We start from the raw sequence: 54,375 nt of genomic DNA, 5'->3' as shown, positions 1-54,375 counted from the left end.
ATTCAATTTGATAAATATTTGGACACAGGAACCAATTTTATATGTATGAATAAAAAAACGAGGGCCTAAATTTTTTTTTTTTTATTTTGAAAACATAGAGACAATAGTCCACATTATAATTTATTTTAACTTCCCAACTTTAATTTTTACCTAAATTATTATTTTATTGCTAACTTTAAATAGATATGCTAGTTTTTTTTTTTAAATAGCGTTTAAAATTTGTTTTCAAATTAACCTTAAACTGTTATATCTCATTTATACGGCATGATTTGCGGTTGACATGCTATCGTCATCTTATTCATCCTCTTATTAGCTAATCCAACATTAGACGAAGGAAATTTGAGCTAACAAATTTTGCAAGTTATGCAATGCATTTTACATTCACATTCACTTAAAGGTTTTGAACATGGAAACTGAAAGCAGTTGTTAACTCCAAGCATAGACCTTTTTGTATTTTTTTTTTTTTCAAAAGAAAAACTCGCATTCATAGCTTGTTTGTTTGAAAAAAAAAATATCAATATATAAAATACAAATTCAGTCGTACAATGTCCAGATACAGACTTGTATAAAATACTTGTGGTTCAAAAAACTGGCGACAATAAGCGGAGAAGATGAAAACAATCTAAAAACCCAGCTTTATTAGCTCTGGATTATATCTACTCGTAAAATAAGCCATCAACCAAATGTGAAAGAGAAAAACTCAAACTGCATCTACAAAATAGCTTACAATCGCCACACTGGAGGAAAATCTCAGGTCGCTATTTTCCTGTAATACAACTATCTTGGTATTCGTACGAAAAATGCCAACATCAGGAAACTCAGTGCTTTGAGAACATGCCTTGTGTTAATGATGAGAAATCATAATCCTTTCCAGACTGTGATGCATTCTCTGATGAAATTGGAGCTCCCGATTGAGGTTTGCTAGCTCCAGTCATTGTCACACCATTAGCAGGCGTAACCTGACCCATGGTATAAAAGCTGCAAGCAAAGAATGGCAAAGATTGTGAAAAATAAAGTAGCAAATAACACGTTCAAAATTTGGTAATTGCCAACATTTATTATCAATAACAAACATCAAATCGCCACAACTAATATTGGTCTAATGGAACCAGAGTTGGCTTGGGATTCAGAGACCATATGGAGTTTATTTAATCCACTTAAGCAGTGGTGACAGCACCACCACAGTTGCAGCATTACAGCCGAAGGCAGCCAACGGATATGTGCAAGGTTAAGATGCTGAAGTGATATCAAGCACATATTTACTGAAGTGCAGAGCAACACATTCTATAATGCTTTCCAATTTGTTAATAATAATTGAATGCACAGGCAATTCACACCATAAACAAACATCAGTACAACTAAGAAAAGAACCACTAAGATCAATTAGAACGATTCATACTGACAAGAGAGCGAAGTAAATAGCATCCACCACTAGGCCTAATTGAGCAAAAATACAAGATTACTAACAGCTAGCATCAAACCGTGATCTCCAGTTTACTCTTAGAAACAACCAGTAGTAACCCTCATCATGGTCATATACAAGATGACCCTCCAACTGAATACTGATAGTGATGTTTAAAGAGTAAACTCCGAGCAATGTTACACATAAGCACAAACTGTCAAAACAAAACAGAAATGCACTTGATAGGTTTGCCCATTAAGGATGGAGCCTCTGTGAGACCACATAATTTTACCTTTGTACAGGACCAAAACCAAGAACACAGAAGGAGCAAGGAGAGGGGCAGAGTAAAAATTTCAAAAGTAGGAAAAAGAAAAAGAAGAGCAAAAGAGAAATGTAGAATCTGGAATTATTGTATTTTCTCAAAACCCTCAAAAGGTTTGCACATTGGGGTATATTGTAGTCTTTCACAGATACAAAAACCTGCCAATTGCTTGAATATTATCAAGCTATAAGAACAGAACACTGGCAGTGCTTATGTAAGAAATTTGGTGTGCAAGTTAAGAACAACAATTATTTTCTAGTGGCAACTTGAAATCATCCTGCAAGTAGTCAACAGAGGACAGAGGAAATTGATGATAGGTTGAATTATAACCCGATGACTAAACAAATTCTCTACAGAATATTGGTCAGGAAAATTTGAGAAAAAGAGAATTTTTTTTACTCCTTGCACAGAGGAAAAGTGGATGCTGGAAGTTTAGATGCAATGCAAGACCCAAGGATCATCTCAGACAAAAGACAGCACATATACACGTGCACATAAAAGAGGGGAGAAAATACAGCAAGCAGGGAGGAGAAGAAAATTCCAATGCTTGATTCTTCAGTTTCACCTAGTCAAAGACAAGAATCCATAAAATACCAAAATTTGAACTATTTTCATTGAACTTTTGCCAAAAAAAGGGTAGCTGTTAGCCTGTTACACGCAAATAACAAGATATGTACTTCAGACTTCATTATTAGAATCATACAATTACTGATACAAATTGTACCACACGTAATGAATCACTAGTCTAATGATATGAATCTAATGGGTGAATCATAAGTAGTTGATAGTAATTGATAGATTCATCAATTCACAAAGAGGACAGCAAATGGCCAAATTCAAAAAAAAAGGAGAAAAGAAAAAAAATCTAAGCTAAGGACAATAAACTAATAAAAAATGAAGGGGCAAACAGCCCAAGATTTTTTTTTTTTAAAATTAATATTAACTTGCTATTTTCATACTTTGAGCTCGGCCATAACAAAGCCATTAGATTCACTTTGATTGCGAATTGGTACTTTGGAAGTAAACTATATATATATATATATATATATGCTATTTACAATTGAATGTTTAATATCTTTTGATAAATCAATAGAAATATATCTAGAAACATATATATATTATTTTCTATTGATTTTTGAAAGTCGTACTAAATCTTATGATTCATTTGATTCTTGATTTTAGATTTGACAACTATAACCTCAGACATTATAGACATCAGTTGTTCGAAATTTGACTCGACTCAAACAAGTGCAATGAAAAATAACACTTAACAAAAATATTTCAGCTGGCAACCAGAGAAAGTTTGCTTCCAAGGAAATTGGATGGTTTCCTTAATGATCAAGTTTCACAAAAAAAAAATCACGTAATTGCTAATTCATCAATATCATATTTTACTACAGCAGTTAAATTAAATGGACAAAATATATATATACCTAGATGTTGAATATGGTACAGCGCTTCCCGCTAGATTTGTGACTCCTGTATTACCAGTCTTAACACAAGGGTGACACAATTGAAATGTCAGATCTCTAGATGCAACAAAAATGCCACAAAAAATATGCAATCAATATTAGACTACCTGCATAAGTTTACGTGGGTCAACCTGCCCAGCTTCTGGCATCACTAATCCAGGAATTTGGTATCCAACATTTGGCCAATTTTGAGCATGCAAGTTAATACCATTGGATCCGGGCAGTTGAATATTGCCAGGAAATTTTGGGTCAACACCACCTGATTTTGCTGCAGGAGTCGTGAGAAGGGACTGTTGTTGATGCTGTTGTTGATGTGCCAGCATAGCAAGTTGCTGTTGATGCATTGCAAATGGGGACACCATATTGGACTGTAATACAGTCAAGACATAGGTATCAAATATCTTAATGATCAATGAATGCTAACTGAAGTAGGTTGGATAAGATTTTAAGGTGCAAATTCTGTTTAACAACAACCGTATACCTTCTCAAAAAGGCTCATAATATCATTTTTTACATCTTTCTGGGGGTTCTCTGACACTGAAGGAGTTGTCAAAGGAGGTGAATCTTTAAACAAATCTTCAATTCCAGAAGTGGAGTTGGTATTATTCTCAGCCACTTTAGTTGGAGCAATTTTGTCTATTGGTGGTGCTTCTTCAGCAGCTGCAGCTGTTAATTGGCAGAGTCAAACTAAACAGCAACAATAGAACTTGCCAATATAAAGCCATGGTATTTGTAACAGAAACTAGACCATGCTACTAAAATTTCAAAAGGGGAAAAGGAACAAATAGAAAAAATCAAAAGAAGAGCAAAAACTGCTCATACGATCATGTCAAGTGGAAAATGTGAAAAGTGACAACTTACATTGAAAACCTGCCCATCCATTATCATCGTTGGAAGCTGACTCAGAGCCATTTTCACTTGGACTATCCACAGATAACATGTTGAAAAGGTCAGTAGCAAAATCAACTTTAGGTGCAGAAGCAGGTGGAATGGCTGTTGCAGCATTCTTTGTCAGTTCAGCTGGCGCTACTGCAGGTTCAATTTTCTGAATAATCTGCTGGGGCTTGGGAGGGGTGATCTGTTTATGCACAAAAACATCATGCTCATACAAACAGGTATTGAACATGTTCATAACTTCCTGAGGCTTATTTAAGTAAAGGAACAGCAACAAATATGCAGGTATGATATATCCACTCTAACCAAAAGACATCATGCAATAAGCCCAAGAGAATAGAATAGCAGGAATTTGATAAAAATAATTGGAAATGGCTCCACCCTATTGTTCTCCTTATTTTATTGATCTCATACAACTCACGTTAAATGAATTTATATTCCCACTAGGATGATCTAAACCTTGTGTTTTTGAGGCAGATCTCGAATAAATTAGTTAAGGAGTGAAGTTTATCTATGTTGTGACAAACTCAAGTAACTAACATGCTAATAATTCATGGTTCAATGGTTGTCAATTTAGAAATGGAACACACAGAGAAAGAAGTTAAAAAACTTTCACCTACTAAGGTCTTTGCTGTTTCCCTTCCTTTTTTCTTAATTCACTTGTCTTATAAATGAAAGGAGGAGAAGTGAAAAAGGAAAATTATGAAACAAAAACATTGGGTAAGCCATGTTCTTGTTGCAATCATTAACACTTCCACTAAACTGTAAATATAACAATTTCTAACAAGGATTAAAAGATATACCTGCTCAGGTCCCTTGGGAGGAGCAGGAACACTAATTCTTTGAACAGGAACACTATCTTTTGAATGTTGTGGTTGAGCATTCTTTCTTTCGCCAGACATATTTTCTGAACTCTCGGCACGTTGATGCCCACTTCTTTCACTGGGTCTCTGCCAATGCACAGAAGACCTTTCATCATGCCCTCTAGGAGGGGACATTGGTTTTCCAATTCTATCTCTAGGGACCCATCTCTTCTCGTCATACCTGTAAGACAAAAGCAATAATCAAGAAGATTTATTGGCATAAAAGACAATGATGATTTAAATGGGGGAAAAAAGTAAAGACAGCATTCTAATTCTTGATGCATACTTTGCACGAATGAAATTCTCTATCCCAACTCTATCGTAGTTGGGGGGTAGCTCCGCTTCCCAGTAACTATTTGCCTTCTCATTTCCCATTGCTTTACAAAACCGGTAAGACGCAGAGGATTAATCAAATTTAAGGGTCAGCACAATAACAATAACCATAAGCTCATGACAGGGAAAAAAAAGGCTTACATTGAATAAATGCAACCTGCTCTGGAAGCCATGTGTCAAGGGTTGCAGATCGAACCTGCAGCGAAAACAAGTAAAGATTCAAACATGCCCTCCAGAAAGATAATTGCTATTGTAGTTTTAATTAAGGACACATTTAATTAACAAACAAGATTCCCAGCTATATCAGAATTATTAATCCCTGTAGGATTAATCATCAATCCCTCCACCTCACAACTGCTCTTAAGGCATTTTGTCGTAAATTCATACTATTAAAGAAAAGCTGAAATTAGTCAATTCTGCACAAAATTGAGATACTCATATTAATTACTGTCTCCTTGTAATTCCTGTCCGCATCTATTGCTCCACAATAAAGCGTTACAACTAACATGGAGAACAAGGGAGGCTGTGATTTTTTGTAGAAGTAATAGTAGTTAGTCTGGTCTGTGGGAGCTGAGTAGTTGAAAGATGCTATCAGTAGTAGCTGATTTTGTTACAGCTGTAGATGATTCTGTAAGGGGAGTTCCTAGAAGCTATAAATCTCAGCAGAAGCTATTTTGTAATGCATTCCAAGAATCAATACAAAGAATTACTTTTCTAACTCCTCTAATTCTCTCTGGATCTTCTCCCCTTTCTGTTCTTTTTTCAACCAAGCCTCTTTCTATTTCTCTATTTAGAAGGGCCATACAGGTCTGATACATAACATAAAGCTCGCAGATCCATTTAATGACTCATACAAGTGGCAAAAGACAATTCACTTAATTAACATAGCATCATAAATTCAGAATTATGATTCCATGTAGGATTAATCATCGATTCCTCCACTCACCACTGCTTTTTAAGCATTTTCTCATAAAATCATAATATTAAAGAGAAGCTGAAGTTAGTTGATTCTGGTTAATTACGTCTGCTGTATTTCCTGTAAGCATGCTATTGTTCTAAAGTAAAGATTACTGCATTTCCATCAAAAGTATAATAATTCAGTGCAAGTTAAAGGGGCAGGCTGTGCAGCTCATCCTCTCCACTGAATTCTCCAAGAATTAAGTCAATCACGAAATACTGGACAATTAAACATCACCTTTGATATGTGCACCCCAAGACTTCTGTGGATCCCTGAACATTGCATGCATATAAAGATACCTAAATTCACACTTGCCCATCTTGGACCTCTGCATCACAGGCAAGTTAATACTAATTTATATAATAAAGATGAAATAACATACTAACAAGAGCCTGATAATATATGGTGCAGTTTACAAGCATCCATTCCAAGACCACTAAGTGTGTTTGTTGACATTGAAGTTGAAACCACTTTGTTGGAAAAAAAAATATTACATGAAGCATCAAAGCAAATTTCTTAGAATGTTAATCAACAAAATATGAAAAATCTATATTAATTTTTTTTAAATTGCTTGTAATCAACATATTCAAAATTGTGTCTTCTTCTCAACAACAATTACAACAGTACTGCTAAGAAAACCCTAAATTATCCCCAAGCTTATAGTTATATATGTATTCAACTATTTACTATCTCTATGGTTATTATATCCTAAATATTCTATACATACATACTTGGCTTTGCAGTCAGCACATTCTCTATTTTCGGGCAATTTAAGGAGACCTTCCAATATCTGCACATGTACAACAAAGATAAGAATCCAAAAGTCATAAGATAATATGCTCATCAGAATTCTCCTTGTTATTGATTGAAAAAATATCAAGATGTCTCCTAAGAGGCAACGAGAGGAGGGTCGCCAAGCATTCCACAAATGGAAGAAGAAATACTAATAGCTACATTTCTTTTAGAAGAGAAAAAGTTCTACATTTTGGCTCAAATTAAAATCTAGTCACTGAATGGTAAAGTTGATGTGTTAGAAAAAGAAAAGAACCATAAGATTAACATAAATGCAGAATTAGAAGCAGTAAAATTTCTTGAGAACTTTGTAGTTCCACTGTAGTTAATATGTTCTTGACTCTCTGATATGATAACTAATGCTCATTTCTAAAACCACTCATTGACATAGTGTTTCAGCTGATGCATATTGTAAACATACAAGACTTGACAATGTACAACTATTTCACTTATTCACTTATTATATGATAAATAATCTGGTAATAAGCAAACATATAAATATCATATTAAGCCCACAAACAGATGGAAAACACCTTATTGTGCTCAGCGTATATGTTAGAATAGACTAAATCAAATGATCAAGTTATTTAAATTATTTTGTTAAGATTTTAAATTCAAATTTAGATTTTTTATGATCCTGTTTGATTTTTTAGTTACATGTCATATGTATAAATAACAGGTACGTCAATAAAATCAATATGTCAATTCTATGCAATTCAGTCTCTTATTCTCCTCTCCTCCCAAAAAACCAACAGTATAGATGCCATAACAGCATTAAGCAAGATGACACACGATAGGGAAATACTGGGGTGTATATACCAGATATTCCATTGGAATTCAAACTTTTCAGTGGAAGAAACATATCACAAGCAACCACACTGAAAATTAAATTACTTAATATGTGAAAAGTGAAATGAGTAGTATACCTGTAGGCATCTCTAAGACTGTATATCCGCATTAGTTTTAAAGATTATGACGCTAAAATATTTTTTTTAAATAGATGCTCATAAAATGCAATTTTCTTGATCGCACCATTCTCCATAGAATTAGAACAAATGTTGATAAATTATATATATGCAATATTAGCTTGACATATGCATAGATTAGAAGTTACAATTTTTCAGCAAATTACACAACCACTATTTGTCAAGGAAAGATCATATAATTGTTGACGTATGAATTAATCATATTATGGGCATATTTGTATCATCTATCCAAAATTTAAACCAAATCTTCAGAAAATGTTCAATAATAAAATAAAAAAAATAAATGGGAATTTAAATCAGATTAGAATATAAAACAGATTGATATCGCAGATTTCCATCCAAAACACACAGATCAAATCTGGCAAAAAATTCAAATCCATCAACGTACTATTCAATCATTTTCCCCGAATTTCTCAGCAACAAAACAGAAAATGAGCTTTTTATAGATCAATTTGAAATCGAAATCAAAACAACGCAAACACCAAAAAAAAAAAAAAAGAACACAAGGTAGAATCGAAATTTATAAGAAAAATAGCAGATAACGGCAAAAAGAGAATTAGAAGAGAACCTTTCTGTGCTTAGCATTAAGCTCTTTAGAGACGTTGGCCTTCTCGTTCATGGTGTCCGTACAAACCAAACTTTAAATCGGCTAATTGAGAGAGAAAAGAATCAAGGAAGAAGCAGAAACAGCAAGAACAGAGAAACTGAGGTCAATTTCGTCTTTTTGATCCGTCTCTTCTGTCTTTCTCACTCTATATCCTTTATTTCTCTCTCTTTTCCCTCTCTCTGATTATCATGCCAAAAATGAAAGAGGGAAGAAAAGAGAGATCGCAAAACAGTGTGTCTTCGCCTCTTGACTTTATTTCATTTTCTTTTGCCTTATTCGCCTTTTATAATGTTTTGTTTGCACGTGTCAATGGGAAGCGAGGCTGTGGTGGTGGGATTGGTACGTGTGAGGGGAGTTATGTTAGCTGGGGAAAAACGACTGCGTTTTCACCTCACAGATACTAAACGATGTGGAGAGACAAGTGGCGATACCTGCAGAATTAGGCTTCTGTTCTCCCGAATTTTCAGACGAGGCGACGAGTGGTGACTGTGAGCGTCTCCTCTCTACCCTTAATGCTTTTAAATTTTATTTTTATTTATTTATATTTATATCCTGTTGATGAGCGATTTTTGGAGTTGAATTTTGTGTTTTTTTTGGTTCCTGAGAAATTGTAGGAAAAGGAAGGAAATTTTTGTCCGCCTGTCTTTCTTTCTCGGGAGTCGAACGCTCCCTTGGTTTTGTTTATTGTTTTCTAGGAAAAGGAAGGGTTTGTATTGTATATTGTCAATTTGGGGCTTCTATTTGTGTTCCTTTTTGTTTTCATAAGCTTGCTAGCTCTAGAGAACATATGATTTGGAGCTATTTATGTTTCTATATTATTTGGGAATAAACTTTTCTTTGATTCACACAAGCATTTTGAGGTGGACTCCATCTTCTGAATTGGTGATTTTGTTCGCTTGGATTCAAGGATGATCTTTGAGCTGGTTTGCCTATATTTTTAACGTTAAATGACCCACAATATCCCAATCTTTGCTTACATTTCAATTTTTAGTGCTTGTCAATTTTATGGCCATTATTAATAACTTTAGCAAGCTCTCAGCGATTATTGAGAAAATACTAACTTATATTGGTCATTTCGCCTTATTTATATGATTTTGTCATGAGATTGAAGGAATCATATACAAGATAGGAAAGGGTTTCTGGTGGCATTAAACCATTTTTCTGGAAACTATTTTTGAAATTTAAAAATAAACGATTTCTGCAATATCGGTATTATATTAGTGTTTTCCTTTTCTTCACAATCTAACCTGTTTCTTAAATTCTCTGATTGCTTTGGCACAGAACGGAAAAAAGTGTAATACTTGATCAAGGCCAGTGGTCTCCTTGGCCAAACAATGGAAAATGTAGCTGGCACACAGTATAAACCTCAGTGGCAGCAAAGGGGAAATGAAGAGAAGAAGGCAGTTTTCCAAGAAGAAATGAAGAGAATGAACCAACTTCCTGCAAACAGCATTTATGCTATCCATCGCCTGCGAGTTCTCAACAAAATTCAGCAACTTTTATCCATTCAGGTATGAAATATGAATAGCTGCTTTTTTTTAACAGGACATAAAAAAAAAGCCAGTGGCATTTTTCTGTTCCTTATTTTCACATCATCTAATAGAAACTCCTTTTTTTTTTTTGGGGGGGGGGGGAGGAAACAAAGAAACTTTTGGGAGCAATTTCAGCCAGACAAATTGGACTTGTTTTATCAATATTTGATGCCCAAGGACCTCAAATCTACATAAGATGTTTGAATGGGAATTTTGATGGCTATTAACTTGTTCCTTCCAATTATTTCAGAGGACTGTCTCGCAAGATGAGGAATTGGAGTTGCTTTTTGCTGGGCTACATCTCTGAAATCGTCTGTGCAATTGCAGATGTCCCTTGGAACTGTTTCTTGTAATCAGGTTAAACTTGTAACGACTAGTTTATATATGAGTCTTTAAACTTCAAGGATTTGATCATTTTAGTTGCTATGTCTTCAGGTTAGCTCCTAGTTATATTAGAGGACGGTGTAAGTTATAAAGAATTCCACGTTCTATAGTTGTGACAAATTGTTTTTATTTACAATTTGCATCATGTATATATATATATATATTCTTTTCTGTTGTTGGAACTATCAAAATTAATTCGAGAGTTTTTATACTTAGCTCCTGGTGCCTTGGAGGTCTCCTGGCTCTTGGGTGAGAATCCGTCACAACTTAAAGCTGTCTACATTGTTGAACTTATCTCCTTTTCCTAAATGATGCATTCTAACACTTTTGGGTCTCTTTCTCTGTCTATTAGGTTCAAAGTTCAACAATATCATGTTCTTATCATCTAAATTGTGCCTCAATTAGCCCCATTTAGTTTTCACATGGATTGCATTGTTTGTTTCAAGTTGCCATTAACATTTCTTTTCTGTTACATTAAAACAGAGGCAAACAATGCCATTGTACAACATCCTTTTAGGCATTGTTATAGATATACTCACTCCATTATCTTGTCTTATGTTAACATTTTCTACTCAAACACATGGATACATTTTTAATTTCTTTGTTTAAGGTTGTATTGTTACCCTAATTGACAATACACTATGGAAGCATCTCTCAACTCTGCTTTCCTCCCAACTTCAAGGACTTCAGATTCGTTAATATTGATCTTCAATTAAGTTTTCTATTTTGCATTAGGGCTTGTTGTGAAGATGACAAAAGCATTCAATCAGAAGGCATTTCAAACTTTATATTTTTGTTTTCTCATTATCTCAGCAGCATCTCAATTTCCCCTATTCCGGGTTAAAACATGGCATATCGGTTAAAGCAAGCAGTTGTAATCATTCTTTTTTGTTTTTTACAACAACACTGTATTGCTCCATTTGAAATTAAGAATTTTGTAAGAATTCAATTCGATTGAATTCTTTTTTAGTATATTTTTTGTTTAGAATAAAAAAATTCAAAATTTTTTAATTTAGAAATTTTTCATTATGTATGAAAATGAAATCATAAAATCATGTTTTTTAAAATTATTCATGCAATTCCACAGAATTATTATATATGTATTACGGAGGATGCAATTTCACATAGATATTTAAAAACAAAAAAACAAAAAAAAGCATATTATGCAGAAAATTCACATTTTATGCAGCATGCAATTTCACATAGAATTAATGCAGATATTTCACATGGATATTTAAAAACTATGTGCATAGATTAAAAACTATTAGCATTCACTAAAAAACTATAAATAGTTCAAATTTCAGTATTTAAAAATTTCAATTCCATAAATTTTGGTATATGCTGGGAGAGGTAAGACAATTGTTCAAGTCTCATGTAATGAGTCACAAACCTTTTCCTATCAATGCAAGTTCTTATCTTCTATTAACCCTCTTTTTGGTTCATAATTATGGAGTGGAAATGAAAATAAATTAAAGAGCGGAATGAAGAGAAAAGAGTAAAAACTAAAGAAAGAAAATAATTTTTTTTCTATTGTTTGAATGTTTTACTAAAATGAAGGAGAATAATTTTCTCATGTGTTCAGAGATGTTGTTATTTAAGGGTTTTTTTTTAAAAAAAAAAAAAAACATAAATTTGGTCGGTTAATTTCTAAAACAGAAAATAAGAAATTTAGGAACATGAAAACGTGTATTCTCTTTTTGTTTTTTCAATTATTTACTAAGGATGAACCCTTCCTTTGCCTTTTACGCTCCATATTTTAGGAGTCAACCTTTCATTATCACAACCTAACCTAACCGAAATTTTATAAACTTTTAAAATATTAATTAAATCAAATTAAATTTAAAAAAATTAAAATTAATCAAAATTGTGTTTTTCGTGGATTATTAGTTATAATAAAATTAAATGCGATAAATAAAAAAATTATATTTTATATTATTAATCAATTAATTATATAAATAAAAATATAATAATAAATTTATTGTAAAAAAAAAAATCTCTCTATTGATGTAGGGAGAAGACATCATCTCCCTTTTTTCTTGATTCCTTGGATTCAAGTCCCTTTTTTCTGTCACCTCTAGTGCGGCCTTTGCCAACCGGACAGGGAAGGAGGCGGCCTTTTCTTCTAACTCGGTCGTAGATTTTTTCCTTCTTATTTACTATTGGAATTATGAATAATTTTTTTTATGTTTTTCTTGTACTTTATATTAGAAGACGAAATTTTACTAATGAGAAATCTTTGAAAACTGCCTTCGTATTTTTCTCCTTATTATATTTACAAATTTCAAAATTTCAATGATTACAGGTAGGGTGCAAATATTTTGTACAGCGGAGTTGTTTGGAGCAACATTTGTTTTTGATTTATCCTAAATTTAATCTAATAGATATATAAAAAAGAAATTTTTGAGGGTTAAAGAAAGTGTGGTACGTCACTAGAAAGATACCGAATTGTGCCACACATAAAATATGAGTTATTGATGAGTTCTGCCTCCCCCTTCTTCCTCAACTGCTAGCTGTTAAATCTACTCTTCATTCTCAGGCCAAAGTATTTTGTTTTTATGAAATTGTTTTGTGTGTTGCGTTTTTAGGCTTGTGGAGTCTTGCAAGCTATAATCGTCTCTTCCCTTGTGCTTCGATGATGTATTTTTTTTTTTTTCAACAAACGACGATTTATCATTGGTGATCGTTGCTCTCAACTCAGAATCAGTACTGTTAGAATTCTAGTTGTTGGGCTCAGGCTTCTTTTTAAGTAAATATTCAATGGACACTGGTCGACTCTCCGCACATCCTCTTCCCATCATATTCTTCTTACTTTTTGGGGGTCAGTTTTTTTTTTTTTTTTTTTTTTCACATTAATTTTTATGTAATCAATAATATGTTTAATTCCTTAAGGTTAATTATTTAATTCCCACAATTTAATACATTCGCTTTTCATAATTATACTTTTCATTTTTACATATATAAGTATTTAAGAAGGGTTTTTATAAGAAGAACAAGAAAACTAAAAAAATATTTTGATTTTTAAAAAATGAAAAAACTAAAAACTGAAAATAATATTGAATACCCCTTAATTGATTTTTTATGTGGTATTAAGGGTATTTAAGTAATTTAAATATAAATAGCATATAATTGTCTCAATTTCACTCTATTTCTCTTCAATTTATTGAGAAATATTTTAGGTCGATAAAGTGAATTTGAAAAATTAAAATTTTCCCCTTCACTCTCTTTTTTTTATTATTATTTTCTTTAATTATTATCCAAATAAAGAAAATATTAAAAATTTAATTTCTTTTATTTTCTGGCATCCCCTGCGCTGAGATTTCAGAATTGCAGACGCACATCCATTACCGAAATGACTGGCGCCATTAAATTGAGCGAAGCTCCCAAGCTGAAAGACCAATACCGCCAAGACAACAAGATTGGACGGATCCTAACGAACATCATTAAATTCGCTGTCGATTCCACTGCCGACAACACTCTCAAAGGCGTAACTGGTTAGTTATCTGTCAATTATGATAAAAATTGAAAATTTCTAACTTTGAATTGTTTGATTAACCAGTAAACAATGATAATTACGCTTCCAAATTGTTAAATACTGCTTGTTCTCCGGATCAATTTGTGCTTTTTGGATATTATTTATGCTTAGATTTGAACTGTTCCTGTAATTCATCGCCAAAATTGATGCGACCAATTGGGTACTTTGCTAGTTTGCTGCTTCTCCGTTTGACTTGCAAATTTTCTTGTCCTTGATGTGTATTAATGGCCTCTAATCAATTAACTGTTTAGATAGGTATAGCTCCTTCACATGTGGTTTAACGTCTGTGTTTGTGAAACACAGGCGTGCACTCTGGCACTTCTAAGATCACACATTAGACGATCAAAATTGCATCATGCTTGACACTGGAAGATGCCTCCATTTGCATTAGTAAGCTGAGGAATATCATTTTTACTTGATGAATACGTGAAGAGCATAGTTGAAGTGCTAATTCTTTCCAAGACCAGGTGGACGACCTGTAACTTAGAGCTCAGGCACTAACAAAACAAAACCTCACTGTGGAAGTATGTCTGCAATTATAAACTAAATGGGGAAGGCTCATACTTTCACTGATCAATAACATGGCATAATCGTTCCTTGCTTTTATACTTTTTGTAATAATTCAATTATTTTTCTCATCAAGGTTTTAATTTAGCCAACAGCCTCATCTATCATTTTCTTTTGTTTTTTTGTCCCAGTTTTTGGTAATCCATGTTCTTCAAATGGTTAGCCTGAGGAGAAGATGTGATGTAAATTCATAGAAATGGTCAGTCTCTGAATAGACTAGAGGGAGAGAAATTTTCATATGCACTAAGCATTCAGTGTTTAAATTAAGGATCGGCAATGTTAGATGGATTTCCTTTCTAGCATATTCTTTATGTTGGCATTTAATTCTGTGGCGTGGGATTACATTTGCTGTCTAGGATCTCTGCTCATCTTGATATGTTTCTTTGTTTTTTTTTCTTTTGTTTTCTTAGAGTTAAATACATGCACACTGGGTTCAGAGACAAGACTGAACCATTGTCAAAATCATTGTCAATTTTAACAAATTCCTTAATCCTATATAAGTCCTACACACGGCACGCATGCTCCACAACCAATGTGGGATCCGAAAGACCTAATATGCTTCATGAACTAAACTGGTTTAACTTAATGATTTGAAGCATGAAATTGTCCCAATTTTGAAGTAGATCTACAATATATAGAATGTTGTTAGTTTCATTTGACATGTAGATCACTAACTGTTTGTATTTTTATGCAATCTGCTTGCTCATCTTTTTTTGAACTTGATTATTCTATTTTGAACATTCTTAACTAGGTCCAACTGTGCACCCCTCATTGTTGCATTTTATCATTTCACCTTTAAGTTTATCACATTTTAAATATTGTAGGTCCAAAGAAATTTTACAAGTTTGTGCAAGAGAGACTGCGGAGTCAACCATCTTCACTTCCCTTAAATAACTGTAAGAAACCTGGAGATGTTAAGTTAGTGGAGGAGATAGAAATAAAAGTACAAGAAATGCTGGAAGACAGGGCAAAGTTTAAACAACAAAATGAGACATCAGCCAAATGTCTAGAGGGAACAGAACATGCGAAGAAGGGACCAAATGAAAGCAGCAGAAAGCTAGATGTTGTGGAACCTGAGAAGAAGAGAATTTTTATTCGTTCTCGGCTTTAGAATAGGCCAAAATTAACAACCTCAATGTCTGAATCTTAAAATGGCCCAAACAAACAACTGCATTATACCTTTGAATGTCATTCTTAATAGTGTCGTCGTGTACCATCGTTAAGAAGTTAATAGCTTTTTGTTGTATATGGGTATTGGTTTATCCATTAATGGATCCTTTCTTCCTCTGGTCTGCTTTATAATTGTTTGCTTGCTATTTTTCTGATACTAGGACTCAATCTGGAGGTTGTTTTATGGGATGATCTTACAATTCAATAGATGAAATATAACACTTTCTTTTAGATCGTCACACGCACTCATCTCTTTATTTTGAATCTGAAGAGTGATTCTGAATTTGTATGAATGCCAATCGTTTTTTTTTTTTCTGTATTTTAGAAAAAGATTTTATTGATGTGAGATTAAAACAAATTTCTATTCGCCAGTGCATCACTTGTTTTGCCGACTTTAGCTATATTTGTTTGCAGGAAGAAAAGCATGAGCCACACAACGATGGCTATGTTCTTAGTGAAGTTTAAAATGAAACTGTCAAGTTGCTAAGGTAACTCAGTAATTTTATCAATCCAATATTAGAAGGAAGAAACTTTCAAAAATTTAATTTTGTTTCTATTAATTACTCCTTATGTTTGGAAACATGATAAATAAAATATTAAACTTCTTAATTTAAAAAATAATTCAGTTGAAAAAAAAAATAAAAATTATATAAACAAGAGTGTAATTATATGAAAATTGAATTATTTCTATACTATGTATGAGCTATTACAAACGAAGAGCTGCTAAAACAATTGAATGATTCCAATCGAATTGTCATTCCTTCTTAATCACAAATTATTCAATTGCGGACTCCAACTTGATGTAATAAATAAAGACAAATTATTCAATTGCGGACTCCAACTTGATGTAATAAATAAAGACATAAACGTTCGATAAAAAAAAAAAATATAAGACAAATTTAGCTGATGATGTCTCATTATAAAATATACAGAACTCAGATTAGAGTAAATAATAAAAATATAGATAAGTGGAACAATTTTATTTAGAGATTTTATTTGAGAATATAATTTTTTTTATATTAAACTAAAATTTTAAATTAAATTTTTAGCAGAAATATAAATAAAGGAAATCATTATAAAAGTATTATTAATATAGATACTTTTTATAAAAAAAATTAAAAATACAATTATGAAAAAACTTAAAATTTAAGAATTTTATGGATATTTCTGGTTTTGCGAATTAATAAAATTAAAAATCTTCAAAAACTTCCGGGGAACTCTCAGGTTGCCCTCCCAAAATTGGGGCGGAAGTTATCCTTCTAAAGTTGTCTACCTCGGTTATTATCCTAAATTAACAGGGGTAATTCTGTCATTTAGTAAAAATTTCTCTTCATTTCCATCTGCCATATGGTTCTAACTAGTTTCTCTCACTCTCGGTGTTTCTCTCAACTTCCACTCTCTAGGGTAAACGATCATGGCAGCGTGGACGGCGGCGGCACGGCAAGCAGGGAATATCACTAGGCTTTCCTCTCCAAGAGTTGCTTCAGCTCCTCAAGCCGCTTCCCTCATTCATCGGCGCGGTCTAGCCGGTGGCGGTGGTAATATTTTCTGTCAACTCTTTTGGATCCAAAGTTTATCTCTATGCATTCCCTAACTTCAAAATACCTAAAATTCTTGATTTTCTTTTATTTTAGTTTTTACGAATTTACCTAGCAATTAAGGATTTATATCAATGCTAAAACTGTATCCGCCAAGGACCATTTGCATTTTATTGTTTTGATACATTTGCAATGACAACTAGGAAAAGGGGGAAACAAATAAAGAGAACAAAATTAAATGAAATTTTATGTTTTGTGTTTTTTGTTGATTATTAGTTTTATATTTTTTATTTTTATTGCAGATCATCATGGACCTCCCAAGGTCAACTTCTGGCAGGACCCAATGAGCCCATCTAAATGGAAAGAAGAGCATGTGAGTTCTCTTTTCATCTATGCAATTTTTACCATTCGGTGATTTAGTAATGGGTCAAAAAATCTTGATATTGTCTTCTAAATACAGATAATTCATTTCACTAGACTCTTGCATATGCTATATTTTTCATAAAAATACAATTTGGTTATTTTGCTATTTGTAATCCATTTCCTCCAGTTTTTCACTGTTTAATTTGTTAAATTCCTAGTTAGGCTTTGTTTCACTAAAAAGCAACTTCTATGTGGAAAATGTTCTTAGAAAATAACCTTTTTTTTTTTTTAATTTTTTGGTTGCATCCTTAAAGAACAAAGGATGTTAATAAGATTCATGTATCCTTAAAAATGACTTGTTTTGTTCACTTTACCAGGAAAATATATTCCAAAATCCAGTTTTTCAGAGTGCCTCAAATGCTAAGAAATGCAAAAATTGTATACTGCAAAACAAAAGAAGCCTTAGTTTGAGTTTGTTTTGTAGAGTTGAACAAGTTGTCACAATTGCCCAAATATTATTACTTAAACCACATTTTGCTACATATATCTTGTGCACAAACTTGATATAGTGGTTAGAACATAAAAATTAAGAAACTTGTTATAATATGAAAAAATAGAAGGAATCATTCAAATCTTGAACTAGAGCAACCCTATTAACTTTCTTCGTTTTGGTTTTTTTTTTCCCCTTAACCCTATGTTTGGAATTAAGAATTTTGCAAGAATTCAGTTCTATTGATTTCCTTTCTAATAATTCTTTTGCTTAGAATGGAAGAATTCAATTTATTTTTAATTTTAAAAAAAAATTATTTTAAAAGAAGTTGAAATAATGCATGATTTTTACAAGAATTCATTTGAATATTTTTCTTGCAAAATGAACCATGCCAAATGAGGGTATATGATTATATATGTTCAATCTTATGCTTTTTCACTTTGATTTTATTTTCATCTACAGTTTGTGATTGTTTCTTTAACTGGCTGGGGATTACTCTTCTTTGGAGGTTACAAGTTCTTTACTAGAGGCAAGAAAGACAAGACAGAAGAGGTACTTCATCACTGCTTATGGGTTTTAATATTTGAACTAGTTCGAACCACCATCAGACGTGTACACCTTACTTTTGGCAACATGAAAGAATTGTATACTTACCTCAAAAGCCTGAAAGGTAAAAAATTGTGTGATTAATCCATAGCTATCTTAATCCTTGTTTTGTTATGTTTTGCAGGAGGTTGGAGAAGCGCACTAGGTTTGGAACGGTACTCAATATAAAGAACACATTTTAAGACCCTTCAGTTTTGGACAGTTTTATCTGTAGATGGCTCTCCAAGTGGATGATAAAAATTGGCTTTTTCTTGTTGCTGTTTTGATACTTTGATATAACTGATACCTTTTCGTAATAATAAGTTGGTCATTTTTCTGACCAACTGCACTTTCTTCGCTTGTCCATGAACCCACATTTTGGAGCCTTTTGTCCATTTTAACCTCTCCTTCAATGTTATTTGCTTATTTGTCTTTCATTCTCTGCTAATAACCGGATGCATTACCTGTTGGAATTAACTGGATACATTTAACCTTGTTTCATTCAGTGCTGGATGGACGTGAAAAGAGAGCAAATTAAAATTAAATCATAATATACCTCAGCAGCTTCTTTTTTATAATAAAAGTAATTTGTGCGTGGATGAAATTATTTTCTATAAAAATGCTTTTCATGCAAAATAATTTTTAAAAATATTTTATTTTTTATTATTTGATTATAATATTAAAAAATAAAAAAATATAATTTTATATATAATAAGTTTGATAAAATACTGAAGTTAGAAAATAATTCTCTTTTCTTTTCCTTGAAAACAGGTTAATGTTATTTTTTATTATAAAAATATTTGCACCAATTAATTTTCTTGAATGTCTAAAATGTGAATATTTATTCTAAAAGATATTTCCATAAAACAAATGAAACCTTAGTTTGTGCAGCTCTCAAATAATTTCTGGTTTTCATCCTAAAGGCTCAGAAAAAAACAGACAAGAAATCAAGATATGCCAGTAAAATATACAGGCTCGTCTACTGAGCTACAGTAGGAAGTACATCTCCAAAATTTACAATACAAATGCGGTTTAATTTGGCTCCCTATTAATCCTGCGCTGTGGTAGCTGTGCGCTCAGGGTTGTTCCAGTTGATCCCAAGAAGGTCCTCCGGCATCACCTGCTCTTTCACTTGGATGGAGATGAATAAAATTCAAAATGCCACCACCTGCGAGATGGAGGACAAAAAGAAAAGGAAAACAAAGGAAAAATTAACAATGTTGTTCAATTTCAAGAGTAAGAAAGTAAAGTCCACAAAAGAAACAAATGAAACCCACAATTGATCTACACTTCTACCTATCTAAAACTGGAATATACCCTATAATTGCAGTTCAAGAGTCTTTAGCACAAACCATGGTATTGTGTCTATGAGGCCCTCTACTGCTTTTTCATTTAAGGCCTTAGTCTGCATCTTTTATTTCTGCTTCAATGTCAACAACTGAAGAAGAATCCTTTCCTGCAGAAGCCACATGATGTTTCAAAATTCATGAGTAACTCAGCACTGACAGTGATATAGAATGGAGATGGTTACATATCTTAACAGCAACGTGTATATTGGAAATAAACCTCCACTTGACTAAGAAAGGGAATGCAGTTCTTTAGATGAGAAAATGTGGAGAGAAATGTAGAGAACCGTACCTTGAACTTTATAAGATGGGTGATTAACCAAACCAAATAATATGTGTATCATTTTTATAATAATCACATGAACTAACAAAAACTAATTCAATTCATGTAAATGAAGGAAAAAAAAAGAAAAAATATATATATTGTAGGATGAACCTTTCTCGGAGCGAGCAGAGAAGTCACGAAATGCTTGTCCAAATGTTGTTGAACTATTGGAGAATTTGACAGAATCCCTAACGAACTCATCTTCCACTACTGATCCAAGGTAATATCACAAGACAAAAAGAGTGGAAAATATGTCATGGACTGAAAATTTCTACCATTCAATGAAGGATATATTTAAAGATATGGAAGATTCAGTTTGCTGCCATGAAGCCAGACTGTACTTATAGGTCAACAGAAAACTAGGAATACATAGACAAAATGCCAAAAGAATGAAAAAGAGTATCAGGCGATGCAGGACATGGCTTTCACCTGAGAATGGTTGACTGCAAAAGGGGCAGAGCTGCAATTCATCATTCAGAGTCGATCTGCAAAAGTTAACATTATGGTCCAAGGACCAAGGTGAATGGCTTGCAACAAAAAACTATCAGATAAAGGTTTCTATAAATTCAATTAGAACCTCTGTGGCCCTTACTTGAAAATCTGAAAATCATTTCCACAATTCGGGCACTGCATGTAGACCAGAAAGCATAAAACAATCAGTTATGAAAGAAGCAGCAAAAGAGGTTGGTGCACAGCATACATATATGAACACATACATGTACACAAAGCCAGCAAGATTTCACACAACAATATTTAAGAAGAAAGAAATAAATGTGACTAAAAAGGTTGAAGAAACCTCACCGTGCCTTGAAGCATATCCCGCCCTGCCCACCAGAGGAAAGCTCCCACACCGACAATAGGTATTAGTACTGCCAGGAGCTGTAAGAAAGCATTATGATCAATTAGATTTATCTTGGCATACTGAATCCATTGCCAACTCAATATTTGTCTATAACAATATAAGGCTCAAAGATAACACAACATTGTCTACTGAAAACAGTTCTCACAAACAGAAAAAGCAAAAAACTAAGCAACCATGGGAAGATTAAATAATATAAACAATTGAAAGCTCTAGCGGTAAGTGCTTAATGCTTGACATGATTATTCATACGCAATAGATAACAATCAAACAAGAAATGACTCAAACCCTTTGTTTGGCATGATTCTTGGATAATCATGCAAGAATTCAACTTCCTTTAAATGAATAATTTTTAAGTTAACAAGAATTGAATTTTTTTCATTCCAAACAAGAGAATTTTCAATTGATTTCTTGCAAAATTCTTCATACCATACGGATGGGAAAGGATTGCAAGAGCAGAAGAAAGAGGCAGAGACAGGCATACCCAAATAGAAATAGCAATGTCCAAAACCCAGCCAATTGCATCAAAAATCCAACCAAGCTGCCCAGTCATTGAAAGGTAAGTCAAGCCAATAGCCAAAGCAACATTACCCAGAAGTCTAATAGTGCCACTGTTATCTCTTCCACCGCCACCGCCACCGCCACCGCCGTTAAACCCAAACCCCTGATTAAACCTCACCAAAACCACCCTCCTCTTCCTTTTCCACCCCTCATCTCTTACCAACATCCCATCTTTTCCGCTCCCCAATTCCAGAACACTCAATTTCTCTCTGTTGGCCCTCAATCTAAATCTGCTTTGAGTGAAAGAAGTAATCTTTGAACTTGGTAGAGAGTGGGAACAAATGAATTTCTTGGATATGTCATCGTGAAGAATGTTTAAGACGGAGATTTGGAGCAGAGAAGTCATGGTAAAATTGGTAAACTTGGGTAGAATCTATAAAACTGGTATCGTTGATTTCATAGTTCAACGGAACCCATCAGAATGTTTAATTTTGCGGTGGGGGCTCGTACCGTGTGGGAGTATCTACCTTCCTGCGTTCACTCCATTCAGATATTTGCCCCTCCAAGTTAGCCTGTGGAAGTGTGCCACGTGTGTTCATAATTTCGTGGTTGGACAATTTCATCCTTGAGTCACCAGTGGGTCCCAAGTGGAAGATCTTGTTTTCTCCCGGTGACGGCTAGCTACCGGAGAAAATTTACCACGTCATTCAATAAATAAAACTAAAATATTCATTATTTTATTATTAAAATATATCAAATAAATAGAACTCGCTATCAATATACTAAATTATTTTTATTCTTATATCATAATATAATTAGTGGAAAAATTATTTCAACATAGCACATATATTTTTATTATATTATATAATTTTCATTCATATTACTTTAATTTGAGAATTGTTTCATCACTTGATTCTAAGAGCATATCAAATCTTCGTAAATGCATAAACAAGCATGCAAAATTTGTTCTTTCCGACTCTCTGAAGAGCATTACAGAATATTATGCCGTGCCTAACTATGTGAATAATGCCTTGTATTGGATTTCACTGGATTTTTCTGCTGATGTTTTAGAGAGTCAATATCAACAGCAATGATGAAGATTGTTGAGGGTGGATGGAGAAAAATCACCAGTGTTGAGTATCATAGAAGTGATAATAGAATTGAATGGTGCTCTGCTCTCAATCTTGCTTGACATGGTAGTCTACAGATCAAGGATCTTAGCACTCGAGAAGCCTTGAGTATTCTATTATTATTATCATCCGTCTGGAAACTTCCTTTTTACATGCCATTTGAGAAGGATGTGTCCGCATTGGTCACTAACATTACAATATTCAAAGTTGACTTGAATGAATTTTTGAGTCGTTTACGCGTAAACCAGTGCTTCTGTCCAAAATCTAATTGACCAGAGATTATAGAGCAAACTCTTTTAGACTCTCTCCCTTTCTTTCCTTTCTCAATCTTCGCATCTTCTTCTTCCTCATACCCATTCCCAAAATCTTGAACAGCAAATATGTCAGATTATTTGCCTCAAGAACTGCTATTAGATATCTTTCACAGGCTCCCTAACACATCCATTGGAAGATGCATGTGCGTCTGCAAGTATTGGCTTTCCCTCATAAAGAATCCTTCCTTCGTTTCCTCCCACATTCACCATACCATTCTCCCCAAAAAAGCTCCCATGTTCCTGCTTAAGCTCTGCTCAAACCAAATTCAGTATTCTCTGCACTTTGATAATAAAAAATTCAGCAACTACAAGCGGCTGGGAGTCCCTCTCAAGCATGACAATCGATCTTTTTCTGTTATCGGCTCTTCCAATGGGTTAGTTTGCCTCATGCACAATCTTTACACTTATAACTACACCTTCGTCTTGTGGAATCCCCTGATTCGAAAATCTTTAACACTTCCTAAACCTAACGTCACCTTTGAGAGTCATGGTGCATTTGAGGCTCTTGTGGGTTTTGGATTTGATGCTTGCAGTGAAGACTATAAAGTTGTGAGAGTTGTGCGCCTGCTGGAGTATGAAAACGAGAGTGAAGAGGATGAGGAACTAGCAATTGAGGTTGAGATTTTCTCACTCAACAGGAATTCTTGGAACAATATTACTGGTAAAGCACCCCAGTATGATATTGTGGAGCGAGGTTCACAAGCTTTTGTGAATGGAACAGTGCACTGGATTGCAACACAGAGAGGGAGAACTGGTGAATCTAACAATTTGATTTTGGGACTTGATCTGGGTAATGAAAATTTTCATGAGCTAATGTTGCCTGAACACTACAAAAAAACTGTGAAATTGCGACCAAAATTAGCGACCATATTTTTTGGTCGCTATATAGCTACCAATCAGCGACCATTCTGCGACTAAATGAATGAAATAATATATTTATTTAATAAAAATCTTAGCGACCAATTTTTGGTCGTTAATTGGTCGCTATTTAGCGACCAAATATAAAATGGTCGCTAAATTTAGCGGGAATTAATGGCGCGAGTTATTTGCGACCAAATTTAGCGACTAAAATAATTAGTCGCTAAATAGCGACCAATCAGCGACTAATCAGCGACCATTTTATTTTTAAAATTTTAATTTAATTTTTAATTAAATTTTATTTTATTTAAAATTTTAAATTAAGTGATTTCAAAACGACGTCGTTTTGACAATTTATTTTATTTTAGTGTTTATAAAAATCGAACCGAACCGATTTTGATTAAAAACCAAATCGAACCGAACCGGTCTGATTTAGTTCGGTTTGATCGGTTTTGATTTTTAATAATTTTTTTATTTTTTACACTTTATTTTTAGTATTTTAAAATTTAATTAAAATATTTTAATCTTCATATGATTTAATTTCTCTATATTATTGAAAAAACATATTATTATCATTAATCAGTTCGGTTCGGTTTTTTTATTTTTTTTTATCAAAATCAAACCGAACCGAAATAATTAAAATTTTTAAAATTATTAAAATTAAAAACTGAACCGAATCAAAATGTATAAAAAACCGAACTAAATTTTCAAATCGATTCGGTTCGATCGATTTTTTCGATTTGAACCGAATTCTGCTCACCCCTAATATCTAATACCTAATTAATCCCTAATCCCTAATAAAATTAATCCTAATTCCTAATAACTAATCTGTAATCTCTAACCTAATTCCTAATTAATCCCTAATTCCTAACAAAATTAACCCTAATCTCTAATCCATAATCCCTAATCCTTAATTCTTAATCCCTAACTCTAATCCCTAATTCTAATTCCTAATCCCTAATTTCTAATCTTAATCCCTAATCCCTAAGAAAACTAATGCCTAATCAATAATTAGCTATACTAACAAAACTAACCCTAATCCCTCTTCTATTTTCCCATTTTGCTCTGAGTCAAACATCCCTCTCTCCATCCGCGCCTCTCTCCCCCGATTCCCTTCCCTCTCTCCATCCGCGCCTCTCTCCCCCGATTCCCTTCCCTCTCTCCATCCACGCCTCTCTCCCCCTTCCCTCTCTCCATCCACGCCTCTCTCCCCCTTCCCTCTCTCCATCCACGCCTCTCTCCCCGATTCCCTTCCCTCTCTCCATCCGCGCCTCTCTCCCCCGATTCCCTTCCCTCTCTCCATCCACGCCTCTCTCTCCCGATTCCCTTCCCTCTCTCCATCCACGCCTCTCTCCCCCGATTCCCTTCCCAAATCAAAGAAAAAAGAAAACCCAGCAGCACGCTGGCAGCAGGTAGGGAGTAGCCGCATCCATTTCTCCAGAGTCCAGCCTCTCCTTGGCACGTCTTTAGTCCAGAGTCGCTGCAGCTCCTCATCGGTCGTTTGCTTCTCCTCGGCAAGTCAAGCCGTTTCCAGTTTGCTCGCTGTAGCTCTTCCATTGCTCCACCACAGGTTATTTGATGAGTTTGTTGAATTTTGTTTATTGAACTTTGTTCTTTATTTGAAATTTGTTGAAATTTACATAATTTATGTGAATGGGTTTGTTGATATTTGTTGAATTAATATAATTTTTTTTATTCATATATTTGTTTTTAATTATTTTAACTGGCGGCAGGTAGGGAGTAGCCGCATCCATTTCTCCAGAGTCCAGCCTCTCCTCGGCACGTCTTTAGTCCAGAGTCGCTGCAGCTCCTCATCGGTCGTTTCCAATTTGCTTCTCCTCGGCAAGCCGTTTCCAGTTTGCTCGCTGTAGCTCTTCCATTGCTCCACCACAGGTTATTTGATGAGTTTGTTGAATTTTGTTTACTGAAGTTTGTTCGTTATTTGAAATTTGTTGAAATTTACATAATTTATGTGAATGGGTTTGTTGATATTTGTTGAATTAATATAATTTTACTTTTTTTATTCATATATTTGTTTTTAATTATAAGAAGAGATATTGCTGGTGCTGAATTTTACGTTTTAAATATCATAGCCTTTAGGAATGATATAAATAACAACTGGCATACGCACACCAATACTGTGAAAAGAAACTTGATATAATGCAGAATGGGATACACAGTGATAAACCACCAGCATGAAACTTTTTGTTTTTTATAGGTTGAATCTTTAGAAGACCTTTAGTGATTTTGCTGTTGTTAAACTTTTCACATACATGATTTAGTGTTGTGAATTTTGATTTGCTATAGAATTAGACAATTATGATTTCGTGTGTACTGTATACTTTGTTTGAGCTGCCAAAGCTGTCCGTAAGCTAACTAAATCTGTTGCTTGCAAGTATGGGCTTATTAATTATATAATGACTATGGCCAAGTACGCATTTCCTTGTTTTCAAATCTGTTATGAATGTGCTAGAGTACGTGTGAGGCTTCTAATGTCTACTTAGTGTATGATTTATTGTGCATCTACTTGAAGTCTCATTTATTTTAGAACTTACTTCTGCATACCTAACAGAACGATGATATATCCCATAGATGAGAAATAAGGAAATTCTGTAAATTTCTGTAATTGACTTTTGTAAATGAGATTTCCTTTTAGAATGGTGATAAAGCTATTGAACAAAATTTCTTACACTCTTTTTTGCAAAATTGCAGGAAAACCATCTTTGCACAGTTAAAACAGCAAATTCCATAACCTTTAATATACACTAATAATGATTTGCAACATGTATACACAATACCATTAGTAACTAATAGGTTTTTGAATATGTTGCCTGAACCATAAGAAGTATAAAATAATAGATAACTAAAATCCTCCCTCCATTTGCTGCCCAATTGTACTTGCAATTTATGAATACCTAAAGCATGTATGGTATACTGTATTTCAGCATAATGGTAATGAAATGGAATATTGTTCTGTAAAATGTTTATTTCACTACTGTTCATTATGTTATATCAATCCTCTAACTAATTCATTGTAGCGTTCTTAAGGTTAAGCTAACAGATTTATGTCTTCAACAAACTTCGATCCCAATTTGGGTAACTGGGTTAGGGTGTGTACCAGTAGTTGAGTTCTTATTAGGTTGTCCCGTCCCTCACAAAACTTAGCTTCTCTTTGTGGTTTTGTAGAAAATATAACACATTTCTAATGTATGCACCACTTTGTGGTAAGGAATTTAGGAATTTGTAACTCTGACAACATTTACATATATCTTTATTATCCTTAGCTGTTTATTTTAGCTTAATGCTTAGTAGCATATAATTTTCCATTGAAGACTTTTCATGGTGACAACTTCACTGGAGATTAAGACTTTGCTTTTGTTTGTCTTACATGATATAACAGCAGTGACAATGGTATTAATATTATTGAACATAAAGCCAAAGGAAAAGAAAAACAATAAATTGAACATAAAGCCAATCTATTAGCAATTAAACATGGAGAAAGACTTGCCTACACCCAGGTGTTTATACACCACAAATCTAAAAATGCCATATTAGCTGCTTAATCCCTAATAAGCACAAATCTAAAAATGCCATTCTCACAAGGAAATTGTTTAAGATTCTCAGTTGTGTGATTGATTTTTAGTTGTTGATTGATTTTGAGTTGTGTGATTGAATTTCGGTTGCAAGTATGATTATGATATCTAGGTGATTCTCATAAGGAAATTGTTTATGATTCTCAGTTGTGTGATTGATTTTGAGTTGTTGATTGATTTTCAGTTGCAAGTATGATTCTGAATTCTAGGTGATTCTCACAAGGAAATTGTTTATGATTCTCAGTTGTGTGATTGATTTTTCTATTATGATATCTTGCAAGTATTGTAAATGTGATATCTTGCAGGTATTACAATTGTCATATCTTGTAGGTATTACCATTATTTCTTACTTTAGTATTCAAATTGAACTGTTATTCTGTGATTTTCTAGGAAAATTATTTGAAGTTAAAAGAACAACATTCAAGCCAGAATGTGGGATCAGATCATGTGGAAGGAGATGGAGGAACTATTAATGAGGATCAGTTGTTCATTACTGCAGCAGGAGGATGGCAAGGAAGTCGAGTTTATGGTTTAGGTAGTGCTGCATCTTCTGCCTTCTCTCAAACAGGAACTGTGGAGAAAACAACAAATGTTCCATCATCACAATCACCAGAATGGAAGAAGGAAATTGAAGCAAAGTTTGAAGAGAAGTATAATAGTTTGCAGAAACTTGTAGAAGATCAAAATCAGATAATAGCTCGAATGCGTGATGAACTACAGGCAACGAGGATGGGACAGCAGTCTTCCTCATTGATGCCATCAACATCTGATATGCCTCCAGCTCAAAGATCCCCTGGTGATTCACATATAGATTAGCATGATATCATTTCTCACTGACTTTAATAATATATTTTATGATATGAATTTGATACTATTTGGATTAATTATGTATTTTGAGATATTTTAAGTTTTATAGTCTTGAACTATAGTAATGTTTTGGATTTTTAGATTGCACAATTATGAAATGAAGTTGATGTTTATATAGTATCTTTGATGTTTTATGTATTGGAATGTGTGTACATATTGATATTTTAGCAGGTTTATGAATTTATTGAAAAAATGATATGAATCAGATTTAAAAGTATTTATTAGTGATTAATTACCCACAAAAGCAAATTAAATAATAAATATATATTTAATTTTACTATTAATTTGCCATGAAATAGCGACCAAAACAGCGACCATTTTGCGACTACAAATTAATGACCTAGTGACTAAATTCTCAAGAAATAGCGACCACTTCGCGACCAAAAATTAACGACCAATTTACTTCCACACAGCGACTAAATATTCTTCCTTCAGGCGATTAAATAACAATGAAATAGCGTCCAAATTAGCGACCAAAATAGCGACCATTTTGCGACAAAAAATTAACGACCAATTTACTTCCACACAGCGACTAAATACTCTTCCTTGAGGCGATCAAATAACAACAAAATAGCGACCAAATTAGCGACCGAAACAGCGACCATTTAGCGACCACATTATAGCGACCAAATCAGCGACCATTTAGCGACCAAATTATAGCGACCAAATCAGCGACCATTTAGCGACCAAATTTTAATGACTAATTTTCAACCATGACACCAAATTAGCGACCAAAAAATGGTCGCTGATTGGTCGCTATTTTAGCGACCAATTTCCAGATTGTCGCCAAAAATTTAGCGACTGGCTATTTAGCGACCATTTCATTTTGGTCGCTAAATGGTCGCTATTTCATAATAGCGACCAAATTCTGCCTTTTAGCGACCAAAATTTTGGTCGCTAAATCACTGTTTTTTTGTAGTGGAATGTCTAGATGATGAAAATCCCATGTTTTGTTCTGTTTTCAATTACATGGATTCAACAGTTGCTGTTGTTAAGAGAAATTATATAAACTTTTCTGACAGTGAAATATGGGTGATGAAAAAGTATGGAGTCACAGAGTCATGGACAAAGCTGTTAACTGTTGGGAGATATGAGGGTGGTGTTCCAAGGGCGTTGGGCTTCAGGAGGAATGGTGATGTGCTTTTTGAACTGTTTCGTGGAGAAATAGTTTCAGTAAACCCAGAAAGCTTACAGATTGAAGAACTCAGAATTCATTCGGATTCTGGGTATTCTTTCGCAGACACCTATGTGGAGAGCCTAGCCTTGCTTGAGCTTGACCAGCCTAGAGATGCAAATGAGGCAACAGATTTTTTTTACTTAAATCTGTATTAATTTTTATCTCAATTATTATATTCAACTAAATTTAAACACCTTTTTTTTTCAATTATCATTCATTAAAATAATATGGTAATTAATAATTTTAAAAAATTTTAAAAAATACTTATAATTTTAATATATTTAAATGATATTAAGTAATTTTTAAATAAATTATAAATTTTTATAAAATATATTTTAAAAAGATTAAGTCCGATAGTTTTAAACTAATATTTATAATAGATGTTAAGAAATTTAAAATTTTAATTTTAAAATATAAAAATAAATATATTAATTAAATTTAAAAATTAAAAAATAATTTATACAATATAAAATATTTTATGAGAATATTTTTTAAATATATATTTTCAGATATAAGAACTTTTTATTTAAATAGATGTATTATAAAAATATTTAAATATTTAAATTAAAATTATAAAAATTGATTTAAAATTAAAAAAATTAAAGTATAATTTAGAAAAGAAATCACACGGAGGCCGTGTTTGTACGGAAAATTTAAGATGTAGAAACTACATTAGTTGTAGGTCAATATATCTTAACTATTAAGTTCATTTCTTATAGTGCAAGAAATTAAATGTTTAAACTATAAGTGTTATTATAATTTTTTATATTTATTTTAAAACAGTAAATAATGTTAAATTTTTAACATCAAAGTAATAATAATAATATTATTATTATTAAAAATATATATTATAGATAATTCTCAGTGATAATAAAATATTATTTTATATATTTTTTTTCAAATTGTTTTATATAATTATTATTTATATAATTTATGTCTAAAAATACATTATATAACACAATAACATTATTTTAATCACATGTAGAGCGTTAAGCCTGCAGGTTCAGAAGAAACCTACCTCTTGCATCTCTCAATATTAATTGAATTTTATTAATAAAATTCAATTAATTTCAATTCATAATTTTTTTAGAAATAAATTTTAGATAATATAATTTAATAGAATTGATTTATTTTGATATTAGTTATTTATTATTTTAAAATAAATATAAGAATATTATAATTTTATTTAAAATAAATTAAAATTAAAAAAAGTAAGAATCAGAACCCTGTCAAAATTCTCAGTACGGATATCATACTGAAATTTGGTTCCTAAATAGAACTGAAAATCCTATCAGAACCGGATTCAACGGGATTAACGTGATCGTCTTTGTCTCTTTGTATTATAAAAGGAACAGGAAGGCCGCCATCTCCATATCTTTGTCTCCTGTTCGTCTTTGCACAAAGAGTTGGAAACATTGAAGCAAAGATATAATGGCGGACTATTTTCCAGAGGAATTGATAGTAGAAATCTTATGCAGACTGCCCGTCAAGACCCTATTGCGATGCATCGGTCTCTCCAAATCATGGTACGATCTCATCAAAACTCCCAATTTCATTGCAACCCATCTCCACAAAACCCTCTCTTCAGACGATCATCGATTATTTTTGCATCGTTTGTATGGAAATAATGACGAAACATTCCGTTTGTATTTTGATAATAACGATTTCGGGGAGTATATGACACCCCATCCCCCATGCGACACCAAGAAGCATTTGCACGTCGCAGGTTCATGCAACGGCCTGATTTGCCTCTTCCGCGATGATTTTTCACATGGATTCGGCTATGGCTACAGATTCATCCTCTGGAACCCTTCCATTAGAAAGTCAATATTACTTCCTTCACCCCATTTCATCTTTGCGAATAATTTCTTACGTTGCCGGAATTTTACTGGTTTTGGATTTGATCCTACAACTCAGGATTACAAAGTCTTAAGAATCATGAACCTCCTTGTTGATGATTGGATTCACTTTAGAGCAGACGTCTACTCTCTTAATTCCAATTCTTGGAAGGATATTACTGACATTGTTCCCAGATATAGGGTACATGAGAGTGTCACTCCAGCCTTTGTGAATGGTGCATTGCATTGGATAGCTACTGAAAATAATTATAGGAATTTTATAATGGTGTTTGATGTGAGAGATGATGTTTTTCGTGAAATGATGTTGCCAGAAAGTTTGGCAAATGCTTGGGCTTCGGAATTGACTGTTCAGGTATTCCAGGAATCAGTACTAGCAGTTATTTACCGAGAGACTTGTCGTGATTACGAGTCGCATATATGGCTGATGCTAGAATATGGTAGAGGAGCATCATGGGTGAAGTTAGCAACACTGAGAAATAGAATGATAGAAAGATCAAAGGTGTTAGGATTCAGAAAAAATGGGGAAGTGCTGATGTATACTGGGGAAGTGGGACAGGGAGTGGGAGACATAGCTTCAGTGGACATAGGGAGCCGAATGTTTAAGAATCCAATAGCTGGAAACGAAAATGAAGGAGGGCCTTTTCTCTATAATTATATGGAGAGCCTTGCATTGCTTGACAAAGGCAATATGCAGTGTCCAAGTGATGCAAAGCAAACAAAAATATCCAACGGATGGCTGGAAGCAGTTTTGAAAGCAAACATTGACCACTAGAAGACTTATGGACATTCAACTATTCCTTCCTTAGCTGTTATTTGTGGTGGTTTTGTCATTAGCAGTTCATACTTATGAACAAACATTTTTATTTATAATGTCTTACGTGTGTTTCCTTGGATTGGTATCTTAGTTGATAAGCATTTGAGCATGTCTTCATGCAACCTTTGCTAAGAATCTATTTCCCAATTATTAATTATGGAGATATTTTTTGTCACATTATAAGGTAATATTTCTAAAATAAGCTAGAAAATGCATATATGTCTATCACCTTGTGAAGGCCATAGAAATTGTTGAGGTAATAGTGAATTTTTTTTTTTCTAAAAATAGAGATGCATTACAAAGGATTAGAGAATACAGGCCTAAGAGAATACAGGCATCTCTTAGGCCTAAGATCTAATACAACCCAAACAGATATTCCAACCAAATAGGTCCAAAGCCCCTCACAATTAAGTTCAAGAGGAAATACAGGTCAGCCCATAAACAGAAAAACCCTACCAAACTAAACCAGAAGAAACTTGGAGCGCCGTCGGTGAGATGGGAGTTGGAGCAGCATGACCAAAGAAGCGGTAGAGAAGATGTTCAACACCAGCTTCAAGCAATCAAGAAAAGAAGGGGGATGAGGTATTACTCATGGCTTTCTTTTGCCTGGAGGGTTATAGACTCTAAAAAAGTGGGCTGCAAGCAAGACGGTAGCTCATAGGCTCTAGAGATATCCTCACCAAATCCAGAAGACCCTCCAGAAAAGACTCCTTAAGCCTGAAGGCAAAAGTAGATGATGGAGCTCTCACATGCAGATCTGCAACTAGAAAAGTAAAACAAAAAAAGGAAGAAAGAAAGAAAAAAAAAAAGAAAAAGGCATAATTAAATGTAGTCCTCCCTTTAAAGCTTTGATCTGCTAAGAACAAAAGAAACTATTAGGAGGACGACCCACAACCGGGTAGAGAGGAAGCCTCCCTGCCCGAAAGGGGCAGGGAAAGCCACGTCGGTGACCGGTAGATAAGCTAAGACAAGCCTAGAGAAATACTCCCGAAAGGGAGTAAAACCTGTCTCTAACATAAGCCAGAGAGAACAGTGAATATTGTTGAGAATATATTGAAGGATTGCCTATATTATTTGATTGCATATTGTTGATTGTCGAAATATTAGCATGATTTCTAGTTATAAAATATAGAAGGACAACTAATCACCCAATTGACACAATTGGCTTCGTGAATGACTACAAATTGGACCAAAACCTTAAAGCTACGACAGTAAGTAACCATGTTGAGTATACACATTTAAATAAGTGTGTACTAGTACATTGTTTCAAAAGTTGAAGCTACTGAATCATTTCTTCCATAGAACTTTATCAATGCGAAATGGAATCTCTGCCTCTAAATAAACCCAAAACTCATCATTCTCCACATTAGTCGGTGAAATTCGGATACTGCAAATAAGATTTTAAGCAACCTTAACAATGATGTCTGCATACGCTTGCTCAACCTTACGATTTCACTGATAATTCTTCATGCTTACTGGAAAATAATGATGTCCGACGAAAATTAGAATTCAACACATTTGTATATCTCTTGATGGTCAAAATCATGTTTGGATCAGATGTGTTTCAACACCTCTCCCAGAACTAAGCCCCATTGAGTCCAGTGAGAGCCACCCTGCATGGGAGAATTGAAGAAGCTGAAACATTCAGATTGTGTTGTGATACATCATCTCCCCTTTGATCAATCAACATTCATGGAAGGAAACATCATCGACCAAACACGCACCTGGCAGAAAACGGCAAACGGCTCCCTGAGAGGACCATCACATGATAGTTCACTTGTACTCCCATCAATGAAGGTTCCATCAGCAAAGATCACCTGATAAATAATATATGAAATATTAATGTTAAATTAAACTGTAAAATGAGACCTAAATATGCAAGGAAAAAGACATGAGATGCTTGTTAAAGTGAGAACTTGCACCACATGCTAATTACAGATTGAACAATGACCGCAAACTTAGATACATTCAAACAGAAAAACCCCTTTGTTAAAGCTAATAATTTATATACATCATCTTTACTACCATAAATGCTGCAAAAAACACGATATGGCCAGACCTCAGATGCATATCCAGGAGTTGAGCCAGCAACTGGTTTAGTGAATGAACCTACTGGTGAACTTCTCTGTACAGCTTCACAGAATGCAAGAAGTCGTTCACAGCTTCCAAGCTGTACTGCCTGAAAAGCACAAATCAGGTGAGATCCTCGATATTTTTATGTGTTTGTGTATATACTCTTATCAATTACTCGCGAGAGAATAACATGAAAATGACATAAGGACACAAGACAAACCTGGACTGTGTCATGACGGGTAACACGAGGTAGAGGCTGCACCTTATACCCTCTTGAAGCCATGACTTCAGCGATCAGAAAGGTGCCCTATTACATAACACAAAATAAATGAGTACCAATACGATATAAGAAAGAATGAAAATGCAGAAGCCATTACCTTGATTGCTTCGCCAACCATCTGAGGTGCAAGGAACAACCCCTGAAAATAAGTTCGCATAATATCACCAGGGGTGGAACCACAATCCATTCCAAGCCCTGGTGCAGACAGACGAGCTGCTGCTGCTTCTACCCATTTTTTTCTCCCTGCAACATACCCACCACATGGTGCAATGGTTCCACCTGGATTTTTAATCAAACTGCCTGCAATCAGATCTGCACCCTGCTCCACCATACACCAAGACAAATTTTACCCTACTTTAGAGGAAAAAGAGAATAAGAAGCATGTAACATACCACCATTGGAGGTTCAATTTTCTCAACAAATTCACCATAGCAATTATCCACCATGACCAAGCAGTTAGGATTGTACATCTGCAAGTATAATTATCGAAGGATATTAACTGTATGAAAAGTGAAATGTAAATAGAACACCCCATCCGCCCACAAAAGCAGGTTGTAAACAAGTAAAGCATTTGAATTGAATAATAATGGATCTAGTTAACACAATATCTAAGGTTTCTACATCTTAACATGGAAAACCATGTGATATCAGGATTTCATGCTGGATGAACATTGTTGGACAGGATCCCCTTCAGATAAAATGTGCTCAGTAACCACTAAAAATTTTAAGGGCATACCTTATCACTAAAAATTCAAAAGGGATTACCTTGATCATCTCTATGGCCCTCCCTATCTCATTTACACTTAAACTTCGACGCCATGAATAACCACATGACCTCTGGATGAGAGCACATTTTGTATGAGGTTTCAAAGCACTCGTAAGTGCGTCCCAGTCAAGTCCACCATCTTCAGCCAGCTGCAATAGCATAGATATGAGTGTTCACAATCATAAGTCAAAATCTTGTGTACAAGTGTAATTAGTAACATACTGGAACTTCTCGGTACTCGACTCCAAAATCTTTCAGGGAACCCGCTCCATGAGATTCCCGTTTTCCAATAACTTCCTCTAAGGTGTCATAAGGAGCACCAGCAACTGCCAAAAGCTGACAATCCAATTAATCTAAAACAATATATTTGAAGCAAAGTGGAAGAGAAGATTATAAAAGTACCCAGATAAACTTTCAACAGAGATACAAGTGTAAATGGCAATAAGCTAACCTCGTCCCCTGGCCTCAAGAAAGCAAACAGTGCACAAGTGATAGCATGGGTTCCTGAGAAGAACTAACAAAAAAAGAGAGACAGTGTTTTTTTGGTGGGTGGGGGGAGGGGTGTTAACAAATTATTTTTAGATAAAAAATAAAACTGAAAATTACAAAACCAAAATTAGTGGTATCACCTGTGAACGAACTATTGCAGATTCAGCTCCTACAATTTCAGCAAAAGCTTGGTCAAGTGCTTCACGTCCCCCAACTTCATCATGACCATAGCCAGTAGATCCACCAAAGTGCTGATTACAAGCATGAATAATCATTAGTGATACCAAATTTGAATAACTAATTCCATCAGTAAGGTAACATTCCATTGCCATCAGTAGAGGTGCATGGCCACAAAGACGCACATACAGATGCATGTGTATCAGATGGTTACAAATGGAATAAATCTTCATTTCACTTGTGTATATAATTACTCATATAATTGTTGAGGCCTATGAATTTGGGTACGAGTCCATGTAACCTATGCACTTTTCCACGAGGGAACTTTTTGAGAACCTTTAAGGTTTCTTCACAATTTATCATCTAATCACATTCTTTAAATTCTTTTCGCAATTTATAACCAAATAGCATATAATATATATACTTACATGAGATCCAACCCGAGCATTCTGGAAAGCTTTAAGGACACGGGAAGTATTGCATGCCACTAAATAATCCACAGCTCTGAATTCTGCATCTAAGGAATCTAGAGCTTTCACAACCTGCTTTACACAACACCACCGCCACCATTCATGTCTGTTACTTGTTATAGCAAATAAGATATTTTACAGAATTTTTTACAAAGGCTTGACTTCTGCTAAAATTGAGGGACAGCAATAGTTAGAATGCTAAAGTTCCCTCATCTTGACTAAAGCTTACTAGAGCTGCATTCCATGCATCTCGTAAACTGTCTCTTCTTTCTAAAGGTGGTATTTGCAACTAACACCAACACCAACACCAACCCTGCCTCACCTCTTACCAGCAGAGTTAGTGCCCCTTTATGTACTTCTCTCCAATGTGTCAAGACAGGATAGGTTCCAGATAATAATTTCCCTTAATCTTCTAAATTTCTCAGCAGAAACAGATTAACAAGTGAATTACCTTTTACATGAATGATTTCATAGCAATGACTCCTTGAATTGGCAAATGGAAACAGGGCAATATAGTTCATACCATATGCCCAAATTTTACACTTCCTGTTTCAATTTTCAATGATTTTTTCAGTAACGAAGACTGCAGCAGTGTATTAATCAAATTATAGCATCGGATTATTATCAATGTTAAAAATAGAATACAAAATAAACGTTGTTTTCTCCTCTCAAAAGAAAAATAACCAAACAATATCGGCTAGAAGTTAAAGTTATGTTCATGCTTGAAGATTTATATTCATGTTTTCATGACACTATGTAGTCAACTAACCAGATTGAGAAAATAAACAAAGAATATATAACGAATCTGAAATTATTGTCTAAGCGTATACTGAAGGTTGACATTACAAGACACAGAAATAATCATATTCAAATTATATCCATTGGTTATGACATATTCTCACTTCTCAGGAACCAAGGAGAGAAATAACCATATTACACATACTGAGATTTCTGAAACTAACACTTTTTCATCAAGAAACTGTAATGGGTCTTTAATTATTAAAAACAGCTACATTTCTTAGGTTACTGCTTGTTGTAGTGAGCCAGATTATAGTACTGGATTATTACCTCAGGAACAAATGGATTGTCATGGCGGTGGAAAGAAACTTGAGTTCTTGAACGAACTTGTGTGGCCATGGAAACCCTCAACCATTGAACAGGATAAGCAACAGAGGCGCAGGATAAGACCAACATCTTCAGTAAATCAGAATACAGTGCCAGTCTAAGCTTCGAGGGGTTCGCAATCCTGCCTTAAATTGTATTTTAAAAATCTATTAAAGTATTTCGATAAAGATTGGGCGCGGTCGGACCAGAACCGGACTCTTTATTTATTTATTTATTTTTGCAAATTCCGGCGATTTCCGGTCGTCAAGGTTAAGAATATAGATTTCAATTTCAATTTTGATTATTCTAGTTGTTATTTTATTCATTACTATATTTTTTGATTTTTGGTAAAGCACAATGGATGTAAAATTACTACTTTATTGTTATTCAGTTTAATAATAATTTAAAATTATTAAAATATTAATTTTTATGATATATATAAATATATGTAATACATAGTTTATTATATATTTAGTGATGTTATAATTTTAATATTTATTTTATTTTAAAAAAGAATTCAATTATTATTTTATATTATCGCAGTTAATACTAATTAACATAAATTCTCAAAAATCTAACTGATGGAAAAGAAGTATCCACATTATATAAAATTACTTTTATGATATGATCACACTACCGCTCTGAGGATACATTGCGCTGTATATCTTCCTTATAGTTATATTTTTAATATATATTACATCAATTTGTTGTTTCTACCTGCAGTTTTTCATAATTTAATTTGATTTATTCAATTTGATTCTATTAAATTTTACTTTAATATTTTTTAATTATTAATTTTTTAATAATGAAAATCCCATAAAAATTAATTCAATTTGATTTAAAACATTTTTAATTAAATAAAAATTAACTAATTTATTTCTCATCTAATTTTGATTTAGACCCAGAGCTTGTGTCCATATCATATTCAACTGTTATATTTCCACTTGAATTTATTAAATGCGTACATTTTTATTCATATAAAAATTAGTTTTCCTTCGAAAATATACATTTTGGATTTTTAATATGTTGAGCGAGTTTTTCTGTGTGTTTAATTTTTAATATTTTTATTGTTAATAGAATATATAAAGTTTTTTTTAAATGAGAATTAAAAATTAAGAGAGGAGAATATATTAAAGTTAAAAAGTGTTATTTTCATAATTTTTTAAAATAAATAAAAATAAAAAATTAATGTTTTTTCTCCAAATGTTCAATTTTTATATTAATACTAAAACTCAGGAGTGTGCATCTAATCGATTCGGTTTAAAAATTGAATCGAATCGAATAAATTAAAAATTAAAATTTTAATATTTATAAAAATCAAACCGAATTAATTTTAATTAAAAATCGAATCAAACTGAACCAATCTGATTCAGTTCAATTCAATTCGATCAGTTTTGATTTTTAATAAATTTTTTATTTTTTACCTTTATTTTAAAATTTAATTAAAATATTTTAATTTTAATATAATTTAACTTCTGAAAAAAATATATTATTATCACTGATCATTCAATTTGATTTTTTTTTTCTGATTAAAATCGAACTAAACTAAAATAACTAAAATTTCTAAAATTAAAAATTGAATCAAACCGAAATAAATAAAAAATTGAATTAAAATTTTAAATTAATTCGATTCGATCAATTTTTTTAATTTGAACCGAATACTGGACCTACTCTCTAATCACAAGTACTGTACTTGTGATTTACTTTACAGCATTTTCTTATGTTTCACATATATTTTAAAAAACTTAGAATTTGAAATTTCATAAGCTTTATAGTTAGTTCTTGAAAAATATTTTTATATTTATGATGTTTAATGTATTTAAAAAAGTAATTAACAAATGTGAGATTTATAATTTAATCTCTATATATTACTATTATTAACAAGTCAGAGAAGAATTTTTAGATCAACGAAATAATTCTTCCGTCCTCTTTTCCGTTAAAATTAGATAAATGAGAAAAGAAAAAAAAATTAAAATTTAATTTTACCCTCAAATAAAACCCTTTATTTAATTTTTAAATATTATTATTATTAACAAATTAGTTCTTAGATTTTTAAAAATCTATTAAAACGTTTTTATCTTTTTTATTATCTATTATAACATCCTTATCGTTTTTTTCCGTCAATGAAATAGTCCCTATCTTTTCTCATATCTATTAAAACGTTCTTATCGTTTCTTTCCGTCAACAAAATAGTTCATTCTCATCGTTTCTTTCCGTCAACAAAATAGTTCATTCTCATCGTTTCTTTTCGTCAACGAAATCGTCCCTCCCTATATTTTTAAAAATCTATTAAAACGCCCTTAACATTTCTTTTTGTCAACAAAATGATCCCTATCTTTTCTTTCCTCCTCCTCCTCCTCTTTCTCCTCCGAAGGCCATGAAAAGACCCAATAATCACCACCTATATCAAAAAGCCACCCGGTGAATGTCGAAAGAGAAAGATGCCGACATAAAGAAAAAAGGCAACGCAGAGGTGATTCACAAATCATGAAAGAAAGACGTCATAACTAAATTACAGTCACTTCTTTAACTCAAAATATTTTCATTATCATGATTAGTTATAAAATTAAGATCAGTCACTTCTTTAACTCAAAATATTTTCATTATCATGATTAGTTATAAAATTAAGATCATAAACGAAAGTTTTGTGTGTATGAAGTATACTGAAATAGTTTAAAGGCATGACTTTTAATATGGGAAACATTGAGAAAATAATTATTTATTTAAACATATTATTGAGAAAAAACTATAAAATAAATCACGCATGTGAATTATTATTTAGCGAAATCTTTGAATCGCATAAAAAAATAGTATTGGTCAAAATTAATATTTGCATTCATTTGTAATATATCTTGTGCAAACTTTTACTTTACAGAAAAATTTTAAAAAGAAATGAAGAAGATATTAATGAGGTAGGTGATCGGTCTCGGAACATGATCGCCAGAACCACAAAACCGACTGGGAAGATGAAGCCCTTAGTGAAGTAGGTGACCGATCTCGAAACACGACCGCCGATACCATAAAACCGGCTGAAGAGAAGAAGATCCCAATGAGGTAGGTGATCAGTCTCAGAACATGATTGCCGGCACCATAAAACCGGCTGGGAATGTGAAGCCCACAATGAGGTAGGTGGCCGATCTTGGAACGTGATCGCCGGCACCACAAAACCAGCTGAGGAGAAAAAGACTTCAGTGAGGTAGGTGACCAGTTTCAGAACATGACCGCCGACACCACAAAACTGGTTGAAAAGATGAAACCCTCAGTGAGATAGGTGACCGTCTTAAAACGTGACCGCCGACACCACAGAACTGACTGAGGAGAAGAAGATTCCCGTGAGATAGGTGACCGGTTTTGAAACATGACCGCCGGCATCACAAAATTGGCTGGGAAAATGAAGCCCTCAGTGAGATAGGTGACCGGTCTCGGAACATGACTACCGGCGCTACAAAACCGACTGGGGAGCAAACGCCAACACAGAAAAACAATATCAACAAAGGCCATAAGCCTCTAAGAAAATAGGTAAAGGTCTGGCTTCGGCCTCACAAAAAGAGCTCAAATAGCACAAAAACAACACATAAAAAACCCAATTCCAACCTCACATGAAGGATTGGAACGCTAGACCACAAATAAAAAATTCGAATCCAACCTCACAAAAGAGCTCGGACCACAGGATAATGAGACTCCAATCTCACAAAACAACCAGCGTATAAAGAAATCAACCTAAGGCATTCTAATGCCCGCTTCATAAAACAACGTGCCCTACTAAAAGCCAATTCAAGACTCACGGAGTCAAAGTACTACGCCGACCTCAGGAAAATAAGCTCGATGCCAGTAAGGTCAATAGGCAAACAGAACTAAAGCAAAATGAATCCTAGGTAAAATACATACCAAGATAGAGAACTAAACGATAGACTAAGGGTAATCATTAGAGGTGCCAACCTCGAGAATTGACCTCTAGCATCAAACCAGTCAAGTTTGCCTGGAGAAAGATCTAGGTAGTAGAGAACCCGAAAAACGCTTGAGGGCAGATAGCCCGAAAAACGCTTAGAGGCAAATAACCCAAACAACTGGGATACACCTAAAAGCAAAACGCTTAGATAAAGAATTAAAGAGTTTAGGATGATATCAAGAGCTAGAGAGCTCGAACGAGGAGGCAGCGCCAAAGAGTCCAAAGAGATATAAAAAGTCGAAGAGCTCGAACAAAGAATCGAAGTCAAAGAGGCGGGTAAAAAACCAAAATACTCGTAAGAACTAATATGCAAGATTGATATGTAAAAAGGAAGTACCAAAATAGCAATACAAATTCTCTTCTTCGACAGTCATAAATAACTATCGGAGATGTGAAAGGGCAACATCAACAATAAGCAAAATAAGACCCATCAAGATCGCAACATGTGTACATGTAATTAAAAAAGGTCAAATAAGCCATTTCAAATGACAAATCGGCACTAGAAAGCCCCTATTTATTAGGTACAAAAGAATCAAACTCCAATATGGTCAAGTTCAAAACAAATAGACCGACCTCTTCAACTCTTGACCGATCTCTCCAAATCCAGAGAGGTCGAACATACCTCTTCAAAGGCCTACATCAGCAAGGCCATAAACACATAAGAGAAAAGTTGAGAAATAAGCAGACGACCTAAGAAAAGGTCTCGATATGCATAAAGCTCAGTAAATAAGATAATAACCTGACTCCGACCTCACACAGAGGCTTAGATTACAAGGACGTAAGTGAAAAATTCAAATCCAACCTCACCAGAGGATATGGATTGCAAGAATACCAACAGAAGGTATAGCTCCAACCTAGTCAAAAGGCTCGAATCGCAGGAATATGGGACCCCGATTCCACAATAATTGTAAAAGTGTTATTCAATAATCAATTCATTATTTATCTCTCTGTGTATGTATATGGCCAAGTTAAATGGATCCTTTCGCATTTTTTGCAAGAAAATCCGTTAATGTAGCTACAAAGCTCCTCCACATTTTTCTGTAAGTTAGTTATGAGCTCAACTTTCACACGACCTTACAAAAGTGAGCTTGGTTCCCTCAAGACCCATACGCAAATAAAAGCAAGAGCAATAATGAGAAGCGCCAACCTCGAGAAAAAGGGCACAAACCTAAGTGGCTAGTCTCATAAAAGGGTCCGGATCGCAAATAAAGAGCCCATTTCCAACTTCTCTGAAGAGCTCCGATTATAAGAAAATGAGAGTCCAACCTCACAAATAGGCTTAGCTCATAAGAAAAACTAACTTAAGGTATGATGCCGACCTCATGAATAGAGCTCGACAAATAGAAAAATAAACCTAAGACATCATAATACAAATTTCATGAAAGAGTGTACTTCATCAAAAAGTTAATCTAAGGTTCATAAAGTTTAAAGCACAGTACCGATCATAAAGAAGAGCCCGATGCCCCTAAAACTTAAAGAAAAATAAAGTTGAGGCAAAATCAAAATAAAAATGAAACTCAGAAACTTAGAAAGTTAGAAACTCAGAAATTCAGAAACTTCGAAAAAGCAAGAGATAAGAAGACACGAAGATATCCAACAGATAAAAAATAATAAATAATATAACAAATAAATGGTTTGCAGATAAAACAAGTCGACAGGACACCAGCTCAGCACAATTCAACATGAAAATAGCCCAAGTATAGGAAGGAATACAAACAAGTCTGAATTAACGAGTTGGTAGCCTGACAACATTCACAAATTATGCATACAAAAGCTGACAAAGTGTAAAATTACAAGCAGATTCAATAAGGGAAATAAAAAGTGAATAGAGAAAAAATAAGAAAAAATTGAGCTCTATTAATTATTTAAATGGGTTATAGAGGCAGCAGGGGAAGAAGGGGCAGAACTAAGTCATTTACAGTGTTATTTACAATATTATCCCCCGAGGTCCGGAAGGCAAGCAAGGAGCATTTTTGAACAAAGGGTTGCCATCCTCTCCGTAGCATACCTCCTCGCTATCAGAATCCACTTCAGGAGCTCGCAGGTCTGCAAACGAAGTAGAGGGGTATCCCTAGCCGCTTTAAGGCTTTGATTGTACTCGGAAGCGAACATGCGGAAGGCCTCATTGTATATATTTTCCTTCATCTCCGCAGAGGCTTTATACTCTTCTAGGCGCGCTTCACAGGCTTGCTGGATTTGATCTTTCAGCTTTACCGAGTTCTTATACTCCTGCAAACGCTCCTCACATGCCTGCTGGACCCTATCTTATGCAGTCCGGACATCCCTTAGCAATGCAATACACCTCTCCTCCATGATAGAAACCTCTCGATGGAGTTATTGTTGCTGAACGCGAGACTCCTCCGCTACGGAAGCCATGTCTTTCAGATCCTCGATGTGTTTATTAAGCTCTTGTTGAAGGACATCAGCATGGGTTAAAGTCTCATCGCGCTAAGCCCTGGTCTCATTACACTGGCGGCAGGACTCTTTTAAAGCAGACAATTGCACTAAGGCTTTATCTTGCTGAGACTCCGCCGTAGAAGCCCGTTGAGAAGCCCTGTTGACCTCTTCCTTCATGTCTCCCAACCGTTTGGTGAGATCCTCAATCTGGTTTCGAAACTCGATGATATGCTCACGAGCACCACCAGAGGCCACAATGTTCTCCTCACGACGCGTTTCGACAATGTACTGGTCCATTGAGCTTTGGAGAAACTGGTCCTGAGCATCAATCTCCATGAACACACCCAACATCTGTTAAGGAAAGGCAGCAAACAAAATTACAAAGACTAAAAAATAGAAATGCGTTTAAAAGCAGACGACTTACCATAAGAAGCATTTCTCTCAAGCTATCCCTTAGATCCTCCCGAGATCGCAAATTGAAGGCCACCTGTTGTTTAGTAGAACAGGCCAGATGGCTGTTGAAAGCGAGAAAACGGGGATTAGAAACATTAGAGACTCCCCCAAACATCTTCTCACGCAACATCTCAGCCACAGAAACCGAAGTAGACTCAGCAGTCACCTTAGCGGCACTTACAACTCGTTGTCTGGGGCAGACGCTAAGTGCTCTACTGTTTTCTTCCTTTTGTTGACTAAAGGAGAGAGGATTGCCTTTGCGAGCTTAGGAGTGCGAGTGCGTTTAGCAGTCCTGCCCTTGGTTGTAGTCTTAGCAATTCGGGCTCGCTTAGTAGCATGGCCCCCAACTATGACGGCCCCCACAGCCTGGATAGGCGGGATATCCAAAGAAGCCACTCCGGTGCCTTCTTCCAATACTCCCTGTAGACTCACTGAGTGCAACAGGCTCCCTGGTGGCTTTCTTAGGAGCAGGGGAAGTCTGGATTGAAGTCTAAGCTTTAGCGAGGACAGAGGTTCTGATGCGGAGGAGCAAGAGCCCCGAGCATAGGCACTAGAGCCCAAGAAGGTGCTGAGGCAGGAGCAGCACAACGAATTGCGAGTGTAGAGTCGATAGTGTGGAAAACCTTGCGAGTCATGTCGACCATAGACTTGTTGGCCTTGAAGGCCTCCAGAGTCGCCTTTATACCCTTTCAAGATAGGGTAAAATTCTTAAGCAATCTGATCTTGTCCATGTGCACAATAGAAACTGAAAAGAGAAACACCAACACAGTTAAAATTTAGAGCCACAAGAGAAAAAACACGATAAGAAAGAAAAATGGAGAAATAACAATACCGGCTTCCCAGCAGTCCTGAAGGTTGGATATAAACATACACTTCTCGACACCGTACTTCCTCGACACAGAAATCAATCGAAGGAGGCAGATTTGGTCCACCAGGATTAATCTAAGGAAGTCGTTGCAGCCCTAGGGAATTTCCTCCCAAAGATCGACATCCCAACTGACCCGAGCCTTCTTTCAACTCAACTATAACAAAAGCGTCAACCCAGCTTTTGATCAAGTCCTTGTACTCGGCAAATATAAACAACTCAGCTCGAAGACCAAAATAATAAAACTCATGGTTAGACCGAACTAGATGAAAGAAAGTATAGAATAACTCGATGGAGGGGGCAAAACCCCTACACAAACAAATAGACTTGAAGCAGCACATGAACAAGATAGAATTTGGAGAGAACATTCGAGGAGTCACCCTAAAGTGACGGAAGACCTCGATGAAGAAAGGGGTGAAAGAAAAGGTCAGTCCTAGATTGCGTTGCTTGACAAAAAAGACTAAGCTACACCCCTATTGGGCATCTACCAAACCTGCCGGAGGGGGATTAGGAAGTACAAACCTCACATTAGGAAGAAAGGCCCTAATTCTATAGATGGTGATGTCGGCATAGTCGCTAGAGAAATAACGAGAAAGGGAAGAAGGAGAGATAAAAGACACCAGACCCACGACATTAAGAATTCTAGCGAAACTCATAGGGGAGTAAGACGTACCTTAGATTGAAAAAGCGAGTCACAAAGAAGGAGAGTAAGATAGCAAAAGAACTGCAAGAGGCAGAGTAGCAAGTGGAATCAGAAGTGAGAGTTTGAAATAAATAAAAGCAGAGAAAAGGCGTTTTGATAAAAGCATTTCTAGAGTCATGCGGTAATAATTGGGGCATCAAGATTTTTCCAAAATTAACGAGTGGACAAAGTGGCACTTGATAATAGTTGGGTCTGAGACACTCTGGTCCTTACTAAGCCCATAAGAGAGAGATATGCTAGAGTCTTATGACAACCCAATACATCAGTCCACTTTTCTAGGTGCGGTCCAGACCTCATACTAACAGTTTGAAGTCAAAATCCAACTTACTTAATTTGATGGCTCAGTAAGACAATAGACGTCTATGCATCCAAGGCTAGGTCCATACAGGCGCTAGAGGGAATTAAATAATCGCTTGACAATGACAAAAAAAGAACATCCATACGTACGGCCTGCATAATAATGACATGTCACTAGAAGACAAAAATAAGGGAATATAAAAAAGAAAGTGAGAGCACAAAAGGGCTCAGACACGTACCAAAATCCCACCCTCTTCTAAATCTCAAATTATCAATATAAATTTCCATATATTATAGTAAAAAAAGTTACCTGCAAGAATAAAATTAAAAAGAAAAGAAAACTAATGGACTTTAGTTTATTAAAACTGTGAAATCTCAAAATATAAATTGTATAAAAACAAGGGAAGAAAACTAGAATTGAAAATTCTCGGTTTCTTAGAGTTAATTCACTTCCAAAAAACTAGAAAAGTATTTTAAAAACTGGAAAATTAAAGTTTTGTATTTATATATGCCGTTGGATTAGCTAGTCTAAAAAAATTTTTCAGAAGAAAGGAGAACAAGATGGGGCATTACCTAGCTAAGAGAGCTTTGCAGTAATAATAATAAAACAATAAATAATAATAATAATAATAACTTACAAGCTGAACTGATTAGAGCACGTTGGTTGGGCCAATGAAATTTAATAATAATAATACTAATATACACAGAGAATCAAGAGGGAAACCAGCCATCAGCATGACTGAGACAGCGCCTCTGATTCAGATCTTTATGCTTCCCTTATTAAGCATAAGAAAAATCCACATTCTATACAGTAGTCAGTAAGCTTGGGAAGCTTCCTAAGATCATGAGATGTAATGACTGAGAATGAAAAATAGCATCCCAGCTCTGATAGAAATGCATAATAATATTGGGAAGATCCCTGAGCTCTTGGGACGCAATACAAAGTGAGAAGGAAAACAATATCCCGGGATTGGAAGAAATATGCGACGGAAAAAGCTAGGATACAAATACAAGAAGAATTTGCAGAGCCAGAAGGTCCTTAAAAATACAACAATATCTTTTCCCGAGCAATACTTCTCGACAATGAGAAGCATCCTTTAACCTACAGTCCTACACTATCACTTTCATGGCTACAAGGAGTCATGGTTCTGCTTAGACACTAAGCTGGTCATGGTCAGATAAAAGAATGTTCCCAGGAAGAAAACAAATGGCCATCCTAGTCAACCACCAAGAATTGTTCTCTTGGAGTTGGTAAATAACCTAAACAGCTAAATTATATACAGAATTATACTAGAGGAGCAAAAGGCATACCCAATTTATGATCCATTTCATGGAGCAAATGTTTGGATCAAAACACTCCATGCCAAATCAGAAATGCCCATCAAATGTCAAGTGTTGAAACTGATGTCATCTTACACGCAGTTGTATTGTCCAGCACTTAACCTTTTCCTGCCTCGGCCTCTACGTGCATTAGTAATGCTAGAAACCAAAGAACCACAATGATTTAACAGCGCATTAAGTCCCATTAACCTCAAGCCCAAGTTCTTAACCACATATGACAACTTGTCCTCGTTACCCCCTGTCATCAGCTGTAGCTCATATGCTTGTTGACGAGATAACACTACATAAAGCTGCAATGGCAGGTGCAAAGGATTTTGCAAGCTCCCCTCTAATTCTTTCTTCAGATCTTCTCCACAATTATCAAAAATAATTCTCATTATGCCCATTGAATTTGGGTCTTGTATCAAAGGATTAGATATAAAAGAAAATTTTCCAAATGCTAGGTCAGGTCTCTTGAATAGATCTACCAATGTATCATTGCTTACTCCACCACTCCTCGGAAAAGCCTTCCTTGAATTATTTTGCCAACTTCTATTGACTCTTAAAATGCGAGAAGCCTCTCTTAAACCACTCAAGAAGGCACCATGCATTGTGGCTGGATATTGCCTAGTTGTTGCCTCACCAGCAAAAAACAGCTGACCACCAACACTTTCTGCAAGTAAATCATAGTCACTACCAGATGACTGTACCCTAACATGAGAATATGAACCATAACTAAAGGGATCACTGCCCCATCTTGTACAAATCGTTTGTATGGGGTCAGGAACGTCAATGCCTTTGGGATTGTATATACCTGTAAAAAGAGTCATAACATCTAAGTATAACGAATGAGGATTGTGAGAGGGAAGGAAAATGAGAGAGGAGAGAAGCACAAGGTAAATCAAAAGAAAACTATGAAGCGAACTCAAATTATCAAGCTAACCTCTAAGAACACTTAAAACACGGTGAAGTATAATAGATGGATCCGTGTATTCAAACATTTGTGCTGCTTCTCCAGCAACCAATGCAATAAGTACCGGGCCTCCAGAAACAGTATGGTTACCATAGAACAAAAAGAACTCTCCACGTTTACTGCTATGCTCATTGAGACATCCAAATGTATCCAACTCCTCCCCCCAAAAGACATGGGGGAAAACCATTGCCACTTTATTAAGCAGTCCAAAACCCAATCTATCAATTGCTGCAAGCTTCCTTCCAGGGAGCTCTGGTTCAAAATTGATGGTCCTTTTCTTCAATACTCCAAGAGGCACAGTGCAAAGGACCATATCTGCTTGAAAAACTTGTTCACCAGCAACAACCATAACACCTTCACTTCCGTATCTTATAGTATTCACAGTCTTCCCATAGAGTATAGGAATCCCTTGACATAGTTCTTTTATTAATCTCCAGTTCCCTCCAGCTAGAAAGCAGTGGTCCCCACCCATTTCATATGGATCATCCTGATCCCAATATGTAGCAGATAGATTTGCGAGACATCCTGCATTTGCATATTCCAAGTTAGCAAGATGCCAATCAAGCAACTGCCTCTCTTCTGTACTTCTAGCCACAGCATACAACTTCCTAAGTCTCTCCAAAACTGAACCCAGTGAAACATCATTTGCAAATCCACCCATTATTTTTCTGAGTTCCATGACTTTATCAAGCAACTTATTGAAGATGAATTCAATCTTATAATCAACTTCCTTATCAACAGGCGCCCCATCTGGTCTGTACAATGGACAGTTATCTCGCACCTTATGGAGTGGAATAGAAAGTTGCCTAGCAAGAACTCCCAAAGGATTTGCATGTATACCAGTAATAACACTACCTCCAAGATCCACAGCAGCAAATTGGTCATTCCTACCCATTTTTTGAGTATAAACTCTCCCCCCAGGACGATTCCTACCTTCTAAAACAACCACCTTAAAACCAAAGGACATAAGTTGCCTTGCTGCTGATAAACCAGCAAGTCCTGCACCGACAATTATCACGGACCCTTCATTAATCAATTCTGGCATAGGGGGTGTAAGGGATGAAAAAACTCCAAAATTGATATATCCATTGTACAAAAGAAAATCATAAGCAGAAGATATCAAATTCTCATACTCATTGCTCACAGTTTCTTTAATCTGTCCCTTTGATAGCCATGCCTTCACATTACTTCTCCACCTTGCAAGGATATGATTCCTCACAACAATATAATCATTCTGCTCTTTTCCACCCAATTGTCTTACCACCCCAGCTTGAATCTCCTCCTCAAGTAATGCATCAATTGGAAACCCCAGAGATATTGCTATCATTGCCTCAGTTTCAGTCTCCTTTTCCAGATCCTCCCTCGTTCGATTCCTTTTCTTCAAAGAACCACCCAAATGATTCTCTATCAACTCATCCATCAAATTCTCATCATAATTCCGCAAACCCGCTTTCTTCCTCAATGACCTCTTTGTAATCAGCCCTTCCTGGCCTGGGGTTTCCATGGCCTTATGAACTATAATCAAACTTTTCAACTCAAACTCATACTCATCAACCTTAAAACATCGAATCAAGAACAGAACAATACATCTCCCTTCAATATTAACCACTGATCAACTCTAAGCAAAATAGCATAAAGTGAATATTTCTTATGCAGCAACATTCCGTAGAAAAACCATCAAGCACACAACTAGGAATGTCTCTCTTAATGCTACTATATCATCTAAAACCAAACTGCTATAAGATGGGCATGTCTCAATAATCAACACAGTAACATACCCCTACAAAAACTACAGATGTCTTCTTGAATTCATCTCCCATTTCGAAAAAGAATATGAAAATCATTCAGCCATACAAAGAGGCTCCAGATTCATTCAAAACCCATTTCTCCTTTAACTGCAATGGAATCCCCAACTAAAGAAAATTACACTCCTCATCGGTGACAATTAACTTTCAAACATAGCTGCATAAAGACACCATTACATTTAACTTCAAATTGAAGACCAACAGAACTTTAACAGTCACAATTTGATAAAAGCACTGAATCCCACAATTGAAGACTCCAAGAATAAACCAAAATTTTGGCACGAGACTATTCAAGAATTGAAAGAAGATGGTGACTCACCTTCCTTGCCCAAGTTGAACAGCTGTCCGCAATAAGCAATCCGACAAGTTTTTTTCAAAGTCAGAGGGGGAGATTTTTAGGGTTTTTCTGGTGTAACCTCGAAAGTGTGGGAGAAATTAAATCAACGAATTAGAAAACTGATTGGAGGGAACTCCAAGTTGGTAATGGGCCCCATTGCTGATTTAGGCCCAAAGGCTCACTGGATTTTCTAGGGCACTCATAAACGACTAATCAGAATTTTTTTTTTTGAGAGGGTAATCTTTTTTTTTTTGGGTAATTGGTGGCAATATGCAATTTTAAGTATTTATTTAATATATACTTTATGATAATTAAGATTTATATAACGCATAAGAAATTATAATTTTAACAATAATAAATATTTACACTCATAAATTTAGTATGGTGATAAAGGCATTCGAATAAATTTAAAAATATTAAATTTTACTTTTACAGTTCAATTTTTTTTTAAAAAAATAATAATAAATATTCAATAACTTAATTTTAATAAATATAAAGGTGTAAATATATATTCAGTCAATATATTTTATTTTTTAATATATATTAAATAATATATATTAAAAAATTAATAAATAAATTATTAATTGAGTAAAAAATTAAAAAAAAATAAATTCTATTTTTATTAGAAAGGAAGAGTATTTAACATCAAAATTATAATTCTCCACATTAATGAAATGTATTAAATAAACTTTTTAACAAAGACATATTAATTTTTATGTATTTTGTAATTTTTTAATGTATGCAATTGGGAGTTTTTATTATTATTTCATGAATTTAAGTTTAAAGGGTTTGTTATTTTCAAATTCGAATCGAGAGTTGCATGGATGAAGCACAAATGTATAATATTGGTGATTAAATAGAATTCTACTATAAACGATTTTTGCATTAAAAAAAAGAATTTAATTTTAATATAATTAATTATTTAATATTTAATTTGAAAAGAAAATTTAATTTTATTGATTCATAATTGAAATTGAAACAGTTGCTCAAATCAAATACCCTAGCCCCTTCCAGCTAATCAAATTGCAGGGGAAATAAAGCTTTTACATAAAATATGCAGTATTTAAATTTTGGATGTCAACCAAACCTACCTTAGAATAACCTCTAAAACTTTATTAGGGAATATGAGCTGATTGCCTAAATCCAAAGAATCCCAATGCATCTAAACCTGCTTTTGTATAGAGAAGCTACTTCTTCCATCAAATATGCAAATAAAATACATAAATAATTCAACATTTTGCATCTTCAAGTTGATTCTGAGTTGCTTCTCCTAACATCTTTGGGTAAGAGACCAGCAACTGATGTTTGATTGAGCATGAAGCCATAATCGTAATTACTACAAATGGAATTACAATTATTTAGCTTTATAATCAGTCCCATTTTCTCCCCATTGATTGGCAGAATATGTCCTTAATAATTTAGCTTAACAATGCTGAAATCACCTCTCGATCACTTTCCATTTAATGCAATGCCATAATCCAACTAATCCCATGTTCATGCATGCTTCAAATATAATTAAGCTGAAGTAAGATCAGATCACAAGCTTAAGAAAGTGTTTTAAAAATAAAAACTGGAATCAGTTGTCCAAGTGTGTCTGCCTGGAGATTTCTATATATAGCACCAGCAGAAGGTGAACTCAGGCATCGGTTGAGCTTGTTTCTTTTTCTTTCTCCTTTCTTCTATTATCAAAGAGAATCATGAAGATCTTAATCAGCAGTTCCATGCTTGTCATTCTTCTAGCTTTGATTTCAGGTTTCATACAAGCAAATGCAGCGGTAGAATATTTCTGGTGCAACACCCCAGGACGCCGATGCTATGGGAAGTATGTAAAGTGCCCAGACGAATGCCCCAACACTTCCTCGGAAAATCCCAAAGCTAAAGTTTGCTATGTCAATTGTAATTCTCCACATTGCAAGCCCGAGTGCAAGCGTAAGATAACTATACATCTTTCATTAATTTCTGTCTCCAGATTGAATATGACTAAAAAGTTCAGGATATTAGGGATCATTTATGCTGAACTAATCTGTTGAAACGTGTGTTTGATATTTTCAGGCCGTAAAGCCGATTGTAACACTCCAGGATCGGCATGCTATGACCCCCGTTTCATTGGTGGTGACGGTGTTGTCTTCTATTTCCATGGCAAGAGCAATGAACATTTCAGCTTAGTTTCAGATTCCAATCTTCAGATTAATGGACGCTTCATTGGCCATAGACCTGCAGGCAGAACTAGGGACTTCACGTGGATTGAAGCCCTGGGCATCCTTTTAAACTCTCACGTCTTCTCTCTAGAGGCAAAAAAGGCAGCCACTTGGGATGGTGAAATTGACCACCTGAAGTTTACCTACAATGGGGAGGAATTGGACATTCCTGAAGGCTCCCTCTCTACCTGGTACTCCCCAGAGAAAGATGTCAAAGTGGAGAGAGTGTCAAGCAAGAACAGAGTCATAGTCACCTTGAAAGACACTGCAGAGATTTTGGTGAATGTGGTGCCAGTGACTAAAGAAGATGACAGAGTCCATAAATACCAAGTGCCTGCTAATGATTGCTTTGTCCATTTGGAAGTGCAATTTAGGTTCCTCAACCTGTCCCCTAAGGTTGATGGAGTATTGGGCAGAACTTATAGGCCTGATTTTGAGAATCCAGTAAAGCCTGGTGTGGCGATGCCAGTTCTGGGAGATGAAAAGAAGTATAAAACCTCATCCCTTCTCTCTACCGATTGTCAATCTTGCATCTTCTCTCAAGATGACTCAGACCAAGAGACCTCATCGGTGATTGATTCTGGCATCCTTGACTGCACCCACGGGGCTTCTGCAGGTTACGGAATTGTTTGCAGAAAGTAAAAAATACCAAAGAAATTGTGGCTTGCCAAGTACAGAACAATAGAAGCTTCAGGTTGCTTCTAGTCTATAAGTAATGGTGGCTGCTAGTTTATGTGGTTTAAAGTGTGTGGATTCCATTTGAAAATGTATTGAAAAATAATTAAATTGAATTAATAGAATAAACTTATTGTTTTTACTGTTCCACATCATGCATATTTGAACCTCTAATTTCTCGCACTATGAGGTAAGCATTTCTCCGAATCCAATTGCATGAGAATTTATAACGTAATTCAAAGCTTTCCTCATAGTAGATATCGTCCCAAAGAGCTGAATCCAGTAATGGAAAACATCTAAGAAGCAGCATTGATCAAATAATTTTCCATGTCCTTGATGGAATCTAACATAGATAATGTTGTCTTGATGGCAAGGTATGATTCTATTTCAGACTCATATGCCACAGTGACATCAACTAAAGTCTCCATTTTTCCAGTTGCAGTTAGCTGGAAAAATGTATTTTATGAAAAACCCAGATTCAGGTGGCCTCCTTCTATTACTTCCAGGGAAGTAGGTGCAGCGACTCATCAAGCTCTGTGATCTTTTCCTTCAGGTTGGTCATTGTTTTGATATCTGTAATTTGTAAATTGTGATCAAGAAATTTTGTCATT

General features: G+C 34.6%; 10 protein-coding genes and 1 long non-coding RNA gene across 24 annotated transcripts; 7 read left to right on the top strand and 4 right to left on the bottom strand.

Moving 5' to 3' along the window:
* Nucleotides 1-494: 494 nt before the first annotated feature.
* Nucleotides 495-8,890, bottom strand: LOC110611376 (ADP-ribosylation factor GTPase-activating protein AGD5). Of its 2 annotated transcripts, XM_021751665.2 has the most exons (11): nt 8,591-8,890; nt 6,976-7,034; nt 6,482-6,572; nt 5,428-5,482; nt 5,240-5,330; nt 4,894-5,134; nt 4,058-4,274; nt 3,678-3,862; nt 3,304-3,564; nt 3,158-3,216; nt 495-978 (listed from the first exon to the last, which is right to left on the bottom strand). In XM_021751665.2, the coding sequence occupies exons 1-11, from the start codon at nt 8,639-8,641 to the stop codon at nt 819-821; spliced, it is 1,470 nt and encodes a 489-aa protein (XP_021607357.2). In that variant the 5' UTR covers nt 8,642-8,890; the 3' UTR covers nt 495-818. The 2 variants fall into 2 exon arrangements, with proteins under 2 accessions (XP_021607357.2, XP_043810797.1); XM_043954862.1 differs by lacking the exon at nt 6,482-6,572.
* Nucleotides 8,891-9,001: 111 nt separating this feature from the next.
* On the top strand, nt 9,002-10,678 carry LOC110610756. Of its 2 annotated transcripts, none has more exons than XM_021750818.2 (3): nt 9,002-9,117; nt 9,911-10,140; nt 10,412-10,678. In XM_021750818.2, the coding sequence occupies exons 2-3, from the start codon at nt 9,964-9,966 to the stop codon at nt 10,466-10,468; spliced, it is 234 nt and encodes a 77-aa protein (XP_021606510.1). In that variant the 5' UTR covers nt 9,002-9,117; nt 9,911-9,963; the 3' UTR covers nt 10,469-10,678. The 2 variants fall into 2 exon arrangements, with proteins under 2 accessions (XP_021606510.1, XP_043810798.1); XM_043954863.1 differs by lacking the exon at nt 9,002-9,117 and adding an exon at nt 9,180-9,552.
* Nucleotides 10,679-13,822: 3,144 nt separating this feature from the next.
* On the top strand, nt 13,823-15,943 carry LOC110610665. The gene is made up of 2 exons (XM_021750700.2): nt 13,823-14,036; nt 15,469-15,943. The coding sequence occupies exons 1-2, from the start codon at nt 13,895-13,897 to the stop codon at nt 15,753-15,755; spliced, it is 429 nt and encodes a 142-aa protein (XP_021606392.1). The 5' UTR covers nt 13,823-13,894; the 3' UTR covers nt 15,756-15,943.
* Nucleotides 15,944-17,160: 1,217 nt separating this feature from the next.
* Nucleotides 17,161-19,147, top strand: LOC110610908. The gene is made up of 4 exons (XM_021750981.2): nt 17,161-17,352; nt 17,655-17,725; nt 18,668-18,757; nt 18,936-19,147. The coding sequence occupies exons 1-4, from the start codon at nt 17,229-17,231 to the stop codon at nt 18,954-18,956; spliced, it is 306 nt and encodes a 101-aa protein (XP_021606673.1). The 5' UTR covers nt 17,161-17,228; the 3' UTR covers nt 18,957-19,147.
* A 468-nt stretch (nt 19,148-19,615) lies between these two features.
* On the bottom strand, nt 19,616-22,351 carry LOC110610603. Of its 3 annotated transcripts, none has more exons than XR_002487238.1 (7): nt 21,805-22,350; nt 21,263-21,340; nt 21,054-21,088; nt 20,891-20,946; nt 20,573-20,671; nt 20,108-20,246; nt 19,616-19,958 (listed from the first exon to the last, which is right to left on the bottom strand). XR_002487238.1 is itself a non-coding variant. In XM_021750598.2 (7 exons), the coding sequence occupies exons 1-6, from the start codon at nt 22,225-22,227 to the stop codon at nt 20,191-20,193; spliced, it is 744 nt and encodes a 247-aa protein (XP_021606290.1). In that variant the 5' UTR covers nt 22,228-22,351; the 3' UTR covers nt 19,616-19,958; nt 20,143-20,190. The 3 variants fall into 3 exon arrangements, 2 of the variants coding, with proteins under 2 accessions (XP_021606290.1, XP_021606288.1); XM_021750598.2 differs by having other exon boundaries at nt 20,143-20,246; nt 20,573-20,668; nt 21,805-22,351; XM_021750596.2 differs by having other exon boundaries at nt 20,143-20,246.
* A 523-nt stretch (nt 22,352-22,874) lies between these two features.
* On the top strand, nt 22,875-29,948 carry LOC110612320 (F-box protein At3g07870). The gene is made up of 2 exons (XM_043954683.1): nt 22,875-24,087; nt 29,505-29,948. The coding sequence occupies exons 1-2, from the start codon at nt 23,332-23,334 to the stop codon at nt 29,913-29,915; spliced, it is 1,167 nt and encodes a 388-aa protein (XP_043810618.1). The 5' UTR covers nt 22,875-23,331; the 3' UTR covers nt 29,916-29,948.
* Nucleotides 25,371-28,703, top strand: LOC110608260. Its single transcript, XR_006350160.1, has 3 exons — nt 25,371-25,693; nt 25,857-26,016; nt 28,107-28,703. It is a non-coding gene; the product is annotated as an uncharacterized LOC110608260 (long non-coding RNA).
* A 1,115-nt stretch (nt 29,949-31,063) lies between the features above and the next one.
* LOC110612434 (F-box/kelch-repeat protein At3g06240) lies at nt 31,064-32,391 on the top strand. Its single transcript, XM_021753219.2, has one exon. It carries the CDS (start codon nt 31,192-31,194, stop codon nt 32,389-32,391), a length of 1,200 nt encoding a protein of 399 aa, XP_021608911.1. The 5' UTR covers nt 31,064-31,191.
* A 293-nt stretch (nt 32,392-32,684) lies between these two features.
* On the bottom strand, nt 32,685-37,973 carry LOC110612291 (uncharacterized protein YnbB). Of its 2 annotated transcripts, none has more exons than XR_006350286.1 (12): nt 37,757-37,973; nt 36,647-36,760; nt 36,182-36,292; nt 36,004-36,066; nt 35,775-35,888; nt 35,552-35,701; nt 35,179-35,256; nt 34,884-35,105; nt 34,727-34,813; nt 34,459-34,612; nt 34,158-34,250; nt 32,685-34,046 (listed from the first exon to the last, which is right to left on the bottom strand). XR_006350286.1 is itself a non-coding variant. In XM_021753038.2 (12 exons), the coding sequence occupies exons 1-12, from the start codon at nt 37,880-37,882 to the stop codon at nt 33,987-33,989; spliced, it is 1,338 nt and encodes a 445-aa protein (XP_021608730.1). In that variant the 5' UTR covers nt 37,883-37,967; the 3' UTR covers nt 32,685-33,986. The 2 variants fall into 2 exon arrangements, 1 of the variants encoding a protein (XP_021608730.1); XM_021753038.2 differs by having other exon boundaries at nt 34,493-34,612; nt 37,757-37,967.
* A 2,085-nt stretch (nt 37,974-40,058) lies between these two features.
* Nucleotides 40,059-51,007, bottom strand: LOC110611468 (lysine-specific histone demethylase 1 homolog 2). Of its 9 annotated transcripts, XR_006350200.1 has the most exons (6): nt 48,720-50,989; nt 47,768-48,590; nt 46,696-46,766; nt 45,424-46,609; nt 44,563-45,336; nt 43,579-44,489 (listed from the first exon to the last, which is right to left on the bottom strand). XR_006350200.1 is itself a non-coding variant. In XM_021751837.2 (3 exons), the coding sequence occupies exons 2-3, from the start codon at nt 50,251-50,253 to the stop codon at nt 47,869-47,871; spliced, it is 2,256 nt and encodes a 751-aa protein (XP_021607529.1). In that variant the 5' UTR covers nt 50,254-50,711; nt 50,874-51,007; the 3' UTR covers nt 47,107-47,868. The 9 variants fall into 9 exon arrangements, 3 of the variants coding, with proteins under 3 accessions (XP_021607529.1, XP_021607531.1, XP_021607530.1); XR_006350199.1 differs by having other exon boundaries at nt 45,424-46,766; XR_006350201.1 differs by having other exon boundaries at nt 43,579-44,468; nt 45,424-46,766.
* Nucleotides 51,008-52,588: 1,581 nt separating this feature from the next.
* On the top strand, nt 52,589-53,914 carry LOC110612441. The gene is made up of 2 exons (XM_021753229.2): nt 52,589-52,820; nt 52,944-53,914. Exons 1-2 carry the CDS (start codon nt 52,589-52,591, stop codon nt 53,729-53,731), a joined length of 1,020 nt encoding a protein of 339 aa, XP_021608921.1. The 3' UTR covers nt 53,732-53,914.
* Nucleotides 53,915-54,375: the final 461 nt, after the last annotated feature.

This window comes from Manihot esculenta, chromosome 3, assembly GCF_001659605.2.
Source record: "Manihot esculenta cultivar AM560-2 chromosome 3, M.esculenta_v8, whole genome shotgun sequence".
NCBI lineage: Eukaryota > Viridiplantae > Streptophyta > Magnoliopsida > Malpighiales > Euphorbiaceae > Manihot > Manihot esculenta.
Note: the sequence above shows the minus strand (reverse complement) of the source record. Positions and strands in the feature narration are given on the sequence as shown.

Excerpts from the sequence above, each read along its gene's own strand:
- LOC110612441 (XM_021753229.2), top strand. The coding sequence starts at position 52,589 with ATGAAGATCTTAATCAGCAGTTCCATGCTTGTCATTCTTCTAGCTTTG. Across the intron at positions 52,821-52,943 it reads TTGCAAGCCCGAGTGCAAGC|GCCGTAAAGCCGATTGTAAC; the intron begins GTAAGATAACTA and ends TGATATTTTCAG.
- LOC110612320 (XM_043954683.1), top strand. The coding sequence starts at position 23,332 with ATGTCAGATTATTTGCCTCAAGAACTGCTATTAGATATCTTTCACAGG. Across the intron at positions 24,088-29,504 it reads TTCATGAGCTAATGTTGCCT|GAATGTCTAGATGATGAAAA; the intron begins GAACACTACAAA and ends TTTTTTGTAGTG.
- LOC110610756 (XM_021750818.2), top strand. The coding sequence starts at position 9,964 with ATGGAAAATGTAGCTGGCACACAGTATAAACCTCAGTGGCAGCAAAGG. Across the intron at positions 10,141-10,411 it reads AGCAACTTTTATCCATTCAG|AGGACTGTCTCGCAAGATGA; the intron begins GTATGAAATATG and ends CAATTATTTCAG.
- LOC110612291 (XM_021753038.2), bottom strand. The coding sequence starts at position 37,882 with ATGTTGGTCTTATCCTGCGCCTCTGTTGCTTATCCTGTTCAATGGTTG. Across the intron at positions 34,814-34,883 it reads TGGTTGGCGAAGCAATCAAG|GGCACCTTTCTGATCGCTGA; the intron begins GTAATGGCTTCT and ends GTTATGTAATAG. Across the intron at positions 34,047-34,157 it reads CGTTTGCCGTTTTCTGCCAG|GGTGGCTCTCACTGGACTCA; the intron begins GTGCGTGTTTGG and ends TCTCCCATGCAG.
- LOC110612434 (XM_021753219.2), top strand. The coding sequence starts at position 31,192 with ATGGCGGACTATTTTCCAGAGGAATTGATAGTAGAAATCTTATGCAGA.
- LOC110610908 (XM_021750981.2), top strand. The coding sequence starts at position 17,229 with ATGGCAGCGTGGACGGCGGCGGCACGGCAAGCAGGGAATATCACTAGG. Across the intron at positions 17,353-17,654 it reads CGGTCTAGCCGGTGGCGGTG|ATCATCATGGACCTCCCAAG; the intron begins GTAATATTTTCT and ends TTTTTATTGCAG. Across the intron at positions 18,758-18,935 it reads AGAAAGACAAGACAGAAGAG|GAGGTTGGAGAAGCGCACTA; the intron begins GTACTTCATCAC and ends TATGTTTTGCAG.
- LOC110611376 (XM_021751665.2), bottom strand. The coding sequence starts at position 8,641 with ATGAACGAGAAGGCCAACGTCTCTAAAGAGCTTAATGCTAAGCACAGA. Across the intron at positions 5,483-6,481 it reads TTGGGGTGCACATATCAAAG|GTTCGATCTGCAACCCTTGA; the intron begins GTGATGTTTAAT and ends TTTTCGCTGCAG. Across the intron at positions 3,565-3,677 it reads TTATGAGCCTTTTTGAGAAG|TCCAATATGGTGTCCCCATT; the intron begins GTATACGGTTGT and ends ACTGTATTACAG.
- LOC110611468 (XM_021751837.2), bottom strand. The coding sequence starts at position 50,253 with ATGGAAACCCCAGGCCAGGAAGGGCTGATTACAAAGAGGTCATTGAGG. Across the intron at positions 48,591-48,719 it reads TGTTTTAAGTGTTCTTAGAG|GTATATACAATCCCAAAGGC; the intron begins GTTAGCTTGATA and ends CTCTTTTTACAG.
- LOC110610665 (XM_021750700.2), top strand. The coding sequence starts at position 13,895 with ATGACTGGCGCCATTAAATTGAGCGAAGCTCCCAAGCTGAAAGACCAA. Across the intron at positions 14,037-15,468 it reads CACTCTCAAAGGCGTAACTG|GTCCAAAGAAATTTTACAAG; the intron begins GTTAGTTATCTG and ends TAAATATTGTAG.
- LOC110610603 (XM_021750596.2), bottom strand. The coding sequence starts at position 22,227 with ATGACTTCTCTGCTCCAAATCTCCGTCTTAAACATTCTTCACGATGAC. Across the intron at positions 21,341-21,804 it reads ACATTGCTATTTCTATTTGG|CTCCTGGCAGTACTAATACC; the intron begins GTATGCCTGTCT and ends GCTTTCTTACAG. Across the intron at positions 21,089-21,262 it reads GGGATATGCTTCAAGGCACG|TGCCCGAATTGTGGAAATGA; the intron begins GTGAGGTTTCTT and ends GTCTACATGCAG.